The 60,948-nt window shown below is 41.5% G+C and overlaps 2 protein-coding genes and 1 long non-coding RNA gene across 3 annotated transcripts; 1 reads left to right on the forward strand and 2 right to left on the reverse strand.

Moving 5' to 3' along the window:
* Positions 1–2,100: 2,100 nt before the first annotated feature.
* LOC126458076 (uncharacterized) lies at positions 2,101–4,104 on the forward strand. The gene is made up of 3 exons (XR_007585571.1): positions 2,101–2,320; positions 3,413–3,566; positions 3,664–4,104. It is a non-coding gene; the product is annotated as an uncharacterized LOC126458076 (long non-coding RNA).
* An 8,952-nt stretch (positions 4,105–13,056) lies between these two features.
* LOC126426752 (glutathione S-transferase C-terminal domain-containing protein homolog) lies at positions 13,057–16,020 on the reverse strand. The gene is made up of 3 exons (XM_050088773.1): positions 15,384–16,020; positions 15,261–15,279; positions 13,057–14,962 (listed from the first exon to the last, which is right to left on the reverse strand). The coding sequence occupies exons 1-3, from the start codon at positions 15,528–15,530 to the stop codon at positions 13,248–13,250; spliced, it is 1,881 nt and encodes a 626-aa protein (XP_049944730.1). The 5' UTR covers positions 15,531–16,020; the 3' UTR covers positions 13,057–13,247.
* On the reverse strand, positions 14,826–59,812 carry LOC126480908 (protein JTB). Its single transcript, XM_050104315.1, has 5 exons — positions 59,659–59,812; positions 38,601–38,746; positions 26,662–26,758; positions 24,346–24,525; positions 14,826–14,962 (listed from the first exon to the last, which is right to left on the reverse strand). The coding sequence occupies exons 1-4, from the start codon at positions 59,712–59,714 to the stop codon at positions 24,363–24,365; spliced, it is 462 nt and encodes a 153-aa protein (XP_049960272.1). The 5' UTR covers positions 59,715–59,812; the 3' UTR covers positions 14,826–14,962; positions 24,346–24,362.
* Positions 59,813–60,948: the final 1,136 nt, after the last annotated feature.

Genomic DNA, 60,948 nt, shown 5'->3' on the forward strand with positions numbered 1-60,948 from the left:
AGTACGACAGAGTTACCGAAATCAGATTTCAAACTGCAAAACATTTCCAGTGGCGGATGTGGACTACCATAATAATTTATTTGTTATGAACTGCAAATTAAAACTGACGTAATTGCAAAAAATATGAAATTAAGGAGATCGGAAAAGGATAAATTGAAAAACCACCGGTAGTGGAGAGTTGTAAAGAGGGCTGAAACAGAGGACGGAGACGATCGGGTGTCTTTGAGCGATGAAATAGTGAAAGCTCCAGAAGATCACACAGCCAAATACTAGGCTGAGTAGCAATCCTTGATAAGTAAGCAAAGAAGGAAAAGTTGAAAGGCGTAAGGAATATGGAGAGGGTCTACTGAAGGAAACAAGCTTGAAGACAATATTACACTAATAGAAGAGGATACAGATGAAGATGACATGAAAAATATGATGAGGTAAGAATTTACAGAACACTGGAAGACGTAAGTTGAAACGAGGCATTCGTACACGACACTCCCTCAGAATTATTATTGAGACCTTTGCGAGAGCCAATTATGATAAAACTATTCCACCTAGTGTGCAAGATGTCTGAGACTAGCGAAATGCTCTCGGACTTCAAGAAGAATGTTGTAATCTCAATTCCAGGGAAAGTAGGTGCTGGCACTTTAATAAGTCATAGTTCCAAAATAGTGAGACAAATCATTTACAGAAAAAAGAAAAAGATGAATAAAGCTGACCTCGGTGAGAATCAATTTGGATTCCCGAGAAATGTAACAAGATGTGAGGTAGATATTGACTCTATGACTTATCTTAAAAGATAGGTTAAAAAAAGGCAAACCTACTTTTATAGCATTTGTAGACTTAGAAAAAGCTTTTAACGATGTTAACTGGAATAGTCTCTTCGAAATTCTGAAGATAGTGGGGGTAAAGTACAGGGAGCGAAAGGCGTGCATAGAAACCAGGCGGCATGAAAGAGAAGCATTCGTTGAGAAAGGAGCTAGATAAGGTTTTAGCCTATCCCCATGTTAAGCGAACTGTACATTGAGCAAGCAGTAAAAGAAACCAAGGACATATTTGCGGAGAGAGTTGAAGTCCAGTAAGGAGAAATATAACTTTGAGTTTTGCTGATGACACAGTAATTCTGTCAGAGACAGCAAAAGGCTTGGAAGTTCAGTTGAACGGAAAAGAGTAATGGAATGGAGTCAAATTAAATTAGGTGATGCTGAAAAAATTTTATTAGGAAATGAGACGCTGAAGGTTGTAGACACGTTTTGCGATTTGGTGGGCAAAAATCTGACAATAGACGAAGTAGAGGATATGAAATGCAAACTGGCAATTTAAAAAAGAGGGAGAGAAAATTAGCCATGTGCTACAACGTCTCGGATGACAAGCAAAGAGGTCTTGCTATGAAAAAAAAAAAAAAAAAATAGCATCCCAGACCACCACTCTGGGCTGTCGGGCCGATAGGAGGCGACAGTCAGGTTGCTATCCCACCACAGGGGGCAACAGTCATCTTCGTATCCCACCACTATCTGGGGCGTCTCCAGACACTTCTTCGCTGGTCATTGGGGTTCAGTTCGAAGTGGGACTCATCACTGAATACAGTTCTACCCCAGTCTGAGAGACTCCAGGCCGGAGGCGTGTCTGGATAGACCCCGGACAGAGGTGGAAAACCAATCCGACTGTCGCCCGCCATACGGCTCGACAACCAGTATTGATGGCCTGGAGTGCTGTTTCATTTCATAGCCAGACCCCTTTGGTTGTCATCCGCCGCACCGTTACAGCACGGTGGTATGTCGACGGTATTCTACTCCCCCTTTTGTTACTTTTTGTGGCAAGCCATCCTAGACTTACATTTCAGCAAGACAATGTCCGCTGGCGCACGCTGAAAGATCTACTGATTGTCTAAGGCTACGGCCACACTTGCGTTTTTTGAAGCTGGACGCTCAGCGTCAAAAGACGCCACAGTTACAGACAGGCTGGAGAAGGCCGGTAGTGGCCACACACAGTGTCTTTTGCTGCCAACGTCCGATGGGAAGGCGCATCCTCAAGGTCAGACGCCAGTCGGATGGGCCTGCGGGGTGGAGGGGGGGCATTCCCTGCGTCCAAAGACGCTTCTCACATTGCGTTCCCATGTGAACTTAGTAGTAACTTTGCAGTGTGTCAACACAAAGTAGTGTGTGTAGTCAAGTGTTTCATTACAGTTTTTTCGATGTGTGAGATGGAAACGACTTTCAAAATGCGGATTATAAAAACAGACAAAAAAGAATAGACAGTTGGCTAGCTGTGACATCTAATGCTGTTGATGAAGGTTGGGACAACATGGACAAAGAAACAAAAGAAGTCTTAGGTAAGTGTAGTAAAAACATTTAATTTGGGTAGTATAAAAGATCAAAAATACAATAAAATATTTAAATTTTATAAAAGACATCTGGTGAATTACATTTGTTATATTAAGTAAGTACAACAAGTCACCATATATGCGCTTTATTGTAGAATATTAGAGGTGTCTTGTTATGCCAGAACTTTTTCACTCAGCGATGTTTGCATATCGATTTTGCCAGGGTACCGAACCTGCGGTAGAACAGAAATATTCAGCAAACTGATCTCTTGTGTGTGTGTTCCTTTCACGGTCCCTCTTGTCCCCTCGGCCGGAATGCTGTCCAAAGGATATGATGATGTGTCTTCAAAGTTGTACCCATCGTTTTCCAACACAGAGTTGTGCAGTACACAAGTAGCTTTAACAATGATGCCAACCAAATAGATATTGACGTCAATCGGACGGTGGAATATACGCCATTTATTGGCTAAAATACCCAATGTACATTCCACTTACCGCCTGGCAGTCGATAAACGGTAGTTAAAAATTCTTTTAATGTTAGTCATGTCCTTACCGGGGTCTGGTCTCAGGTTTCCACACAGACCAGATGTATCGTTTGGTAATTAAATTGTTAGAATAGAGTTTCTTGCCAAAATTAGTACTTTTCAGGATGTTTGAATCACCCTCGTGTCCAAAGGCCCCAACGTCTGTATATCTGAAGCAGTAATTTGCATCAGCTACTGCCATTAAAACTACTGAGAAATATTTCTTATAGTTAAAGTATTCACTACTCCATCCCCATGGATTGATCACGCTAATATGATTACCATCAATACATCCCATGCAATGTGGAAAATTGGCTTTTTTTTTTTTTTAAACTGTAAACTAATATTCAACCGATCTTCAGCAGTTAATTGTTTCATGTATTGGCCTTACATTGTTACCCAGATTGCTGAGCATGTCTCACGAATAATCTTTGAAATTTTTGAACGTCCAAGTAGAAACTGGACGTGTAGAGATCTGATGGAATTGCCAGTTGCTAGATACCTACAATGAAACATTGATAATGGGTTAAAAGTAAAACCAATATTTATATTAAGTGTTTTTTTTTTATTTTTTTAGGGAAGGATGTCAAAAAAGTGGAAGAGCATTAAGGATTGCTACTACAAAAATGTGAAAATGCACGAAGGAAAAGTGGCGATTCATTAAAATCCAGGAAACATTACATTTATCACAAACAGTGGTCATTTCTCCGATCTTTATGTGTAGAATGAGAGTGAGTATTCCATATTTATAATGTTCGTGCATTTTTAAGTTCCAGACCGAGCAATGCATGGCCACAAATTCTAAAATTTTACTATGGACAATTACAGTTTTCTCTTTTAACCACGGGACATCTGGGAATATGACTGTCGATCTAACAGAAAGTACGCAAAACGCTGGAAACAACACTGCACAACAAGAAGCAAGCACAACACCGGAAATACAACATACTACATCCAAGCCCCTTGCATAGCGCAAAGGGAGAAATAAAGTCCTTTTCCGAAGAAACGAAAACAGGATGAGTTTGAAAAAAAGTTGTTGGGCGTTTTGGAAACGAGTTTGCAACAATCACATCCAAAGGAACCTAGAACTAATGATCCATATTAAATGTTCTTACTTTCGCAAATGCCCCTTATTAAGAACTTTAGCCCAGCTTACAAGATGGATTTTCAATTGAAATATTGGTTCAGTCCTACACACATGCACAGCCGTCCAGAATTACATCTGAAAGTGACCAACAATCATCTCAGACCATAAGCAGCTCACCTACAATGATCTTCGAGGAAAAATCATAAGATTCAATCCTGTCCTTTTATGCATTGTAAACAAATAATACAATAAGTAATAAAACTTCACTTACCTCAAAGAGTAATGATAGTTTTTCTTCAGCCCTTATACAATCACGTAGTCGAGTTTTTCTTCCAGCAATAGGATTCGACACATGAGACAGTAGAGTTTCGTATGACTTAATATACATCCTGTAGTACTCAAAAAAACTTTTCAGGGTTTTCTTTAAGTTTGTTGTGTAGCACATTGAATGTTCCACTCTCTGATCTGTCCTCAATTATTGGATGAGTCCAAAAACGTCTTTTTTGTCTACGTCGTCTCCGTCGAATCAGTAACAATGCAGCACATATTATTAGTGCAGATTGTTTACTTAATACATTCATTTCTCAATGCTGCGATGTCACCCAGGCATGGCTTGAAACGCTACTGAGCCATATATGGCTACATTCACGTCTTTTGTCGCTAGGACGCGTTGCGCTGAAAGAAGCTATATACACGGTCGATTGTGGCCACAACTAGGCGACTTTTGAAGCTGCTTCTTTAAACGCTGAGCGTCCAGCTTCAAAAAACGCAAGTGTAGCCGAAGCCTTCGTATTTGCCACACCCTACCTTGGCCAGTAATGTCGCCGGATCTCTCCCCAACTGAGAACGTTTGGAGCATTATGGGCGGAGCCCGACAACCAGCTAGGGATTTTGTCGATCTAACGCGCCAATTGGACAGATTTTGGCACGATATCCCTCAGGAGAGCATCCAACAACTCTTTCAATCAATGTCAAGCCAAATAAATGCTTACACAAGGGCCAGAGGTGGGCCAACGCATTATTGATTTGTTCAATTTTTGAAGCTCTTTCTCTTGAATAAGTAATCGAGTTCGATTCCTTCTGAAGCATTTTCAACCGTTCCGCGCTCAAGCAAGTTGTACCGAGTTCCGTTGCATTAGATGTGTCTCGTTCACAATTCATAGAGTGATTATTATGTACTCTTTCAAATGGTTAAAATGGCTCTGAGCACTATGCGACTTAACTTCTGAGTTCATCAGTCGCCTAGAACTTAGAACTAATTAAACCTAACTAACCTAAGGACATTACACACATCCATGCCCGAGGCAGGATTCGAACCTGCGACCGTAGCGGTCGCTCGGTTCCAGACCGTAGCGCCTAGAACTGCACGGCCACTCCAGCCGGCTGTACTCTTTCGAATAGTCCTGTTCTCGCTTACTATAAAAATGCGGTAGAGTGTAGCAAGGTTAACTATAGTAACTTTACATTCAGGTGTGTGTGTGGGGGGGAGGGGGGGGGCGGAAGCGGGGGGGGGGGGGGGGGGGTCACCCGGTGGGTTTGTCGTCATCAATGAGTAAATTACTACTTTCCCCTCTTATGGGAACATTTTTTCTTTAAGAGACGAAACTAACAATGTGATAATTTACAAATGATACAGCACAGCAATCAGTTGTCCTTTTTTTGCAGAGAGTTGAAAGAACTGTGACAGAGGCCTGAACAACAGGGAACGGACATGCATTGCTACTACGTTGTCACTAACCGAAATCTAGATTTGCCAAATAAAACCTGCAAAAATGGCCGACTGATTAATGTTTTCCATCATTTATATATCGTATCACAGTCGCTGAGTGCACCCACATTCCTAATGGAAGGTAACCTAATGTCCTAGTTGTTATTAACCAGTATGCTTCAGAACAGCTGTAAAAAACGTGAAAAATATGTGGAGAAAGGACATCCAGTAAATAAAGCATCAATTCACAGATTACATCAAGTGCAGTTAATTCTCTTAAAGTGATGTGTAATAGATTTCCAGCCTTTTCCAATCATCAAATAGCTCAAACTCATTATTATCTGCAAAACAAACACAGTTTCTGTAGGCACGGATAAAGTATATACCACATGCTGGAAAACTAACTGTAGCTCAGAATGGCCTGGTATTAATAACAACATCGCTCACTGAAGATGCTACAACGAGATGAAACTCCACTTATTACATCCTTCACCGTTTAGAATAACTGCTGGATGCTGTGAACACAACTGTAGCAGTTATAAATGAAGACTTTATAATTTTTTGGGTGCTTCACTTTTTTGTCCGTGTGTATCATCACATACACAACACTAAAACATATAAATAGTCTTTGAATTTTAAAAATAACTAAACCATATATAGAGAATGTACTTTCCGAGCTTCAGTATTCGCATAATCCTTGACAATTTCACCCTAATTTCAATTTAGTTTACAGGAGGGCCCAGTTAAACAAGTGAGTCTGAAGCGCACAGAAGTCTGTCACTCAAGTAAAATGAATCTGTTGCTCATGTTTATATGTGTTGCCCATGTTTCTATGTAGCATAAAATTAGTATTACAGTAGCTTCGAATGCAACCATCCAATCCCTAGGTAGGGACACCTCTGTGTTTCATAGGTGTCTTCAAGAAAACAGAAAATGAAATTTCCCTTGTGTGGTCTAGTGTAAACCACTTTGTCTTACTGCATTTGTATATAGCACGTGGAAAAAGGAAATACGTTCTCGTGGTCTGTAAGTGAGACGCGTGATGGAAGTAACAGAATTGTTACTGTCAGACGAGAGCACATGTTCTGCGTTTCCAACTGACATTCTGCTGACGTAGTATCAACAGATGCCTCACAGTGTACGTATTAAATGGTGCGGCAAATGGGAACTTACTCCAAAGTTGAATTATGTGGGACAGTGCAATTCCTGTGGGCAGAAAGTCACAATTGCACACAGATTCACCATGAAATTCTGGTGATACATGCACCAAATGTAATGTTGTGTCCACCCGTGGTGAAATGGTGCCAATCATTTGACCAAGGCCACACAAAGTCCAGGCAATCATAGATGTGATTTGCAGCAATCGCACATTTTCCAGGAATGAGAACATTCCCACAGCTATTCTCAAATAGTTACACGATAAAGGAGAGGATTTCTATCTTCGAGGTACTGAAAGACTGGTAGAACATTTCGACTGTTTTTTTAAAGAGACTTGGTGATCGTGTTGAAAACCAGTGTCATGTATTGATGTCAGTTCGAGTACAGCATTCAATAAGAGCTACCTGGCCTGCCAAAATAATATGTAACTTACTTTTTGAATTCCTCCTACATTATTCGAAGTGTCAGGATATACTTTTCCAGAGACAACTGTGGCTTCAGCCTAGTGGGAATTGTCTCCCCCTGTCCACCTCGTTGATAAAATAAATTCATATTATCTATGTTCATTTTGGTACAAAATACTCTATAGATGAACTATAAGAACACATGATTTTGGGTAATGTGTCAAAAGGGATCAAGAAAAAAGTCTTGTGACAAACGTCAAAACCAATGTATCAACAACATAGTTTGAAAGATTGACACACTGTGAGACTCCAACACAGCTTGTCAAAATTGTTGCCATTGATTTGTGAAGAGAACTGACTAGACATTTATCATCCACATTTTTACAATACATTTCAAGCAAATGATTTACACAAATATTACTTTATTTACATTTATATTACAGTAGGTGACAACATGCTGCTCTTTTTCAGGAACGTTTTTTCCTCCTAAGGCCAGTCACACCATAGAAACACCTGAAGGGTACATGTGCAACTTTTCACCTATTTACACACCAATGATGCTGTTAAGATGATCAAGAAACTAATTCATCACTTGCCTGCCACATGGTCTGCCTATCCACTGTGTCGATCATCATACGGCTGTAGTGTGGGAACAAGGCAGACAGGTGTGGGATGAACTTCTGGACCACACACACACCATCCATTAAAGCATTGTAACCACTATGGAAGTAGAGGATAATGGATGATTGGTAGAGGGCAAACATATCTGTACCAGCTAGTAATGAGCTGTCACATCCAGCACAGAGGTGGACAGTGTTAACCATCCTGGTACATAAGGTGCACATCCCCTGTGACAAAAGAAAGCCTGCCAGCTCACAACAACACACAAAGGAGGCATTATGAAAAAATGGGTAGTGAGGTACAGATTAGAAGGGTGTTCAAGAAAAGAAAAACTGGGAAGAGGAGGAAGGAGGCAAGAGACTCACTTTCCTTCCTTACTTGGAGCCACTCTTAGCCAAAATTTCGAGGCTGCTCAGAAAATGCAACATCAAAACTGACTTTCATCCACTGCCTAAGATGAGTAACTTTCCTTGATGTGCCCATCAATACAAGGGGCAAATGCAACACTGTTAATTCAAAACACTGCAAGGAACACATTATGTATGTATGACTAGGACACAGCAAAATCAGCAGTGGCAGAGCCTAGTGTAGATGAAGATTGCTCTTTTGATTTTGAGAACACCAAGTTGAAATGCCAAGCAACCAGCTATTAGGACAGCATTATCAAAGAATCCACTGAACTAAGGTTCTGTGAGAATTTTGTCAATAGGTACTTAGTTTGGCATCTAACTGAGAGCCCTGATCTAAGGCTTTTAGGATGTCATTTGAAAAAGTGAAAGTTGGGATATGTTCTAAGATTCTACAATGCACAGAGGTTAACAAAGTCACCCATAGTTCTGTGGATCTCTTTATGTTACCCTTCTTGTAAAACAATGCTGACTTGTGCTCCAAATATTGGCCACAACATTTTGTTTGGGGACCTACGGAAGATTATGGTTAAAAGAGGAGAGAATTAAATCACAGGTTGTGTGACAAACTGGAGCAATACTGCAGAGTCCTCCTTTTTATAGGAACATTTGAAAATGTTCAGCCTTTCTCTATTTGCTTCACTACCATCAATTTCAGTTCCTGTGTCATCCATGAATGTCTGGATACTAACATTAATGTCATGGATGGCCTTTACATATGACCAGAAGGTCTTCACATTTTGTGACAGGTTTCTTGATAAAATTCTACTACGGTAGTCGTGCAAGGCCTGACGCATTTCCCTGTTAGCCCACTATCATTCTTTTGTCACTGCTCTTAACTCTGGCCCTGTCAGTGGTTTATACTTATTGAGCAGTAGTTGCTGCTTCTTTAGAGGTTTCTTTAAGGAGATTTTATACCTTGGAGCATCCACACCATCAGTAACTGTTCTACTGGGTACATATCTATCCAATGCTCGGTCACGCATTCTTCACAACCTGAGCAACAGTCCCTCTACATGTTAATACCTACAGTTAAAAGTTTTGTTTTTCCTTCAGATGTGACATTACAGCCTCTATCAATGCTACTGAACATGTAAATCTTTGTAGTTGTTTTAGCTGCCATTTGCACATCAGAAACCGTTGTTGCCACTGCTTAGTTATGAACACATACTAGTTCAATATGGGCAGCCCAAATAAGAACAGTATGTACAGCCATCTGATATTTCCATAATCAATGGGCTTCCAAGGAGTTTCCATGAAAGACATTTAATATTGTTTTCTAGATCTCTTGTCACACCTATTTCCTTTTTTGAGGCATCAGACTTCTGAACAGTTTGATATGGCACACAATGAATTCCTCCCGTATGCCAGCCTCTTCAACTTATTAAGCACTCACACCCTACATCCTCAATTATTTGTTATATTCTAGTCTTTGCCTTCTCCTAGACTGTAGCCCTCTACATCTGCCTCTAGTATGTTGCCAAGAGAGTTATCCCCCTTATGTCTTAACATGTCCTATCAGCTTGTCAGTGTTTTCTTTATCGTCTTTTCTTCACCGGTTCTGTGGAGAACCTACTCATTCCTTATTAGTTCACCTAAATACCAATGTCCTTCTACAATACCACATCTTGAATGCTTCAGATCTTTTCCAATTTTCCCACAGTCCATGATTCACTATCATACAATGCTGTGCTACAAACATACATTTTCAGATTTCTTCCTCAGATTAAGGCTGAAGTTCAGTCCTGCATAGAAAACTTCTTTTGGTAAGGATGCCCTCTTTTGCCTATGCTAATCTGCTTTTTATAGCCTCCTTGCACCACCTGTCATGCATTATTTTGCTTCCAAGTTAGCTTCATCTGATATTAAATTTATTGCTCATCTCATTTCTACTAATCTTCATTACTTTTGTCTTCTTTTGGTTTACTCTTTATCCACATCTTGTACTCAGACTTTTCATTCCAATCAACAGATCCTGTAATGACAATATATCAGTGAATATTACTGTTGATATTCTTTCACCATGAATTTTACTTCTGCTCTTGAGTATTTTATTTCTGTCAATGCTCTTTCAATGTATATATTCAACAGTAGGGGCAAAAGGCTACAACCCTGTCTTACACTTTTTAATCTGAGCGTGTCGTTCTAGGCCCTCCCTTCTTTTTACGTATTCTTGGTTCTTGTGCATATTGTACATTATATGTCTTTCTCTGTAGCTAACTTCTATTTGTCCCAAAATTTTTAACACCTTGCATCATTTTATATTGTTGAAAATCTTTTCCAGTCTGAAAATTCTGTGTGTCTATTTTTCTTAATTCTTGCTTCTATTATCAATTGTAACTTTAGAACTGACACTCTGTGTGCCTACTTTTCTGAAACCCAAACTGATCATCTAACAGTCCTTTACTTTCTTTTCAATTCTTCTGAATATTACTTTTACCTACAACTTGAAGGCATGAACTGTTCATTTGATTACGCAATAGTTCTTGAACTTATCCACTCTTACTACAATCGGAATTGTGTGGATGATATTCTTCAGAGTCTGACAGTACGTCTCCAGACTCATAGATTCTACCCGTCAACTTGAATAGTCACTTGGTTACCATGCCTTCCACCCTCCCAATTACTTTAGAAATTCTGAAGGAACATTACCTATTCCTATTGCCTTATTTGATCACAAGACTTCCAAAGTGCTACTAAACTGTTAACTCTATTACTTGAACTCCTACGTATCCTACGCATGCAACCATTTCATCTTAGCATACATGCACTTACTGTTTATTTCTTTCCTAACTGACTTATGGTTCTGTATTCATGAACATTTCTGCACTCCCTTTTTCCAACAATCAGTTGATGTGTTTCTTCTATTACCTATGGTGTTTTCACAGTTACCTTCCTTGTACATATATTTGACTATCCAACTTCCGTTACTGCTGTTTTTAGAGCTGTGAATTCCTCTTCAACTCAACTGCCTACTGTGGTAGTCATTATCACAGTATCCATAGCCCCCGATGACTTAAAATGCAGCTCACAATTCCTCAGTGTTTCTGTATCCCACTGCTTTGCAAATTCTAAAGGTCTGTACCAAAATGATGCTGAAAAACATCACAACTAAGCAGAAAGACAATCAAAGAAACTTGTGCATTGATCATCTTGACAGGAAAGCCAATGACCATGAATTGTTCAGCCTTGTGACCACACATCGAGAACCATGGATTTTTTCGAACGAACCTCAGACAAAGCACCAAAGTGAGGAGTGGCACACTGAGACATCTTCTCAACCAAGAAAAGCTCAAATGAGTAAATCAAAACATTGCCGATTTGCTTTTATGACAGGAGGGGTATCACACATATAGAATTTGTTCCTCTAGGACAAACTTCAAGATGTCCTTGAAAAGCTCATGAAAAGAATCAATTGAGTGAGACCGGATATTGCAGATAAGTGGATGCTGTATCATGAAAAAATGTCACATGGTCACTTCTACCACAGAATTTTTTTACCTCAAAAGGCATTTTGATTGTTGCACAGTCCCTCTATTCACCCAATCCGAGTAGTCGTGACTTTTTTTCTTTTCCTGAAACTGAAAAATGTCATGTTGGGGCTCCAGAAAATATTCAAAGCAATGTGAGTGACATTTTAAAGGTCCTACCAGTTGAAGGCTTTCAGCACTCCTACTGAGACTGGGAACAACAATTATGCTAGTGTACAGCTGCCAAAGGGAACTACTTTGAAGGGGACCAAACTGTTTGAATAATAATAATAATAATAATAATAATAAAACTTTTGATAGATAAAAAAAATCAGTCTCAATACTTTTCTCACACATCTCGTACTTACGAGCTAACAGAAAGCTACGAATGTGTTTGATGGATTGTACAGGATGTCACGAGAAACAAATTGAGAACAGCACTCCTGGTCTGGAAACAAATTCAGTGACTGGATGAGTGTCACAGTTACATGGACCCATGGTATAAACCTGGCCACCTCTTCAGCAGCAAATGCGAATTTGTAGCCCGGTGGACAAGTGGAATTTCTTGCTAGGGGTCAAACAGTGTTCAGAGCATTAAATGGTGTTGAACATGCTCGCACCTCTGACAATGCTGTAGAGCCCACTAAGCCCAATGTCAAAACTTAAGTCTGCTACTGAAAAGGTAACCATATAATTTTGACCCTCAACAGTTTCATTTTAAGACTTTTTGGAAATGGGTTGTTCAATATACACTCTACAATTCCTCAAAGTCTGTCAGTATAATTTTGTTACAACCTCTATATGTAAATTATGATGTCTTTCTAGTTTGTTTTGCCACTCTTGCACCAGGATCCTATATGAAGCTCCTTTTAGACTTTATTCTAGCCTTGTTCTTAGACAGAAAGGAATTCATATCTCTCTCTCTCTCTCTCTCTCTCTCTCTCTCTCTCTCTCTCTCTCTCTCTGTGTGTGTGTGTGTGTGTGTGTGTGTGTGTGTGTGTGTGTGTGTATTTCGTTGAAGTTTGATACTTGATCCTTTTTTTATGGCTGGTGCCTGTAAAGACAAAATACATATAACAACTGGTAAAAAATGCTGCATACTTCCAAAAAATGTTGAATAATTATGAAGAGAGAATAGAGAATTACTTGTGCATTAGCATTTAAGGAGTCAGGTCTCCTTGCAATATTTTCTTAAACAACTCTGCAATGATGTCTTCTATGTTTCTGTTGATATAACAAGCATAAATAAGTTCTTCACTATTTTTTTGCTTTACTACTTTAAGGTAGGCAGTTTCTTTACAGTGAGGGGTAAATTGTAAGAACTAGACAAAGCTCTTGAGAAAATGAATGCAGGAAACCAAAAAGCTTAAAAATATAAATAATTTCATTATTAACAAACACACAATACTTACATAAAAACAATAATTGTTAATACAATAATTATCAAAATTACAGTTTTTATTGTTGGTCTAAACACGAACACAAAAATCATAAAATTTATTTGTATTTCCTGAAACAATACTTGTTCCATTTCTTAAAGGGAAACATGGTAGTATGTTAACTAAATGCATTACAAAGATATTTCCTTCCTGGAGGAATGCCAACTATAAGATTGTTTTTAGGAGTACATGTTTCTGGTATCAACTTTCCTATGTGTGCAGTATAGCCATGTTCTTTGGCATAAAGACAACGGTCAGTATCTATAACATACATGCACATATGTCCCTGAACTGTCTTAGCATTTTCAGATCCATGTGTCTGGTCTGCACAATGGCCTAATACTAAATAATCATGAACATTCAAGCTTGAATTGCGAAATTCTTTACTGCGAGGATAACACAAGACATGATTATCTTGGACACCTCCATAACAACACGGACAACATACAAATGCAGCCTTCTGAGTAATACAGCACTGAATTACTAAATCTGTTGCTACACCACATGCATGCAGAGATACACCAATATCAAATGATGCATCAAAGTAATCTAGATTTGTTTGACAAAGGTCAATATTTGACAATCCTAAGAGAGAGACTTTTTCCCAGGCACGATTCAAAGACTCCTCCTTATTTTCTAACAGGACTATGCGGCAACGTGGAAGCATATAAGCAAGTATTATACCCAAATGTCCAGTGCCTGAACAGAAATCAACTATAGTGAATCCAGGTTTTGCAATTTTTAAAACGGCTTTAGCTAAATTTTCCAACTGCTGTTTCTTCCTCAGCATTCTTGATGGTGGGATATTGCCACCTTCAGGCAGTGATCTGTATGGGAGGCATGACCAGTCAAATGGTACTTCATTTCCAAATGGCATCTGTGCTTTACGAGGGAATATTCCCAACTGTGAAACTATTCTCAATGACTCTTCAACTTCCGTTTGATGTGTAAATATCCTGCTCTTTGGTTTGTAACGTTTAGGATCACTTTTGTAAAGGCTGTATTCTTCCACCTGAGGAAGAACGTAACTGATATACGAGTAATCAGACACTCTACTTGTAATGTCTTTAATAACAGAGAGCGCTTCTCTCACACCATTCTGCAGCAGCATATTCTCATACCATTTTATCATTAAGGGAATGTGCTGCTTAAGATAAACCACATTAAGTGCTTGAAATAAAATGTGGATGCATGGCAGCAACATGATGTCTGCAAGTGTCATGTTTGGTCCTTCTGAAAATGTGTGTTCAATCACATTCGCCAGGTTACACTTAAGTGCATCATTTTTTTGCTTCCCAATATTGTGAATACGAACAGGTTGGCTCATGTGAATCTCAAAACGTGCCAAATCAAGAGGAAGCATTACTTCTCCTGACTGCAGTTTGGACCTAAGAATATGCTTAACAGTACCAACCATATCCACTTCACAGAAGCGTGTCCAAAGTGAAGACTCAGCTGAAGCTACAAGGCAGCCCTGACGAAAACCTAATAGCTGTTGTGCTCCAGAACTGGCAGGGCACATCTTAACAAGTTGGCGCAAAACACTGCATAGACCTGCTACACAAATTCTGCCAGAAACAGTTAGTATGAGTGGTAAGCGACACAGCTTAGAGGTAGGTGGAGGCTCACTGACTACACAATACTGTAATTTCGATATGTCAATGAGGAGCAGTTCATGATCATTAGTCTTCTTCACTATAAATGCCACTGACACTTCATTGTGCAACTGCAGGTAATCCACAGCAAACAGGCATACAGCTGTTTCCAGTGGTGCTAGCACATTAGCTGAACTTCCGGGCTCCTCTGCTACTTCTACATACAGTCCATCCATTTCTGTGAAAATAAAATAAAATAAAAATTTACATAGTTCTGAAATTTATGAACATACCTGCTATTGGTATTAGTTTCCAGAAATAAAGAACAGGAAATTTCATAGATTAAAAAAATGATTTAATGTTATTTACATCTGGATAAATTTTACTCTAAGCAAAAATGTTTTATTTTAAAAATGATAGTGAAGTAGAGCAGCACATATTTTACAATTAAACAGCCTAATCTGCAGCCTTTCTACAGTCTTGCTATAATTTTTTATGATATTAGAAATGTTGTTTACAAAACTTCTTAATTATACTTCCATGAGTAAAGATGTTCTCAACTGGAAATTATTCAAATTAACAAATCATTGCCAGAGGTGGAAGAAGTGAAAACCAACAGAAAATGTACTAGTACCAACTGAGGATTAATCTCATAACATACTACCAAGTTCTCTCTCCCTCTCCCTCGATGTAAACTTAAACTTATGAGTATACATGGCAACATAAGAAGAAACCTCTGAAAAAATAAAACCTTGCTTGTCATTACTTATGTCCGTCTCAGTGCTAGAGTGCATCCAGTCCTGCATTTGTATCCTTGCTGTTATGTTTTGAGTTGATGTGGTTGTCAGTAAATATTACCTATTCTATGTGCAGCTTTGGATATATGACAGCAAAATGCGCACTTTCAGCATCTGTCCTGTATTGTTGTTTAAGCAGCGCTTCTAAAAGTGCGTGGCTATAGTGATCCTGCGTTTGAAACTCAGTTTAGCAGATCAGAAAGTGGAGCAGAATGTGATGTTAATTCCATGCAAACTGGTGGTGATGACTGTTCATCAGCTGACACAGTTTGAGATGTGCCCACTAGTGGTATAAAATAAATCACAGCTATAAACATTTGAAGCTATTCTGAAATTCATGGTATGACTTCACATCTATAAAGAAAGTAAAAAAATCAGTCAAAGCCCAGTGCACAAGTATATTTACAATTTTATTTATGGTCACCTTAAAACATTTGTATCTCGTTATTGTAAGCTTTAAGGACTTTTGTTGTCTAGAACGTATTTTGCTAGCTACAGATCCACACATACTGGTATAATAATTCATTTCTTTAAATAAAATGTTACTTTTCTACAGCACTACTCACATCAAAATGACTGTGGAAAGTCTATCAGGGTATATACATGGACAAGAGAGAGAGGGGGAAAAAAAAATAATTAAATGACAACATAGTTTCCTTGGAAGCTGTATACATATCAATTCTTCACGTGCTTGCGGTTTTATACACTGGCGTAGAACTTCCTGACATTTTAGCAAATGAAATCCAGCAACAAACGACTCATTTTGGAAATGTCTTTGATGCGCAGCATAATGTACACTTCATATTTTTGCATTATGAAAGTATAAATACAAATTCCACTAAATACAGCACGGTAGCTTCTGAAGTGCAGAAATTGAGATTATGATGTGCTTCAGTCAGCCAGCCGTAGCTCATGTCACGTGATTTCACCTGCCAATGACAGCATATATGATATTCAGAGCAAGAACATGTGATGTAGTTGGCCAATAGCAACATTACTGTTAAGTAGTTTGAACACATAAAAAGAAAAAGTTAATGTTTTAAATGAAATATACGAGGGTTGGAACTTTAATAGTGGCAACTATTGATTTACAGCTCGTAAATAGACACGTGTTTCAATGTTTTACTGATCTTCAAAGTAGTCACCAGCATTGTGTATAACCCACTGCCAGTGATGTGGAAGTCATTGGATACTCTTAGCAGTGCCAGTTATGTTTTCAGTTTAAGCAGCGCGGTCTATTGCCCGACGATTTTGTAGCAGTTCTGAAGCGAATGCCGTGAAGCGTTTCCTTCAGTTTAGAAATTGAGTTGAACTTACGAGGGTTTAAGCACTTTGCAGTCCCATCAGTTAAACAAATCAGTAACAGCTTGCACTGCACATGCTTGAGCACTGTCCTGTAAAATGATGGTCAGGTCCTGCAGAAAGTGTCATCACCTCTGTCTCTAAGCTGGTCATAGGTTTTGTTCCAAATATGAACAGCATAGAGACAGAAGTGACAACGCTTTCTGCAGGACCTGACCATCATTTTATAGGACAGTGCTCAAGCATGTACAGTGCAAGCTGTTACTGATTTGTTTAACTGATGGGACTGCAAAGTGCTTAAACCCTCGTAAGTTCAACTCAATTTCTAAACTGAAGGAAACACTTCACGGCATTCGCTTCAGAACTGCTACAAATTCACTGGGCAATAGACCGTGTCGCTTGAACTGTCAATACAACTGGCACTGCTAAGAGTATCCTACAACTTCCACATCGTCGGCAGTGGGTTATACACAATGCTGGTGACTACTCTGAAGGTCAGTAAAATTTTGAAACACGTATCTATTTTGTACGAGCTGTAAATAATAGCTGCCACTATTAAAGTTCCAACCCTCGTATATAACAGTGTAGCTACAAGAAAGGCTAATATATATTTTCCCTTTAAATATGTGAAACACAAATGTGCAAGTAAAATTTTGAATAATGAAAAAAATGGCTGGTCTTCTGGATAGGAAATTCTTCTATGTGGCTGGTCCTCAAAGTGTTAAGTTTTGAATAAGAGTCAAACGCTCCGTGATTTGAGATCATTGCACATTCTCACATGTAACGTAATTAATTTTACTTAAAACAAAACTTACTTTGAAAGTACCGCTTCTAGAACCATCATTTGCAATATTTTCCTGCAACTTGTTAAGAGCCCAACATACAAGCGACAGCAGTCATCCCTTAAATGCGATATCGCCTATAATCACTCACTTGCCTTGATATTCCACACGAGCAATTTGCCAAGCATTTTCAATCAGTATTATGAACGCCACTGTATCATGAAGTACTGCTATGGAAAATGAAGTGCTATGTTTAATAGCAGTTGCAGCTGATTTCCATATCCCCATTAATACTTCTCAAAGATAAATATTAAATAAATAAACATTATAATTTATTAAACTTGTTTTGAAACACTTTGTCCTCTTAACATTACAGTAGGTACATATGTCACTCTGTTTACAAGTTAGAAACTTTAATAATGCGTGTAATTATTTCATAAAATAAATTAGAATCATGAAAGGGAGCCCACTATATCATATCTGTGAACTTCTCACCAATTCTATTTCTATAGTATAAGCTTTACAATGCTAATTTTTGCAAAATTAGAGGGTGTATTTTGTGTTACTTCTTAATGTAAATGGTAACATCGGCTTCCACTTCACTTCCTAGAGCAGTTCGTGGCCCACAGGTAACTTTAAATTCCAACATAAATTCCTTACTCAATGTGTGCAAAGTGAAACGAAACAAATCCGCACAACCATGCTTCATAAACAGATAAATGAGTCACTGCAATATTGCCACGTACCACTGCTAACCAGCCAGGTAGAAATAGCGCATACATGAATTGATCCATCAGCTTGCCTGGGATTTTCACCTGACCAGCTATCAGCAACTTATTGGTGTGATTTGCCCACTTACACGCAATCTACGAATCGATTCGTCACCCATGCAATGGACTGTTGCAAAAGGGTTGCTTGTGTGTGGGGCCCTTCACAAATGTAAATAGTTGTGACATCAAAAAAAAGTTTATTGTTGCAAAGTTTGCATAGTCTTTGTCCTAAAGTCTTCGATGCATTTTGCTGTCAGCAAACACTTGTGTGTGCACTGTGTTTTGTTGTTGTAAACTGCACATTTTCTTTGCAACCAAAGTTTTATTTTCATGTTAATTCTATTGTTTGTATTTTATAGCTGCAGTAGTGGGCAAAAGCAAAATTCTTTGTTAAAGTATTAGTTCTTACCAGTCAAAATTACAAAAATTTATCCCAAAACTAAAACAATGAAAAATTCCTGTGGTTTTCCCAGATGAAAAAATTTGCGTATTTACCCTGGTTCCCTCAGGGCATATACACCCTGCTCTAAGTTTACATTTGGTATGGTATAAACGTTTCATCTGTATTCCAATGCACATTTCCAACCAGCAGCTGAGTCTGGTTCATATTCTATGAAAAATCTCTGTCCTTAATTGTCATCAAAGCAGCACCGATGCATTCAATGCTCTACTAGTATTCGTACATGTGGAAGTTCACAAACAATCTCTCTGGCATATCCCCAAATGAAAAAATCTCTGAAATCAGATCACCTTGGATGATATGTAAACAAAGCTAATTCATGCATCTAACTTAACCAAATCTGTTTTTACATGTAAGTCCCCCAAAGTTAAAATTGTTTTATTTTTTTCTATAAATGCCTGGTGTGTAACAAAGTGATTTTCAAAACCATTTTAGAAAGTAAACCACTCTCGACTAGACAAAAATTGATATTTTACTGCCTGCTGCAGGTTCTTTTCATTTCAAAATTGAGAACAAAACAATATTTCCTGTGAATCTTAATGGTAGCCCAATTCATTCATTTCACACTTGATAGAACCACCAGAATAAAAAGCCTCCATACATCTGGAAAAAGAAGATTGAGTGTTTATGGAAAAAGTTCAAGGCAATCGTAAAATGCGTTTTAGACAGGTACGTGCTGAGTAAAACTGTGAGGGACGGGAAAAACCCACCGTGGTACAACAACAAAGTTAGGAAACTACTGCGAAAGCAAAGAGAGCTCCACTCCAAGTTTAAACGCAGCCAAAACCTCTCAGACAAACTGAAGCTAAACAATGTCAAAGTTAGCGTAAGGAGGGCTATGCGTGAAGCGTTCATTGAATTCGAAAGTAAAATTCTATGTACCGACTTGACAGAAAATCCTAGGAAGTTCTGGTCTTACGTTAAATCAGTAAGTGGCTCGAAACAGCATATCCAGACACTACGCGATGATGATGGCATTGAAACAGAGGATGACACGCGTAAAGCTGAAATACTAAACACCTTTTTCCAAAGCTGTTTCACAGAGGAAGACCGCACTGCAGTTCCTTCTCTAAATCCTCGCACACACGAAAAAATGGCTGACATCGAAATAAGTGTCCAAGGAATTGAAAAGCAACTGGAATCACTCAATAGAGGAAAGTCCACTGGACCTGACGGGATACCAGTTCGATTCTACACAGAGTGCGCGAAGGAACTTGCCCCCCTTCTAACAGCCGTGTACCGCAAGTCTCTAGAGGAACGGAGGGTTCCAAATGATTGGAAAAGAGCACAGATAGTCCCAGTCTTCAAGAAGGGTCGTCGAGCAGATGCGCAAAACTATAGACCTATATCTCTTACGTCGATCTCTTGTAGAATTTTAGAACATGTTTTTTGCTCGCGTATCATGTCATTTCTGGAAACCCAGAATCTACTATGTAGGAATCAACATGGATTCCGGAAACAGCGATCGAGTGAGACCCAACTCGCCTTATTTGTTCATGAGTCCCAGAAAATATTAGATACAGGCTCCCAAGTAGATGCTATTTTTCTTGACTTCCGGAAGGCATTCGATACAGTTCCGCACTGTCGCCTGATAAACAAAGTAAGAGCCTACGGAATATCAGACCAGCTGTGTGGCTGGATTGAAGAGTTTTTAGCAAACAGAACACAGCATGTTGTTATCAATGGAGAGACGTCTACAGACGTTAAAGTAACCTCTGGCGTCCCACAGGGGAGTGTTATGGGACCATTGCTTTTCACAATATATATAAATGACTTAGTAGATAGTGTTGGAAGTTCCATGCGGCTTTTCGCGGATGATGCTGTAGTATACAGAGAAGTTGCTGCATTAGAAAATTGTAGCGAAATACAGGAAGATCTGCAGCGGATAGGCACTTGGTGCAGGGAGTGGCAACTGACCCTTAACATAGACAAATGTAATGTATTGCGAATACATAGAAAGAAGGATCCTTTATTGTATGATTATATGATAGCGGAACAAACACTGGTAGCAGTTACTTCTGTAAAATATCTGGGAGTATGCGTACGGAACGATTTGAAGTGGAATGATCATATAAAACTAATTGTTGGTAAGGCGGGTACCAGGTTGAGATTCATTGGGAGAGTGCTTAGAAAATGTAGTCCATCAACAAAGGAGGTGGCTTACAAAACACTCGTTCGACCTATACTTGAGTATTGCTCATCAGTGTGGGATCCGTACCAGGTCGGGTTGACGGAGGAGATAGAGAAGATCCAAAGAAGAGCGGCGCGTTTCGTCACTGGGTTATTTGGTAACCGTGATAGCGTTACGGAGATGTTTAATAAACTCAAGTGGCAGACTCTGCAAGAGAGGCGCTCTGCATCGCGGTGTAGCTTGCTCGCCAGGTTTCGAGAGGGTGCGTTTCTGGATGAGGTATCGAATATATTGCTTCCCCCTACTTATACTTCCCGAGGAGATCACGAATGTAAAATTAGAGAGATTAGAGCGCGCACGGAGGCTTTCAGACAGTCGTTCTTCCCGCGAACCATACGCGGCTGGAACAGGAAAGGGAGGTAATGACAGTGGCACGTAAAGTGCCCTCCGCCACACACCGTTGGGTGGCTTGCGGAGTATCAATGTAGATGTAGATGTAGGTAGATGCAAATCAGCAAACTATAATTCGACACTGCAAATATTTGATGGAGTACAATTCTTTGAAACACCTTTCATGCAAAGAATTCTTCCAAAAACAATATACTACACAGCTGGATGGGGGTTATTCACCAGCCCCATGTAGAGAACTACTTCAATGTACTGGAAGCACTCAGCAAAATGGCTATTAGGAATGTTGTTAAAATATTCAGACATAAAAGAGGTTCAAACAGTCTCACTTTTGTCCACCCAAGCATACAGAATGTAAATCTGTTAACTGACGTTTAAAACCAAATTTCAGGAATGTGAGGGTGAATGGTCACAAACAAAAATTTATGACCCAGCCATCCAGATAATTCATTAAGAACTCTGTCCTATAATTTCTGTAGGGAGCTGGACATCTCATAACATTTAAAAATCTGAACCTCAGTCACCTCCACACCATCCAAGTGGGCAGTTAAACAAGTTATTTCGTCTTTCATGAATATGAAATGTAATCAGTTAAAATTTGGATCGGTAAAATTTGTATTCTGTAATTATTATACACTGGAGCATCGTACTGCAGGTGCGGGAAGCCATTGATCATTACTATGCCGTATCTGCACTTAACGGCCAGAACATTTTGACCATCTACATAATAGCTGATATGTCCAGCTTTGGCACAGATAACAGTGGTGACACGTCATGGCATGGAAGAAATGAAGCCTTGGTAAGTCACAGGAGGAAGCCGGCACAAGATCTGCACACACAAGACACCTAATACCCATAAATTCCGGGGGAGCGGGTGATGAGCTCTGGCACCACATTCAATCAAATCCCAGATGTGTCTGATCGGGTAGCTGAGTCGTCAGCGTGGCAGAATGTCAATCCTAAGGGCCCGGGTTCGATTCCGGGCTGGGTCGGAGATTTTCTCCGCTCAGGGACTGGGTGTTGTTTTGTCCTAATCATCATCATTTCATCCCCATCAACGTGCAAGTCGCCGAAGTGGCGTCAAATCTAAAGACTTGCACCAGGCGAACGGTCTACCCGACGGGAGGCCCTAGCCACATGACATTATTATTATTACCTTTAGGAAACAAGGTCATCATGAAGGGATGTACAAGGTCTGCAATCTGTGTACAGTACTCGTTAACCAATTCTTTCCATGCTTACTAGTGTTATAGGAATGGATAATGTGCTTTTGGGTCTTCTTGATCTTTAGTTTATTCTTTACTTTGTTTTCAAAACATTCTGAAAACGTTGAAGAGGACTTTATTTTTTTTTTCATGTGAGTGTTCTCCCACAAGAAAGACAAAATATCTGGCAGCAAAATGGTACTACAGTTTTACATAATGTGGACAAAGAAAAAGCGTACATTGTACATTATTATGTTGCAAATGTTTGTTTAATTAAACTGTTTCAACAGTGTGAAGTCAACTCTATTGGAGGAGAAAGAGTTCTGATGTTATTTGACACTAAGAGAGCACAAGAATACACAAAGAATAAAGTAAACAGGCATATGTACTGCCTTCTAAATATTGTTCAATGTGTTTGTAAGTAAATATTTTCTCAATCAAATAAAAGTTGATGTTTTGAAGTGTTTGGACAACTCTTTTGCCATTCTTTCTGTTCTCAGCTGTATGAAGAATTTATCACAAGACCTTTGTGAAAAATATCCACTATGAAAATTGTTAATGAACTAGTATTATTGCTAGATCCTTAATTCTATTATTCTGGTCTTACATTTTGTAAGGATGTCTACCTTTTAACCAAACTTTCACTACTTATGTGCCAAACTGTACAACACTCAGAACTCCTATTCAATTTTCACAACAAAGCATAAACAAAAGAGCACACTTGTCAAATGAATGAATGTTGGAGATTGATTGAACTTAACTATTAGTCAAAATTTTTGAGGTGTTGACAATTTATGATAGATATGTTTTCTGAATTTATGTACTACACATTTCAATTCAAAGACTGTTATCATTTACATTATGCCAATAACAGAAAGTTACAAAAACAAAATCAATTTAACTTTGTTAATTTGCAGTTACTGAATTTAAAAATGACATTGAAATTCAAATATTAGTCCTTTTTTTGCAGCAATTATGTATAACTACAATTTTCTGATAAATATTGAACTCCACATCTAAGCAGCTTGCCAGTAATGTCTGAGTGTGTCTAATATCATCGCACAACAAGGTACATGCTCTGCATGCGTTTAGAACATGATCAGTAGTGTTGTTGTGTTAAATTACATCTTTTGTTTTAAAAAAGGGCTTTAGTCTAGTGTTCTGGCCTTAAGATAGGCGACCAGGGCAAAAAATGTACACTACATGTATGCTGTACTACAAATTAATCCAACCTCAATGTGTAGATGTCATTGTGATGGATGCCATTTGGCCGGCTGATGACACTTACTGACCACACTAATGAATTACTTATATCCACAAAGGAATACCTTTAAAGAAGAACAAGACTTGTATATCCTAATATACACACTGTCACCCACCTTGCACCTCATTACAAAGAATGTCCAATCTGAATCTTCAGAAAAGGTTCTTCTCAGCCCTAATAAATGCTAAACAGAAAATTTAGTCCTCCTACAGTCATAAATGACAAAAGGGGAGCTCAATTACCTCATCAGGCAGCTGATAATTTTTCATGTATTTTCATGTTTTCTCGTATGATACATACAACACGAACCACACTCTCAAAAATGAGAGCCAATCAAGAAATTTAAGCTTCAATTTCAGATTATGTGACTCAAAAAATTACAGAAATCATATTCTATTCAGCATTCCAAAATTCTAAAACAGTAATTTGTTGTTAGCTTACACCTCTCACACAATACATAGCTTGCTGCCTTTGAAGTGTTTACAACTAGCAGAGTACGTACCAAATTAATCTGTCTATTCAAACTCCACTTGCCAATTGCCTTTGAATTCGGCGTAGCATTCGATGATCTAGTATTTTCTGCCTTACATACACAACAGTTGTAGAGACAAATCCAGTAGCAAATGCCAATCCTTCAAATATCCAGAAGTTTCTTTCCTCAAGCCAAGTTACCTTGTCACAACTGAAACAAGATTCCAGGAAAAATACAAAACAATCAGCACAAATCATAAAAGTAAACACTGTTTAACTTCTCATGGCTGGGGTTCAAATCATGTAGAATTTTTTAAAGAACATCATAGTTCACCAATGACTGTATAAATTAATTTCAATATCAGCCTTAAGGTCAAAACTGCAACTATGAAATAAATACCTCCTGCAGTCAACAGTGAATATAACAAGTGCACCTGTAGTATAGGAGCAGTGTAGTCAAATGTCAAAGTTAATAGTCAACTGAAGTGGGCAAATAGTTTGGTGACACTATTAAAGTTACTAATGCTACTAGAATACTAACGCATGAAGTTCAACAAATAAACACAAAAGGTTTCTGGGTATAGTGACATGCCCCATCACACAATAACAATATTTCTCGATTTTCAAAAAGCATTTGACTCAGTGCCACACCTACACTTATTATCAAAAGTTCGATCACATGGGGTACCAAGTGAAATTTGTAACTGCAATGAGGACTTTTTGATAGGGAGGATGCAACAGTTTATTTTGCATGGAGAGTCATCGTCAGATGTAGAAATAACTTCAGATGTGCCCCAGGGAAATGTGTTTGAACCCTTGAAGTTCATGTTGTTTATTAAAGACCTTGCAGACAAATATAATAGTAACCTCACACTTTTTGCAGATGCTGCAGTTATTTATAACAAACTACTATCTGAAAGAAGCTGCATAAATATTCAGTCAGATCCTGATAAGATTTCAAAGAGGTACAAAGATTGGCAACTTGTTTTAAATATCCAGAAATGTAAAATAGTGCTCTTCATGAAAATCCTACGACTATAATATCAATGAGTCATTGCTGAAACCTGCAAACTCATACAAATACCTGGGTGTGACACTTTTTAGGGATATGAAATGGAACGATCACATAGGCTCAGTCATGGGTAAAGCAGGTAGTGGATTTTCGTTTCTTGGTAGAATACTGGGGAAGAGCAATGAGCCTACAAAGTAGACTGCTTATAAATGACTTGTGCAACCAGTTCTAGAATACTGCTCAAGTGTGTAGGGCCCCAACCAAATACGACCAACAGGGAATATTGAACATATACCGAAAAGGGCAGCATCAATGGTCACAGGTCAGTGTGATCAGGGGGACAGAGTTAATGAGATAGTGAAGAAACTGAACTGGCAAACTGTTGAAGACAAACATAAACTATCACGAGAAAGTCTATTAGCGAATTTTTAAGAACCAGCTTCAAATGATCATTCTACAAAAATACTACAATCTCCTAAGTATTGCTCACATGTGGATTGTAAGGATAACATTACAATAATTACTGCTTGCATAGAGGCATTCAAAAAATGCTCCACACGGTAATGGAACAGGCAGAAACCCTAATAACTGGTACAGTGGGATGTACCCTTTGCCACGTACATCACAGTAGTTTGCAGAGTATAGACGCAGATGTAGAACAGTCACTGAATAAAACAAACATTTTGACCACAGCTGCGTGGTGTTCCTCTCAGTCTGGTCGTAATTTCGTTGCCCGGAGGCCATTATATTTCTTCATGACTCTTCCATTGAGCACATTACATTGCAGGGGATGTAGAAGCACAAGATTTTGAGCGGTCATTTAAAAATTAAAACATCCTAAAAACATGAACAGAGAGGGGATTGCTTTAGCTTGCACCATCCTGGCTGACACCCATCAGAACCCAACCAGGTGCATAAGCAACTTGAGACATGAGTTTTACCAAGAAAAAACAGCAATTGCACAACCTATTTCTCGCATGAGGAAAATGTTTATCTACAAACCATTTGGTGATGACTGCCAGTTGTGGCATCTACTGTATGGGCAAAAACACTATAACCCACTCTCTCCGTCAAAACAGTAACAATTTCATGCTCCGTGCACAGTGGACAATGTGGATGGGACAAGATGTTTGAAACCTTGCGTTCAGGCTTGTAAGCATAGGTCAAGGTCTAAAACTTAACATGACAGAATTATTTCCATATAGATTAACTATCTTATTACAAAACTTCTTGCTGAACTGAAATGCTAATGCATTTCAGAAATAAACACAAATATCAAAAGCAAATATTCAAAAACTACTCCCAAGCTCAGACGATGTTCTGAATACAACTTACCTTCTAATGACATTTGAGCCAGAGTTTGTGCACCTTAAAACTTCCTTATAATGTGTAGGCAGGCATGCAGCTATCATCCTGCTGCGTATTTCAAATGCTGAAATGCACAATACACATCCATTTCACAGTTAATTGACTTCCTTAATTAAATTACACTGTTGCATAAGTTATAATAGTTAAAACACTATGACGAATTCTAACACTTCACTTCAGCCTGACAACATTAAGAAAATATCACAAGAAATTATGTACAAGCAAGGAAGAGTCATGTATTATCAACGAATACATAAATTGTGAATGTCTAAAATGTTCATTTCAGTTGTGGGCTAGTTTTTGGTTTACAAGAGGACTGTTAGGTTATTGTCTGACAATAGCGTCTTCAAGATAAAAACCAGTATTCATTGATAAATATGAAATTGTTACGGCAAGAAGAGAGAAGAAACCACCAAATCTGTTATCATGTGATTGGAGATGACTGGTTATAGATGTCCAAATGTCTAATCCACTCTATACTGTTACTTTTAAAATAATTTAAATTTTAATGCAGTAATATCAGTTCTTAATGCTATCATGTTAATTCAGTATCTGCCTAAAAAAGTTTACATTACTACAAACAAGCATTACACACATTAAATTTACATAAAATGTGAAGTTGATGAAATAAAATCTGTGAATTGTCCTTAACTGTTATTTAATTTCCATGGTAGAAGTATGCTTATAATTCACTGAAGAGTTCAGTTATCCTCATGGTTGCAGGTTTAGAAGAAAAAGGGAAAGAGACCATCCTTTGCTGAGGTCCTACTTAAATTTATGTAAAAAACGTAAGCTGTAGTAAGCTGTAAACTTTTTTCTTTCATTATTTTGTTGGGAGTCTCGGCAACAAAACTTTCAAAAAGGTTTGACTTTAAGTGTAAAATTTGTTTTGGAAGTCGAAAAGTGCTCTCTTTTGCAAATACTGGATGAATGAAGTTCATGTATTTGTGTGCCATCGGATACACTGCCTCAAGACAACACACGACTGCTAACTGTAATATTTGACTTACTATGTTACGCTTTTAACATAAGATTATTCCTCTCGATGAGTAGATTATGACAGATTTTAAATTTGGTCAATAATCATGTGAAATACAGAAAATTGAAATTTTGTTGCCCTTGCACTGCAACTGGTATCTTACTCTGAGACAGCATTTTAGTAACATAGATATGAATTCCACATTTTCTCTAATGACTAAACAATATAAAAATCCACATGAAAATTTTATATCTCCAAGTTCTCTCCAGCCAAATATGTTGAACCAAAATCAATTTTTACACCCTTACATAATTATAAAAAATTTAACTGTTGCAACAATGCCTGTTACACAGCATGGTAACTGCAGAGATTGGTTGGTTGGTCTAAAAGAGGGGGAAAGGGACCAAACTGCTAGGTCATCAGTCCCTTGTTCTGAATAAAACAATGCCACAAGGGTGAGAATAAAACAAGCAAGACTGACAGCACAAAACAGAGGGAAAGAAAAAACCACAAGAACAACGGAAGGATAACAAACACTTACATGGACAAAAGGGGAGAAGAAAAACACATAAACGCAACAGGTAGAAAGAGATTAAAATGATAAAACAGATTACCATAGCTGGCTCACCATGAAAATAAAAAGGAGAAGCCAGCTACTCTGCAACACATTAAAACCTCCACCCTAAAAACACTAGGGTGGAGGACACAGAGGGACAAAGGACATGCGCTAAAACTTAGGTCAAATGACAAAACCCACCCTCACAAATAAAACATAAAACTAAATCAGCTGATGAGGTGTTGTCAGATACAATTAGCGGCAATGAGTCCGGTAACCAAAGATTTTGTCGCAGGGCAGTCAAAACGGGACAGTGCACCAGAATATTGGCCACAGTCAACCGAGCGCCACATCGACACTGAGGCACGTCTTCACGGCACAGGACGTAGCCATGGGTCGACCAAGCATGGCCGACGCAGAGCTGGCAGAGACCCTGTAAGACGCCCGCATAGAGGACTGCCACACATTCGTAGCCTCCTTAACGGCATGCAGTTTGTTGTGTGTACTGAAACTATGCTATTCCATCTCCCAAATCCGAAAACCTGGCAGTGTAAAAACGAATGCAGATCAGTTATTGGAATGCAAATCTCCATAAGTGGTTTCCGTGTAGCCTGTTGGGACAGCCTGTCACCAAGTTCGCTGCCTGGGATTCCGGCATTTCCCGGGATCCACACAAACACCACTGAACTACCGGACCGTTCCAGGGCATAGATGGACTCCTGGATGCTCACTACCAAAGGATGACGAGGGTAGCATTGGTCAATAGCTTGTAGGCTGCTCAAGGAGTCAGTACGCAGAAGAAACGACTGCCCAGAGCATGAATGGATGTGCTCAAGATCGCGAGATTAGCCACCAGCTCTGCAGTGAAAACACTGCAGCCATCGGGCAAGGAATGCTGTTCAATATGTCCTCCATGGACATATGCAAAGCCGATGTGACCATCAGCCATCGAGGCATCAGTGTAAACCACTTAATGGCCTCAGTACATTTCAATAATTGAGAGGAAGTGACGACGGAGAGCCGCGGGGTGTATTGAGCCCTTTGGACCATGTGAGGGATCCAGGCGAAGCTGCAGCCTAGGTGTACACCATGGAGGTGTATGAGAATGAACCTCGAGTTTAGGTAGTAAACGCAAGCACTCCAGTTCAGACAGAAGAGATTGGACGTGACCTGCAATTGGAAGCCCTGACCTGGGCCGCCGATGTGGGAGACGAACCACCGTGGGTGGGAAAAGGAGACGGTAATTCAGATGCGCAGGAGAACTACGAACATGTGCAACATAACTGGGGAGCAGTTGTGCACGCCTGACCTGCAGTGGAGGGACTCCAGCCTCTGCCAGGACGCTGGTCACCGGACTCATCCTAAAAGCTCAAGTAACTAGTCGAATGTCACAGTGGTGAACCGGGTCGAGTAAACGCAGCACTGAGGGTAACGCAGAACCATAAACCAGACTCCCATATTCAAGGCGTGAATGAACAAGGGCTCTGTATAGCTGCAGCAGTGTAGAGTGATCTGCACCCCAGTTGGTTGAAAACAAGTCCTAAGAATCGATATGTCTCCACTACAGTGCGGGGAACATCAACGAGATAAAGTTCTGGTTCCGGATTAATGGTACGATGCCAATAGAAGCGCATAACACACGACTCTGCGGCCGAAAACTGGAAGCTGTAGGCTAGAGCCCATGACTGCACCTTGTGGATGGCTCCCTGTAGGTGCCGCTCAGCAACACCAGTACTGGTGGAGCAGTACAAAATGCAGAAGTCATTTTCATACAGAGAGGGTGAGACAGACAGCTCTACAGCTGCTGCTAGACCATTAATGGCCACTAAAAATAGAGATACACTCAATACAGAGCCCTGCAGGAACCCATTCTCCTGGATATGGAGGGAACTATGGGAGGCACCAACTTGGACACGGAAAGTACAAAGTGACAGGAAATTCTGGATACAAATCAGGAGCTGGCCTCAGAAACTCCACTCGTATAATGTGGCAAGGATATGATGCCGCCAGGTGGTATCATATACTTTACGTAAATCAAAAAAGGCAGCAACAAGGTGTTGGCATCTGGAAAAGGCTGTTCGGATGGCAGACTCGAGGGACACAAGATTATCAGTGGTAGAGCGACCCAGGTGTAAACCGCCTTGGCATGGAGCCAGTAGGTCACATGACTCCAGGATCCAGCCCAACCACCATCACACCATATGTTCCAGCAGCTTACAAAGAAAGTTGGTGAGGCTGATGGGCCGATAGCTATCCACACAATCAGTTTTTGCCAGGTTTGAGCACTGGTATGATGGTGTGCTCCCGCCAGTGGGATGGAAAGGAGCCACCACACCAGATCCGGTTGAAGATTACTAGGAGATGTCACTTGTAGTCAGACGAGAGATGTTTAATCATCTGACTGTGGATCCGATCTCGCCCAGGAGCTGTGTCAGGGCAATGAGGAGCTCCCACTTTGTAAATGGGGCATTATAGGGTCCACTGTGGCATGTACTGAATGAGAGGACTTTCCCTTCCATCCGTCGTTTGAGACTACAGAGGTGCGAGCATAGTGCTCAGCAAAGTGCTCGGTAATCGCGTTTGTGTCGGTGGATAACATGACATATATGTTAACACCAGGAACACCTGTTGGGGTCTGGTACCCAAAAACTCATTTGATCTTTGCCCAGACTTGGGAAGTTGATGTATGGCACCCAATGGTCGACACATACCTCTCCCAACATTCTTGTTTTCATCGTTTGATAAGCTGGCGAACGCGGAGCTGTTTAAAGGGTATGAGGTGCTCCAGGGAAGGGTGCCGCTTATGCCGCTGCATAGCTCGCCGACACTCTTGAATTGGCTCAGTGACTTTTGGTGACCACCAAGGGACTGTCTTTTGCCGGGGGCACCCTAAAGAACGAGTGATCGCATTGTAAGCCGCATAAACGATAATTGTAGCTGCTCAGCCACCAAATCAATGTTACCATGTGGGAGAGATTCAACAGCAAGTCCATGGGCCTGATGCCGGGGAAGTGACAGGAAGATGGGAAAGTGGCCACTACCACACAGGTCGTCATATGCTCTCCAGTGGATAGATGGGAGAAGGCCAGGACTGCAAACCAAGAGATCAGTGGACGAATATGTGCCATGTGCCACACTGAAATGTGTGGGGCCACCTGTATTTAAGAGGCAGAGGTCGAGTTGTGACTCGAAATTTTCAACATTTCTGCCTCGGCCAGTAAAAACTCTGCCACCCCACAAGGGTTATGACCGTTAAAATCTCCCAAAAGCAGAAGAGGTTTAGGGAGTTGCTCAATCAGTGCAGGCAATGAGTTCAGGGGTACTGCACCGTCTGGAGGAAGATATACGTTGCACACAGCTATTTCCTGTGTCGTCCTTATCCTGACAGCCACAGTTTCAAGAGAGGTTTGAAGGGGCACAGGTTCAGTGCATACTGAGTTCAGGACACACATGTGAACTCCACCTGACACTCTGTTATAGTCACTACGATTTTTGTAATATCCCCTATAGCTGTGGAGGGCAGAGGTTCTCATTTCCGGGAACCAGGTTTCCTGAAGGGCGATGCAGAAAGCAGGTGTAAAACTTAACAGTTGCCGTAGCACAGCCAGGTGGTGGAAAAAACCGCTGCAATTCCGCTGGAGGATAACGTTACCATGAGGCTGGGAAGGCATGACGTGTGCAAGGAGGCAGGTTATGCCTCAGGATCACCTGCTGCCACAGATTGAGTAACTGTAGCCATTTCTATGGTGGACGAGGCATCAGTGAGAAGCAGGTCCACAGGGGACGCTAAGATCTCCACCACATCCTCAGATGCAGAATTGATAGGAAGTGGTGGTGTTGGGGCCACCAGAGGGTCCTGTTTCTTAGCAGACTTCTTATTAGTTTGCTTGCTCTCTCTCTCTTCTCTTTACAGGCTTTCTGTGAAGACTTCTCCAAAGCAGCTCCAAGGCATGGAGGAAGACCATGGAGCTCTTTTTCCAGCAGCCTTTGGCTCCTTGAGTCTCTGATGAGTGTCTGCCATGGCATGTGGCACAGAGTGATGAACCACTGGCACTTGGGACGGCAATGGTGACGTAGCTGCAGCATATGTCAACGTCAACCAAATGGGGTGTAATCTTTCGAATTTACGTTTAGCCTCTGTGTAAGTCAACCGGTCCAGGGTCTTGTACTCCATGATTTTCCACTCCTTTTGGAGTACTGGGCAGTCTGGCGAGCAGAAGTAGTGGTGCTCTCCACAGCTGATACAAGTGGGAAGAGGCACACATGGAGTATCTGGATGCAGTGGATGTCCGCAGTTTCGACATGTGGCACTGGAAGTGCAGTGGGAAGACATGTTCCCGAACTTCCAGCACTTAAAGCACCACACAGGGGGAGGGACATATGGTTTAACATCACAGCAGTAAACCATCACCTTGACTTTTTCAGGCAATGAATCACCCTCAAAGGCCAAGATGAAGACACCGGTAGCAACCCTGTTGTCTTTGGGTCCCCTGTAAATGTGCCGGATGAAATGAACACTGTGGGGAGGTTACAGCTCAGGCATCAGCAGTGCGATCCCTGTGTTGTCAGGGGGTTACCACCAAATAGGTACATGATGGCCCCACCACAATGGAACGGCTACCCTGCCGGATATGGGTGCAGAGAAATCCAATATTGGCATCGGGGCGAAAGAAGGCAGAAGATAACGGAAGAAGATGACATACCCCAGAAAGTGTCTTCACCCAAATTGTTGAATCGCAGGTGGAGATGCAAAGCCATGGCAAGAGATTCAGGAGATCGAATCTAAGTACATTATGGATAACTCGTGCACCACGTAAGGCGTCCTTCCCCACATGACCCACACTTGTGTAGAATTTTGAAAGTGGCGGGTCAAACCATAGAATGGGACCTGAACCCATAGGGCCAAAAAGCCTGAGACTCCTTTTAGTCACCTCTTACGACAGGCATGAATACCTTGGGCCTATTCTAACCCCCAGACCTGCAGGGGGCTAACTGCTGAGACATTGCTGCTGGGATGTAACGTATTATCACCTAATCAGATGATCTAAGCCGAGGGCTTTAGGTTGGTGGTGCTGAAAGGTGCTGAGGGTCACACAAGTTGCTTCCACTGAGCTGAATATTTCACAGTGACTGTAACTCATTCAGACAGTTCATTTCTGACCAAGTTTTTATATAATGAGCAACTGTATTGGCAAACACATACAAGTTAAATTGCTTTCTTAACTAAGAACTGCACCTTCATTTCAATATTTCTTGTTTTGGAGACGATGGTCAGGAATTTTTTTTTTCTGTGGCACATCTCAGAACACAGTACAATACAGAATGGTATACTGTACATTTTGTTTTCACATGGGTTTTCATGGCGCACTTCATATTTCAAGCGAATACAGACATCTTTGTTGGAATTGTCCCTTACAAAACATTTTCAAAATGTCTCCCAGTAGGAAGTAGAATATTCTCATTATCAAAGCCTCCTCCACTGCCACACTTTTCCCAGTCTTTATCAGTTCTCATACCAGAGACAGACTAAACACTAAACATTGTCCTGTTATTATCCAACATAGGTTATGAGAAATAAAAATTCACAGTTTGAGGATGTTAAAAATGAACTATCAGTGCTGTTATTCCAATATGATTAAGGTCAGAGGGAGCACCTGCCCCATACTCAAGTTGTAATCAATAGAAAATTGCAGTCTATTGATACTTACTTCCAGCTCATCCTTTCTAGTTCAAGCGTATTCGAGATACAATAGGTGTCACCATCCAGGTTTTTCTTCTGTCACTCAGCTTGATTTCTAAGTGCAGTATCAGTTGACAAACTGAATTTCTTCTGAGTTCAGCTTTTTCCCAGTTATTCTGACATGTAGTGCCCATTTCTTCCAATAGTTTCACATGCAGTTGTTCTATGGCTATGAATCTAAAGAAGTTTGTCTAGGCTTGATACTTCTTGGCAGATTAAGACTGTGTGCCAAATAGGGACTCTAAGCTGGAACTTTGTCTTTTACAAGCAATGCCTTTACTGACTGAGCTGTTGGTATCTGCCCTTAAAGTTTCAATTCCGCCAGTACCCTTCATTTACTACTTTTTTTGCTCTGCTGGACTAGCACTCCCTGAAGGGCAGATACAGCAGAGAAAGGCTTACCCTTAGCTTAGAAGTGGTTACGGGCAGAATTCAAGCTGCTTCAATATCGCAGTTAATAAGAACATCGTCCTCAAAAGGAACAGTTCTGGGTTTGAGTTCCTGTCTAGCACACAGTTTTAATCTGCTTGAAAGTTCAAACCAGCCTGTACTCCACTGCAGAGAGAAAGATTCATTCAAGTCTAGGTTTGAATACTACTGGCTTCCCCCATCAAATGTGTCACTAAAACATGAGCAACAAATGTGGGCAATTTTTGTGCCACTCCTGTGTTTGATTTTATGCCTGTGGTGTAATTTGTCATTCATCACATTGGATTCTGTGAAGGAGTGCCCCCGTGAATGAGCAACATGTCAAGTTACACAAACAATACTGACCCTCTGCTTTTTGTCATGAAAGTATGAACTTATCTCTACATCTACACATCTACATATAAGTAATTACTCTGCTATTCAAAATAAAGTGCCTGGCAGAGGGTTCAATGAACCACCTTCAAGCTGTCTCTCTACTGTTCCACTCTCGAACGGCGTGCAGGAAAAACGAGCACTTAAATTTTTCTGTGCAAGCCCTAATTTCCCTTATTTTATTGTGATGATTATTTCTCCCCATGTAGGTGCATGCCAACACAATATTTTTGCAATCGGAGGAGAAAACTGGTGATTGAAATTTCATGAGAAGATCCCGTCACAACAAAAAATGCCTTTGTTTTAATGATTGCCACTCCAATTCATATATCATGTATGTAGCACTATCTCCCCTACTTCACGATAATAAAAAACGAGCTGCACTTCTTTCTATTTTTTCGATGTCATCCGTCAGTCCCATCTGATGTGGATCCTACACCACACAGCAATACTCCAGAATATGGTGGACAAGCGTGGTATAAGCAGTCTCTTTAGTAGACCTGTTACACCTTCTAAGTGTTCTGCCAATGAATCGCAGACTTTGGTTGGCTCTACCCACAACACTATCTATGTGATCGTTCCAATTTAGGGTATTTGTAATTGTAATTCCTAAGTATTAGTTGAATTTACAGCCTTCAGATTTGTGTGACTTATTGTGTAATTGAAATTTAGCAGATTTATTTAGTATTTGTATGATTAACTTCACACTTTTCTTTATTCAGGGCCAACTGCCACTTTTTGCACCATACAGATATCTTATCTACATCACTTTGCAATTCATTTTGGTCATCTGATGACTTTACAAGATGGTAAATGACAGCATCATCTGCAAACAATTTAGGAGGGCTACTCAGATTGTCTCCTATGTCGTTAATGTAGATCAGGAACAATAGAGTGCCTATAACACTTCCTTGGGGAATGCCAGATATTATTTCTGTTTTATTCGATGACTTTCCATCTATTACTACGAACTGTGACCTTTCTGACAGGAAATCACGAATCCAGTCACACTAATGAGGCGATATTCCACAGGCACATAGTTTGGTTAGAAGATGCTTGTGAGGAACGGTGTCGAAAGCCTTCTGGAAATCTAAAAATATGGAATCAATTTGACATCCCCTGTTGATAGCACTCATTATTTCATGAGTATAAAGAGCTAGTTGTGTTTCGCAACAGCGATATTTTCTGAATCCCTGCTGACTACATGTCAATAAATTGTTTTCTTCGAGGTACTTCATAAAGTTCGAATACAGTATATGTTCCAAAACCCTACTGCAAATCGACGTTAGTGATATAGGCCTGCAATTCAGCGGATTACTCCTACTTCCTTTTTTGGGTATTGGTGTGACCTAAGCAATTTTCCAGTCTTTAGGAACGGATCTTTCTGTGAGCGAATGGTTGTATATAATTGCTAAATATGGAGCTATTTTATGAGCATACTCTTGAGAGGAACCTGGCTGGTATACAATCTGGTCCGGAGGCCTTGCCTTTATTAAGTGATTTAAGCTGCTTTGCGACACTGAGGATATCTATTTCTATGTTTCTCATATTGGAGTTGTTCTTGATTGGAATTCCAGAATATTTACTTTGTCTTCTTTGGTGAAGGAGTTTTGAAAAATCATGTTTAATAACTCTGCTTTAGTGGCACTGTAATCAGTGACTTCACCATTGTTATTGCACAGTGCAGGTACTGACTGCATCTCACCACTGATGTGCTTCATGTATGGCCAGAATCTCTTTGGGTTTTCTGACAGATTTCGAGACACAGTTTCATTGTGGAAATTATTGAAAGCATCTTGCATTGAAGTACGCACTATATTTCGAACTTCTGCAAAACTTTGCCAGTCTTGGGGATTTTGCATTCTTTTAAATTTGGCATGCTTTTTTCACTGCTTCTGCAACAGTGATCTGACCCGTTTTGTGTATTGTGGGGGATCAGTAGCATCACTTATTAATTTATATGGTATATATCTTTTAATTGCTGTCGATACTATCTCTTTGAAATCATTCCACAACTTTTCTACGTTTACATGATGAGATTGGAAGGAGTGCAGACCGTCTCTTAAATAGACGTTAAGAGCATTTTTATCAGCTTTTATAAATAGATATACTTTGTGATTCTTTTTTATGGTTGTAGGAGCTACGGTATTCAGCCTTTTGGTCGCTGATCCCTGTATTTGTCCGACACTCACTATTTGTCCAGAATTATTTGTCGCTAAGAGGTCAAGTATGCTTTCGCAACCATTTATGCTTCGAGTGGGCTAATGAACTAATTGTTCAAAATATTTTTCTGAGAAAGCATTCAGTACAATTTCGGATGAGGTATTATGCCTGCTGCCGGCTTTAAACATATAAGTTTTCTAGCATATCGAGGGTAGATTAAAGTCACCACTGACTATAATTGTACGAGTGAGGTACCTATTTGAAATGAGACTCAAGTTTTCTTTGAACCGTTCAGCAACTATATCTTCTGAGTCGGGAGGGGGGGGGGAGGTCTCGGTAAAATGACCCAATTAATTGTTAGGTCCGATTGTCAAGTATAACCTCTACTCACACTATTTCGCAGGAACAATCTACTTCAATTTCACTACAAGGCAAACTACTTCTGACAGCAATAAATACTCCATCACCAAATGTATTTAATCTATCCTTTCTGAACACTATTAGATCATTAGAAAAAGTTTCTGCTGAGCTTATTTCTGACTTTAGCCAGCTTTCTGTATCTATACCTATTTCAGCTTCAGTGCTTTCAATTAGGGCTTGGAGCTCTGGTTCTTTCCCAACACAGCTACGACAATTTACAACTATAATACCAATGGTTTCTACAACTAACTTACTGTGTTTTACCTGCCCCCCTTTAGACAGACACCCTTTTTGTGGTTCCCTGAGGCCCTCTAACCTAAAAAACCACCCAGTCCCTTCCACACAGCCCCGCTACCAGTGTAGCCACTAGCCACTTCCTGTGTGCAGTGGACTCCTGACCTATTAAGTGGAACCCGGAAACCCACCACCCGATGGCGCAAGTCAAGGAATCTGCAGCCTACATGGTCACAGAACTGCCTGAGCCTCTGATTCAGACCCTCCACTCGGCTCTGCACCAAAGGACCACAGCCGGTTCTATCGATGATGCTGCAGATGGTGAGCTCCGCCTTAATCTCACAAGCAAGACTGGCAGTCTTTACCATTTCCACTAGCCGCCCAAAACCAGAGAGAATCTCCTCCGATCCAAAGCGGCATACGTTATTGGTACCGACATGAGCCACCACCTGCAATTGGATGCACCCTGTAATTTTCATGTCATCCGGAAGCAGCCTTTCCACATCCGAAATGACTCCCTCTAGTATGCACACGGAGTGCCATTGGCTTCCTCCCTCCCCCCCCCCTCCCCCCCCGTGATTCCCCTTGGCAGCAGCCTCAAGCTGTGTGACAGAAGCCAACTATTCAGCATAAAAAAACTTCTAAATACAGAATGAAACATATTTTTAATAAAAGAGAAGCTAATCTTAAAATTAGTGTGAGAACCGAAGCATAATAAAGTCTCACAACATAAACAAACTGCCAGGAGTAAAACGCAGTTAGCTAATGTAACATCACACTCACACACAGAGAAGAAATTCAGGTCACTTGCTATGTTTCAGATTCTTAAAACATTCTAATGATCAACCATCAGTAAAATTACTGTATTATGACTTATCAAATAAACGATTACACACAAACTTATAATGAAGTTCTAATTTCTTTGAACAGCAGGCAACAGTACAGACTAACTCATTTCCACAAGAAATAAGTAGGAATTGGTTGTTCTTATGAGCGTGAAAATCGTAACATACCTGTACAGGGATGGCATGATTCAACAATTTCATAGTCTTCTTTTAACCAGCAATCATTTGTAGAATTTCTTGTAACAGGATTTGAATGGTTTGCACCTGAGCTCGATGTAAGATGGCTTTCTATTATTAGTACAAACAAAGTCAGCCTGAAACAAATCCTTCAGTGATCAAAATGTTCTCTGAAACTGATGGTGAAACAGTATTTCTAATTAAAAACTTTCGTTCTGGTTGATGACAAGAATCACAACAAAGTCCACCATATAAACACCAATCCATGGAGCAGTAAATGAAATGTCTACAGTGATCACCATGTTTTTCTGCAAATTAGCAACTTTCATGAAGCAATGTTCACGCTGTTCTGTATCTGACAGAAGGAAATAATTGAAAAATAAATTTTGAAAATTTTGTAAACAATGGTTTATAAGTACTTTAATTGGAAGTATTGCCTCCCAAAGCCAATGAAACTATCGAATGTTAGTTTACTTTCATATTTGTATTCATTAATGCCATATACCATTTTTTATCTAAAGCTATGACTGCTATGTTTCACCTACAGGTTCAAATAGTCTCGGACATCATCTATGGGATTAAGACTGGATGAGATAGCAGACCAGTCAAGGTGCAAATGGTGCCTGAGTGTTCTCAAACCAGAAAGGTGTGCATGCAACCTCGTGATGATGTCCGTTACATTGTAAAATAGAAGTGTCAACTGCATATTCATCATGAAGATGTAGAAAAAGGGCAACACTTGTTGAAATAAATACCCTGTCTCACGTTCATGGTAACATGAATGAGAGGGCCCCAAATCATGGTACAAAAAACACTCCAAAAACAGCACAAAATCACACTCCCAAAACAGCACAAAATCACTTTCAGCCTGAACTACACCCACCATGCACTGTGGTGCTTCACTGGGCTACTGATGCATTCTATGCCTAGCATCATTTGAAAAGAGGCAAAATTATGTCTCATCTGAGTACATTACAAGCCTCCAGTCAGTTACAGTCCCAATGTCTGCGTCATTTGGTCCACTGCCCCCCCCCCCCCCCCCCCCACACACACACACACACACACACACACACACACACACACACACAGAGAGAGAGAGAGAGAGAGAGAGAGAGAGAGAGAGAGAGAGTCAACAAGCATTTGACGAAAGCAGCAATCCAGAATGGGGGAGGGATAACAGGATACAGGTGGGGAGAGAGAAGAGCACACTCTGGAGCAGAGTGTGCAGGACAAAGCTGCCAGATGCAGCATCAAGAAGCTTTGAGAGGTGAGGACGGGGAGGGGGAGGCAGAAATGGAGAGGAGCAGAGAGGGGAAAAAACTGGTGGGTGTGTGGCCAGAAACACACAGACAATGAAGGTGAAGGGATGTGAATTGGGAGGAGGTGATAGGAGAGGGGGTGCAGAAACTGTTGAGTGTAGGGTGTGGAGACCTGGTGTAAGGTGGTAGGATTGAGGCTGTGTGGGGATATGGCATGGGAAATCTGTCTGTGGACTAGATCTGGAGAATACTGCCTGCCTATGAAGGCTTTTGTGAGACCTTTAGCATACTTGGCAAGGGGGTTCTTGTCCTTGTAGACACATCGGCTCCTGGTGGAAAGTCTGTATGGGTGGGATTTTCCGGTGTGGAAGGGATGGTAGCTGTCAAAATGCAGGTGCCACTGCTGATTGTCAGTTTAATGTTGACAGAGGTATGCATGGAGCCATCAGAGAGGAAGAGGCCAACATCTAGGAAGGTAGCACGCTGTGTCGAGCAAGACGAGGTGAAGAGGCTGAGGGAAAAGGTGTTAAGGCTCAGACAGAATTAGGGTTGGGTGTCTTTGCCCCGAGTCCAGATCATGAAAACAGCATCAATGAATTTGAGCCACACCAGAGGTACCAGCATGGCACCTTCCTAGCCTCCAAAAACCCCAAAACCCTGGTCTTGTTCAGGTTCATTGATGATACCAACATGATTTAAATTCAGGATCAAGGCGCCCTATCTTATTCTTTCACAATCTCGACACCTTCCCTCCCATCCATTTCACCTGGTTCTCCTTAACCCAGTGTACTATCTTCCTTGACGTTGACCGCCTCCTCTGTTATGGTTCCATCCACATCTCCGTCCACTTTAAACCGCCCAACAAGCAACAGTACCTGCATTTCGACAGCTGCCTTCCCTTCCAAACCAAAATAAACCCTCCCATACATCCTGGTCACCCAGGGACAGAATATATACAGTGACAAGAACTCTCTTTCCCAGATACTGAAGATCTCACAAAGGTCTTCACAGGCAGGCAGTATCCCTCTGACCTAGTCCACAAACAGATTTACTGTGCCCTAATCCCAAACACCTCCAATTCTCCCACCACCCACGAGAACAGGAACAGAGGAGCACCCCCTTAGTTACCCAATATCACCCCAGACTGGAACAACTGAACGACATCCTTCGTCAGACCTTTTATTATTTACCTTCACACCCTGAAATGAGGGATATCCTGATCAACATCTTTCCCATACTTTCTAAAGTGGTGTTCCATTGCCCACCCAACCTCCACAACACCCTAGTCCATCCCTATGCCATTCCCAGTCTTAGCCCTTGCCAGAGGGATCATATCCATATGGAAGACCAAGGTGCATGACCTGACCAGTCCAACCACCCACCAGTTTCTATTCCTGTCCAGTCATAGGCTTATCCTACTCCATTATAGGCCAGGCCAACTACAAAAGCAGCCATCATAATGTGTAGGCCATGCCGGCTGTTAATGAAACATCATTAGTTAAAACTTCAGGGCTGAGAGACCATAGCCAATCTGTAAAACTACTGCTTCTTGACGTTTCGTTGCCAACTGCGGGGAACATCTTCTGAGGTGAGTCAATGACTGGCTGTCAGGCTATGGAGGACCCGTTTATATTGAGCACAATGAGGGCACCACCATATGTCACATGGGGCCAACTGCTAGTCTGTCTCTGACTAACGTCATTATTCTCAATTGTTACATCAGTGCAAAGTCGACCACCATATCTTGTCTAAGCCTTCCTCTTTCGTATTAATTTTATTGTAGAGTTTCTGAATCTCTATAGCTTCCCTATACATACATGCACAATAATGCAATGTCCTGGCTACCACGCTCGTCTCACTAAATTTTATTTCATGATCACCATCTTTAAAAACATGTTCCACTACAGCTGATTTGTCAGTATGTCCTACTCGACAGCTCCTTTTGTGTTCGGTCAAGTGTGGTTGGTTGGTTTGGGGTATAAAGGGTCCCAACTACAGGGTCATCAGTCCCTTTTCCCTAAAGCAAGCAAGACTCAAGGTACAAAAACACCCAAAGTACGTTTGAGAAAGTGAAAAGAGGGGAAAGAAATGAGGAACCACACCTAAAAAGAAAATGAATGGAACAAACAAAAAATGGGGAAAACATACACCACAAGGAAAAGTAAACGAAGGTATTAAAACCAGAGAGCAGATGGTCTGGGCTGGCTGATCACAATAATAAAAGAGGATGAGCCAGCCACTTTGCAACACATTAAAATGTCCACCCCAAAAAGACAAGGTGAGATGAACACATGTGGGGAAAAGACGACCATCAAGACAAATGCAAAGAAAGTGTGACAGAGTTAAAATGGAGGGAGGGTGGCAGCCTCTGAGAGAATGCTAAATGCCCACTGTTAGATGGTACGATTAAAACCACCCGCACAAATAAAACATAAAACTAAATCTGCTGTTGAGGCATTGTCGTCCAACATCGAAGGCAGGGTGCTGGGAAGGTTAAAAGCCCACCGCAGAGAGGCTAAAAGTGGGCAGTCCAGCAAGATGTGGACGACAGTCATATGTGAGCCAAAGTGACATCGAGGCGGGCGATGGAGGGGGTAGCCATGTGTTAGCCACACATGGTCAATGAAGAGCCGGCAGAGAACCATAGAGTTCCTGCAAGAGGCCCACATGGAGGTCTTCCACACATTCGTAGTCTACTTAATGGCACACAGTGTGTTGTGCATACTGAGATTATGTCATTCCATCTTCCAAAGCTGAAAAACCTTGCGGTGTAATAATAATCTCTAGAATCAGTTTGCGTGTACCCTGTTTGTCAAGCCTGTCGGCAAGTTCATTTCCTGGGATTCCAATGTAGCCTGGGGTCCACACAAACACCACGGAACGAGTGGACCATTCCAGAGCATAGATGCACTCCTGGATGGTTGCTACCAAAAGATGGCAGGGGTAGCAGTGGTTGAGAGCTTGTATGCTGCTCAAGGAGTCAGTACAGAGAAGAAACAACTCGACAGGGCATGAGCAGATGCGCTAAAGAGCATGAGAAATGGCCGCCAGCTCTGCAGTGAAAACACTGCAGCCATCTGGCAATGAGCACTGTTCAATATGTCCTCCATGAACATATGCGAAGCCAATGTGACCACCAGTCATCGAGCTGTCAGTGTAAACCACTTCATGGTCCTGGTACATATCAAGAATCGAGAGGACGTGACAGCGGAGAGCCGCGGGTTTAACTGAGTCCTTAGGACCATGTGAAAGGTCCGGACAAAGCTTCGGCCTAGGCGTGCACCATGGAGGTGCATGTGAATGGACCTCGAATGCAAGTGGTAAAGGCAAGGACACCACTTCAGACAGAAGAGATTGGACACAAATCTCAATCGTAAGCCCTGACCTGGGCCTCCGATGCGGGAGATGAATCGCTGTGGATGGGAAAAGGAGATGGTAATTCAAGTGCTCAGAAGAACTACGAATGTGTGCAGCGTAACTGGCGAGCAGTTATGCACGCCAAACCTTCAATGGAGGAACTCCGGTCTCCACCAGGATGCTGGTCACTGTGCTCATCCTAAAAGCTCCCGCTGCCAGTCAAAAGCTACAGTGGTGCACTGGGTTGAGTAAATGCAACCCTGAGGGCACTGCCGAACCATAAACCAGACTCCTGTAGTCAAGGTGGGGTTTAACAAGGGCTCTGTAGAGTTGCTGCAGTGTAGAACAATCTGCACCCCAGTTGGTGTTCTTCAGGCAGAGGAGGGCAACGAGGTGCTGCCAGCACTTCCACTTCAGCTGACAAGCATGAGGAAACCAGTCCTAAGAATTGATGTGCTCACTACAGTGAGTGGATCGTCATTAAGGTAAAGTTCTGGTTCTGGATGAACGGTACGACGCCGACAGAAGAGCATGACACACAACTTCACGGCTGAAAACTGGAAGCCATGCGCTAGAGCCCATGACTGCGCCTTGTGGATGCCCTGTAGGTGCTGCTCAAACAGCTGCTGCTAGATTGTTAATAACCACTAAAAATAGAGATACACTCAATACAGAGTCTTGTGGCGACCCATTCTCCTGGATATGGGGGGGGGGGAACTATGGGAGGCACCAACTTGGACTCGGAAAGTACGGAGAGATAGGAAATTTTGGGTAAAAATCGGGAGCAGGCCCCAAAGACCCCACTCATAGAATGTGGCAAGATATCTACATCTACATACATACTCCGCAATCCACCATACGGTGCGTGGCGGAGGGTACCTCATACCACAAGTAGCATCTTCTGTCCCTGTCCACTCCCAAACAGAATGAGGGAAAAATGACTGCCTATATGCCTCTGTACGAGCCCTAATCTCTCTTATCTTATCTTTGTGGTCTTTCGCGAAATGTAAGTTGGCGGCAGTAAAATTGTACTGCAGTCAGCCTCAAATGCTGGTTCTCTAAATTTCCTCAGTAGCGATTCCACGAAAAGAACACCTCCATTCCTCTAGAGACTCCCACCCGAGTTCCTGAAGCATTTCCGTAACACTCGTGTGATAATCAAACCTACCAGTACCAAATCTAGCAGCCCGTCTCTGAATTGCTTCTATGTCCTCCCACAATCCGACCTGATTGGGATCCCAAACGCTCGAGCAGTACTAAAGAATAGGTCGTATTAGTGTTTTATAAGCAGTCTCCTTTACAGATGAACCACATCTTCCCAAAATTCTACCAATGAACTGAAGACGACTATCCGCCTATGATGTCACCAGGTCGTGTCATAAGCTTTTCGTGAAACAAAAAAGCCAGCAACCAGGTGTTGACATCTGGAAAAGGCTGTTGGATGGCAGACTCGAGGGAAACCAGATTATCAGTGATAGAACGACCCTGGCAGAAACCGCCCTGGCATGGAGCCAGTAGGCCATGTGACTCCAGGACCCAACACAACCATCAACTTTTGATACGTTCTAACACCTTACAAAGAATGTTGGTGAGGCTGCTGGGCCAATAGCTATCCATATCAAGCAGTTTTTTTCCACATCAAGCGGGTTTTTACCGGGTTGAGCACTGGAATGATGGTGCTCTCCTGCCATTGCGATGGAGAAAAGCCATCGCACCAGATCCAGTTGAAGATGACGAGGAGACGTCGCTTGTAGTCGGACAAAAGACGTTTGATCATCTGACTGTGGATCCGATCTGGCCCAGGAGCTGTGTCAGGACAATGTGGAAGAACACTGAGGAGCTCCCGCTCTGTAAACGGAGCATTATAGGGTTCACTGTGATGTTCAGTGAACGAGAGCGCTTTCCTTTCCATCCGTCATTTGAGGGTGTGAAATGCTGGGGGATAATTCTCCGATGCGGAGACTCGAGCACAGTGCTCAGCATTTGCGTTTGCATTGGTAGATAACACACCATTGATGTTTATGCCAGTAACACCTGTCAGGATCTGGTACCCACAAACACGTCTGATCTTCGTCCAGATTTGGCAAGGTGACGTATGGTACCCAATGGTCGAGACATACCTCTCACAACACTCCTGTTTCACTCTTTTTATAAGCTGGCGAACGCAGGCACAGAGCCATTTAAAAGCTATTAGGTGCTCTAGGGAAGGGTGCCCCTTATGTCACCGTAGAGCTTGCTGACACTATTTAATGGCCTCCGTGATTTCCGGTGACACCAAGGTACTGACTTTCGCTGGGGGCACCCTAAAGAGCAAGAGATCGTGTTTTCCGCCACAGAAATGATCGCTAAAGTGACCTGCTCAACTATCACGTTGGTGGTACCATGCGGGGGAGATTCAACAGCGACAGCAGAGGTGAAAGCTTCCCAGTCTGCATTGTTCAAAGCCCTCTTAGTACACGTTTGGGGAAATGACGCTGGGGGAGTGACAGGAAGATGGGAAATGGTCACTACCACACAAGCCATTGTGGGCTCTCCAGTGGACAGATGGGAGAAGTCCTACACTGCAAAGTGATAAGTCAATGGCTGAGTAAGTGCCATGAGCCACACTGAAATGTGTGGGAGCCTCAGTATTTAAGAGGAGAGGTAGAGTTGAGATAGGAAAGTTTCGACATCTCTACCTCGGCTAGCAAGCACAGTGCCACTCCACAAGGGTTTATGAGCATCAAAAAAAATCTCCCAAAAGTAGGAAAGGTTTAGAGAGTTGATGAATCAGTGCAGCCAATGCGTTCAGGGGTACTGCACCAGCTGGAGGAAGATGTATGTTGCACACAGTTGTTTCCTGTGTCGTCCTTATCCTGACAGCCGCAGCTTCAAGAGCTGTTTGAAGGGGCATAGGTTCACTCCATACTGAGTTCAGGACATAGATACAAACTCCCCCTGACACTCTGTTATAGTCGCTAAGGTTCTTGTAATATCCCCTATAGCCGCAGAGGGCAGAGGTCTGCATTGCTGGGAACCAGGTTTCCTGGAGGTCAATGCAGAAAGCAGGTGTAAAACTTAACAGTTGCCGTAGCTCAGCCAGGTGGTGGAAAAAACCGCAGCAATTCCACTGGAGAATGACATTATTGTGAGGCTGGGAAGGCATGAAGTGCGCAAGGAGGCAGGTAACGCCTCAGGGTCACCTGCTGCCACCGATTGAGTATTTGTATCCATTCCTATTGTGGATGAGGCATCACTGAGAACCAGGTCCTCAGGGGACGCTAAGATCTCCACCTCATCTGCAGGTACAGAACTGGTATGGAGTGATGGTGTTGGGGCCACCAGAGGGTCTCTTTTCTTAGCAAACTTCTTTGTTTGGTTGCCCTCTCGCTTCTCTTTAGGGGCTTGCTGGGAGGACGCCTCTGAAGTAGCTTCAGGCACAGAGGAAGCCCGTGAAGCTCTTCGTCTAGCAGCTTTTGGCTCCTTCAGCCACTGGCGAGTGTCCGCTGTGGCGCCTCGGAGAGAGGGACCCCTTCTGCATGAGAGGCTGTTGCTTCTCCAGCTCCCTGCATTTGGAGGGGGGGGGGGGAGGTGCTTGCTCCAGAAGCACGTACTTTGGTATCACGGAAGATTTTCCCCCTACCACCAAGGGAGCAGATGTATTCGGGAGGCCCGAAGGGCACAATGTTCGTGGCATAGTGTGTGGTGTGACTGGTGCTTGAGACAGCAATGGTAATGTAGTTGCAGCCTATGTGGATGTAAACAGAATGGGGTGTAATTGTTCAAATTTAGGTTTAACCTCTTGGTAAGTCAACTGGTTGAGGGTCTTGTACTCCATGATTTTCCACCCCTTTTTGAGTACTGTGCAGTCTGGCCAGCAGCAGGAATGCTGCTCTCCGCGGTTGATACAAATGGGAGGAGGCACACATGGAGTATCTGGATGCAGTGGATGTCCGCAGTCTCGACATGTGGCTCTGGAAGTGCAGCGGGAAGACGTGCCAGAACTTCCAGCACTCAAAGCACCGCACATGGGGAGGGACATATGGTTTCACATCACAGCGGTAAACCATCACCTTGACCTTTTCAGGCAATGAATCACCCTCAAAGGCCAAGATGAAGGCACCGGTAGCAACCCTGTTGTCTTTGGGTCCCCTGTTAACGCACCAGTTGAAATGAACACCCCGTTGTTCTAGGTTGACGCGGAGCTCGTCGCCAGACTGCAAGAGGAGGTCGCGATGGAAAATAATCCCCTGGACCATGATGAGGCTTTTATGGGAAGTGATGGAAACAGGAATATCACCCAGCTTGTCACAAGCGAGTAATGCTTGGGATTGGGCTGGGGATTCTGTCTGAATCAAGACTGCACCACTTCTCATCTTTGACAGTGCTGTCACTTCTCCAAACTTATCTTCAAGATGTTCAACAAAAAAACTGAGGCTTCATAGGTAGAAAGAAGTCCCCGTCCATTCTACTACAGCATTACTCATTAACAGCTCAGGAATCAGCAGTGCGATCCCTGTGTTGTCAGGGGGGGGGGGGGGGGGGCTACCACCAAATGGGTACATGGTGGCCCCACCACAACAGACTGGCTACCGTGCTGGATATTGGATGCAGAGAAATCCAATATTGTCTTGGGTGTGAAAGAGGACAGGAGACGACGGAAGAAGATAACATACTCCGGAAAGTGTCCTCACCCAGATAGTTGAATTGCAGGTGGAGATGAAAAGCCATGACAAGAGGTTCAAGAGACTGAATCTAGGGGCTCTATGGATAACTAATGCACCACGTAAGGCGTCCTTCCCCATATGGCCTGCACTTCTGTAGAATTTGGAAAGTGGTGGGTCAAACCATAAAATGGGCCAAAGATTGTGAGACTCCTTTTAGTCGCCTCTTACAATGGGCAGTGATATCTCGGGCCGATTCTAACCTCCAGACCTGCAGGGGGCAGGGGTTAAGTGTGTATTGACACTTCTTTTCATTGTTCCTTTATAAACCTTCCCACAGCTACAAAGAATTTTATACACCCCAGGAGTTGCTAAGGGGTGACGTGTGTCTTTCGCTGATCTAAAAGTCACTGATCTTCTTGGTGGGTCTAAATATTGTTTCAACTTGAAACTTGGCTGTAACTTTCCCAATATGGTCCACAATATTGCAAATAAATGGAAGAAAAACTTTTCCAGCTGACAATTGTTGTTACTGAATGTTGTCAGACACTTTCCTTCTGGGATGAAGTGCTCGATCTATCTCGTTTTCAGTGAATCCATTTTTCTTAAAAGCCATCCGCAAATGATTTACTTCATCTTGTAAATAAACTGGCTCACAGATCTTATTAGCTCTGTCCACCAATGTTTTAATGACACCTCTCTTCTGCTTGGGATGATGGTTCGAATCGTTATGGTCGTAACGGTTGGCGTGTGTGTCTTTTCTATAGACTTTTCTTAGGGCATAAAGACTCCCGTCTGCCCGTCTAATTCACAATATTACGGACCGTATTGGGAAAGTTCTGGCCAAATTTCAAGTTGAAACAATCAAGAAGATTAGTGAGTGTTTAAGATTGGCGGAAGATGCACAACACCCCTTAGCAACTCATGGGAGTGTATAAAATTCCATGTAGCTGTTGGAAGGTTTATATTCGAACAATAAAAAGAAGTGTCAACATCCACTTAACGGAACACAAAAGGAACTGTCAAAGGGGACATACCGACAAATCAGTTGTAGCGGAACATGTTTTTAAAGACTGTGATCATGAAATAAAATTTAGTGAGATAAGTGTGGTAGCCACGACGTCGCATTATTATGCACGCATGTATAGTGAAGCTATAGAGATTCAGAAACACCACAATAATTTTAATAGAAAAGAGGAAGGCTTAAAGTTAGACAAAATATGGTGGTCGACTTTGCACCAACGATGTGACAATCGATTACCTTCAATTGAGAATAAAGACATTAGACAGAGAGAGACTTACAGTCAGCCCCACGTGACGTATGACGGTTACCTCAATGTGCTCTATATAAACGGGACCTCCGCGGCCTGGCAGCCAGTCGTTGACTCACCTCGGAAGATGTTGCCCGCAGTTGACAACTAAACGTCAGGAAGATGAAGTTTTACAGACCGACCATGGCCTCCCAGCCCAGAAGTTTTAACTAATGTAAAGCAGCCATGTTATGTACTGTCTCTGCTGCAACCATTGTACAGCTTTTTATATTGCTAGGACTACGAACCAGCTGCCCCTGAGTAGGAATGGCCTCTGCCAAATGGGGGCCAAAAGCAGCAAAGTGGACACCCTTCGGCATATCATGCAGCTGAACTTCAATGCCCGACTTCAATGAGTGCTCCACAACCTGAACATTTTCTGCTACCGAAACTATCCCAGCCTCAACCTACAATAACCCAAGTTCTCCACACCTTCCACCTAATAGTATCTGGCCCCTCTTTCCTATCACCTCCCCCCATTGTGTACCGCTCTCTAACAATGTACCCACCAGCCCTTTCTCCTCTCTGCTATTCTCCTTTCCTGCTCCTCACCCCCTCCCCTACAGCATCCTGACACTGTAATTGGCAACCTTGTCCTGCCGCCGTCTAGTCCCTGCATGCTCTGCCAGAGAGCACACTTATCCCCCCCACTTGTACTCTGTTACCGCCCCCCCCTTCCCCGCCCCATTACACACAACAGTTGCAGTCTGGTCAGAGTGGATGGAGGTATCGGTCATGTGCCCGTAAGGTGCGCCTGCTTGTGTGAATGTGTGTGTGCGTATGTTTTCTTTCCTTTCTGAAGAAGATTTTGATCGAAAGATCAGTGTGTAACAGTGTATTCATTAAGCCTGTCTGCATCTAAGTGTGTAATCTTTAATGTGAGTAGCAGTCTATCCTTTCCATAATTGCTGAAATTACACATCATATCAGCTCCAAAACTTGGAATAAACAAACAGAGGAAGGAATTAATGCTGGAAGCAGCCATAGCCACTCTAAAACACACTAAAATTTCCAGTTTCAAAGTTTAGGCTGGAGCCAAGACACTACACAAAATTTTAAAGGTTTTCCACGCTCCTTTTGACGTCAGCTACAACAGAGGTCAGATTCCTACCCAATTCGCTTCAGACCTCTCATCGCAATGTAAAATTCACTCACTGAAAATGTCAGATATAGTGAATTGTACGTCATACACGTCACAGATGGAGGTTCTCTTGCATGAGTATGAAGCCAGATGTTATGAGACAGTGCCCTACTCAGAGGCACATCAGTGTTACTTCATCTTGCCACAATAACTGGTGTGACGTACACCACAACTGGCTGTTGAATTCACTGTCTGCAGCTTATAGTCTCTCACAGCAAGCCTCTCCTTCCCCCACAGTTGTATGACTGTCTCAACAACAAAATGAAAGCATGCCAGGGAAGCAGCATATTCTGTCACCTCACGGATTCAGCAGGTCTCCTTGACTGTTTGCACGTTTCCCTTGTTTGCCACATTCTGTGATACTCAGCAGAATGATACGTATTTTTCTTGTAGTTCAGGGACGAAAAAGGATATCAACAATATTTTGCATCAATTTCTCTACTATGTACATTTGCTTCAATGCCAACAGAGCATAAAGGAATATCAACAAATGGACTTTTTGCTGTGAAGACCCTGTATCTGCTCCAGTGTCTTCAGGACTGCATAGAGGTCTGCAGTAATGACGACATATTCATTAGAAAGGTGAATCCAGAAGATTTAATTAGGAAACATGACTGAACAGTCAAGGAATCCCCTTGCTTACAGCCATCTGTGTAACTATTTTAAAACCACACTGACTATCTAAAATATTATAAAAAAAGATTTAAAAGTTAATCTGAAGTGTCACCTTTATTAATTTTTTTATAACATAAATCGAAAATAATTTTAGAATCTGCCACACCTATCTCCAAAAGGCAATTCCTCGTGCAATCTCACAGGGCCTCGTTCCCACATGGTCTTGTTGCTTGATGTCAGTTATTAAAGAGTCTTTCCATTTGTAAGTGAGCAACGGCACAGTATGCAAGCACCTGCAGTGTGGTAAGTTCTCTTACAAGCCTGTTCACTATGAGGAGCTGCCACGTAATGTTAAGTGGTGGCTCCTCAGCCTCAGCCCAGAGGCTTGTTATGATGATTGGTAGGTTGGATTGGGGCAGGCGACCAAACTACGCAGTCATCAGTCCCCCCAACCTTGGAATAACTAAAACCGATAAAACCTCACACTATAAGAGGTAACTACAATGGCCATAAAATTACAAACTATTGACAGAGGAGGGAAAGAAAGTGACTAATGACAGGTGCACGAAGGAAGAAGCACAGGTGAACAAGATAGACACTCAAGATAAAACAGACCCCATAAGGAAAGGAGTGGGAAGGCAGAGGGCGGGGGTAAACCACCAAGCCAGTCCAATCGGAGGGGAAGGGGGGAGCGAGACAGAGGCTTGGTATGAGGCTAGTTGTAATGGCCTTAATGGTCATCCTATTCCCTCAGGGTGTGCCACATCCAACATTTATAAATACCAGGTAATCAAAAAGTCAGTATAAATTTGAAAACTGAATAAATCACAGAATAATGTAGATAGAGAGGTACAAATTGACACACATGCTTGGAAGGACATGGGGTTTTATTAGAACCAAAAAAATACAAAAGTTCAAAAAATGTCCGACAGATGGCGCTTCATCTGACCAGAATAGCAATAATTAGCATAGCAAAGTAAGACAAAGCTGTAGTCGAGGAATAATGTTGTGAACAGCACTGTAAAGTATGTCCGGAGTTATGGTGAGGCATTGGCGTCAGAAGCTCCCTTTCAGCATCCCTAGAGATGTTGGTCGATCACGATACACTTGTGACTTCAGGTAACCCCAAAGCCAATAATCGCGCGGACTGAGGTCTGGGGATCTGGGAGGCCAAACATGATGAAAGTGGCAGCTGAGCACACGACCATCACCAAACGACGCACGCAAGAGATCTTTCACGCGTCTAGCAATAATTCCTTTTTTTGTTCTAATAAAACCCCGTGGCATTCCAAGCATGTGTGTCAATTTTTACCTTTCTATCTACAGTATTCCATGATTTACTAAGTTTTCAAATTTATACTGACTTTTTGATCACCCGGTACATTGTTAGCCCCTTAATCAAACTGAGATCACATTAAGTCTCTATAAAACTGGAACAGACAAGTTTGGTCTACTTCCCATTAAGTATGGCTAGTAGATTTTAAAATATTTAGTGTTTTAGAACTTGTGCTTTATGTCCTTAAGGTGTAGCACCCGCCACACTTAAAATAGAGTATGAAGCCCAGAAACCTTGTTGTTTTCTTAAAATTAAGACCGGTGTCATATGTACTCAATTTAGAAAAGTTAAAAACAGAACATTAGCATTTAAAAAAGACAAAAACAGGCTTCTCAACTGAGAAATTAAAACCTATCTCCTTCATCGATATCTCCAACATTAAAATAGTCAGCTGAAATTGAATGGTTATCTTTGCAAGGCTGGAATAGGAACACAAGATGGAGAAGTCATGCATAAACACTGGACAGGACTTTCTGCTGCGATGTTATACTGCTGATTACTGTGGCAAAAATAGTCACACTTACAACAATACCTTGAGGACACAAAATGGCGTAAGAGGACATCACTGACTAGATAAAAAGTGGTGAGATGAAGTACCATATAAAGACTGGAAGACATCCCTGGAAGCCCCGTTCATGGAGCTGTCCCAGGATAGTGGCACATATACTACAAGAAGGGACATACTAACAAAGACAGAGTGATACCAGACTGTCTGAATTCTAAGAAGATCCAGATACGGCAGCAGCTGTCCAGACACTCTGTGACCAAAATGGTACTGAAACAGAGGATGACAGACTAAAGGCCGAAATACTAAATGACTTTTTCCAAAGCTGCTTCACAGAGGAAGACTGCATTGTAGTTCCTTCTCTAGATTGTCGCACAGATTGCAAAATGGTAGATATCGAAATAGACGACAGAGGGATAGAGAAACAATTAAAATCACTCAAAAGAGGAAAGGCCGATGGACCTGGTGGGATACCAGTTCGATTTTACACAGAGTACGCGAAGAAACTTGCCCCCCTTCTTGCAGCGGTGTACCGTAGGTCTCTAGAAGAGCCTGGCGTTCCAAACGCTTGGAAAAGGGCACAGGTCATCCCCGTTTTCAAGAAGGGACGTCGAACAGATGTGCAGAACTATAGACCTATATCTCTAACGTCGGTCAGTTGTAGAATTTTGGAACACGTATTATGTTCGAGTATAATGACTTTTCTGGACACTAGAAATCTACTCTGTAGGAATCAGCATGGGTTTCGAAAAAGACAGTCGTGTGAAACCCACCTCGCGCTATTCGTCCACGAGACTCAGAGGGCCATAGATACGGGTTCACAGGTAGATGCCGTGTTTCTTGACTTCCTCAAGGCGTTCGATACAGTTCCTCACAGTCGTTTAATGTACGAAGTAAGAGCATATGGACCATCAAACCAATTGTGTGATTGGATTGAAGAGTTCCTAGATAACAGAACGCAGCATGTCATTCTCAATGGAGAGAAGTCTTCCAAAGTAAGAGTGATTCCAGGTGTGCCGCAGGGGAGTGTCGTAGGACCGTTGCTATTCATGATACACATAAATGACTTTGTGGATAACATCGGAAGTTCACTGAGGCCTTTGCAGATGCTGTAGTATATCGAGAGGTTGTAACAATGGAAAATTGTACTGAAATGCAGGAGGATCTGCAGCGACTTGATGCATCGTGCAGGGAATGGCAACTGAATCTCAATGTAGACAAGTGTAATGTGCTGCGAATACAGAGAAAGATAGATCCCTTATCATTTAGCTACAAAATAGCAGGCCAGCAACTGGGAGCAGTTAATTCCATAAATTATCTGGGAGTACGCATTAGTAGTGATTTAAAATGGAATGATAATATAAAGTTGATTGTTGGTAAAGCAGATGCCAGACTGAGATTCATTGGAAGAATCCTAAGGAAACACAATCCAAAAACAAAGGAAGTAGGTTACAGTACACTTGTTCGCCCACTGCTTGAATACTGCTCAGCAGTGTGGGATCCGTACCAGATAGGGTTGATTGAAGAGATAGAGAAGATCCAACGGAGAGCAGCGCACTTCGTTACAGGATCATTTAGTAACTGCGAATGCGTTACGGAGATGATAGATAAGCTCCAGTGGAAGACTCTGCAGGAGAGACGCTCAGTAGCTCAGTACGAGCTTTTGTTGAAGTTTCGAGAACATACCTTCACCGAAGAGTCAAGCAGTATATTGCTCCCTCCTACGTATATCTCGTGAAGAGACCATGAGGATAAAATCAGAGAGATTAGAGCCCACACAGAAGCATACCGACAATCCTTCTTTCCACGAACAATACGAGATTGAAATAGAAGGGAGAACCGATAGAGGTACTCAAGGTACCCTCCGTCACACACCGTCAGGTGGCATGCGGAGTATGGATGTAGATGTAGACCATCTGCTCTGCTCTGAACACCCCCCCCCCTCCCCCCTTGCAGCTGGTGAGGACAACTCTACAAAAATCTACTCAGGCATGTACGGTCCTTAGTAGATTTTAAAAATGTTATTAAAATGGCTTCTCTCAACAACTTGGAAAGATGTCCTGAAGCCCAAATGAAGTTAAAAAGGACAAGATGGATTTCTTTGCATGCTCTGTGAGGTGGTTGTGGTATACTGTAATCCTACCATGAGCAGACGAAGCATCATGAGGCGTAAATAATGCAGAATCCATCTCCAACATAGAAAAGTGGAAGTTGTATCGTTCATCATTGGCCACCAGCAACCACTCTGTAATGCTGGAAAGCTGGATACTGCCTGCAGTGGGAGTAACTCTGTCAAAATATTCTACCATTATCTGAGTGATGTCTTTTGAGTTTGGAGATTCCCATTCCACATTACAATAGCCAATGGGCACCTCCAGAAATCCTCTTCATGAACTCTCATCTGATTGAACTTCTAGTGGAATGGTTTACATTGGCCAGAAAATGTTGCCATGGTATCTTCCTGTTCTCTATAATAATTTACGAGAATTTCATTCTTGCTACCACCAAAGCTGAGAGGTTTTCTGCAGTTGGCTGGCACTTGAACTCGTTCACAACAACCCACCTCCCCCTGATTGTGGAATGGCTTCCACTGTTCCAACAAGGGACAATTTGCCTCTTAAGCAGGTCCATGGATTGGTATGAATGTTTCAGCAGAATGGTGGATAAATTTGCTAATACAGTACACCCACTGCTGGGCTTTATCACAATGTTCAAACTCAGAATGTTGTCTGTATGGTGCCACTTGTCTTATTCAGCATCTATTGTGGTGGTTTTCTCTCTGGCACTCCACCTGGAAGGTGAATCCAGAGTAGGAAGAGATCCGTTGAGTGCATGTCTTCGCCCACTTCCCATTGAGCAAAGTGTGTGGGAGCTGAAGACCATACTGACAGATCGGTAACTGTGAACAACCCTGTGGCTATGCTCATAAGTATGTGCTCTGCTTCCTGTCCAAGAGATGTGTATGGCAACATTAAGGTATTCTCAATAACTCTACATCTGGGGCACATGACTGGACAGCCGCAAACACACTGTGTGCATTAAAAGTTCCTTATAGGAGGAAGGGTTGAGTAAGCTGTGTAACAAGTTCTCTGCCTATAGCCTCATGCGGAGAAATTCCTGTTTGAAACACTGTCATTCACAAGATGTGATAGTGGTCTCCAGTCCTGTCCATTAGGATCTTTTAACAATCACTGTTCTCACTCTGTGTTACATTGCCGCAGGTGGTACACCAAAGAATCACATACTTTTATTCATAGTGTAGTCATGGGCAGTCCAAATACGATAGCTCCTTTCAGCCATCCTGTCACCTCTCCATGTTGAGCCATCTTAAGACACTGATTTCATATAGCAGACTTGGACATACCACATCCTTTCACTCTGATGACTTACATCAGCAGCTGAGGGTCATATGACTGCTTGATACTAGTTCTATGTCATCTACAGCATTTAAAAGTAACCAGTGTGGCTTTTTAAGAGGGAGACCAATATTACGCCCACTGAGGTTTAGTTTACCCTCGTACCAATTTCATCACCTCTGATCTACTAGATTTCAAAAAAGCAGGTTTTATATAAATCAAACAACAATAAAAACGGCCTCCAAAACATATGGTGGAATTTAACTGAGACTTACAAAAAGGGGGAAAAATACTGCAACCATAACAATTTTACTGTGTTAATGCCAGGCATCAGTAAACTCTATGTAACTACCTGCTACTTGAAAGTGGTTTACTGACAAACCTCCCATGGTGTCATTTGAAAACATCATGGTTTGTATACTACCCTCCGCATAGTTAAAGTTGGCTCTCAGTTGTCCTCCATATACTGTAGAAAACTCACGAGCTCAGGACAATTTGCACCAAATGTTAATCCCCGGTGAAGTAGTCAGACATGGCTCAGAGGAGGACACTAACAGACCACAAAAGTAACATTTTAAAAAACTGATTATTTATGATCTTCAGTCACTACTTTACAGACTTATAGGTCTATTTATATAGAAACAATCTGCATGTTTCACATTTTTAGCAAGTAGAGTGTAAACCTGGCCAGATTGTGAAGCTGTTTGTGAGAGTGAAGAACAGATTTTTTCCAGAGTTGTGGAAAACTTGGACTTTTCAAGTAAACAGTTTTATATGCATAAATCAAGGACTCCAAAAAGACTCAGCAAATTCTTCGAGACATTGTAGGAACTTCTACTGTCCATTAAATTACACTGATGTACTGAGACTCTTTTCTTATTCACTGCTTGAAATTCTGCCTTTGAGGCCAGTCAGTAGCAGAGTCTTCACGAAAGAGAAGGCATGTAGTACACAACATTAGCTGCTCGGTTGGGTCTGTGTCTGGCATACTTATTGAAATAAACACAGCAACCAAGTAGTCTGATAGTGCTTCTGAAACTGCTAATATAGTAACCTCAACTTCTGCAAATTGTTGTATGCATCAAGCTATCGGTGGGAAACAAAATGATTAAAGCACAAACATCCCTCCTCCAAAAGCTACTCGTCAGAATAGTGAGACACAGCTTCCAGGTGTAAAATGGGAAGCAAAATATTCCAAAATGGTGCAAGATTTCAGGAAATTATTTTGTCCAGACAGTGCAACTGATCATATTGTAAAATACACAAACTACAAACTACGCAGAATGGCAGCAGCATATTCATGTATGTCCGAGACTGCTCACAGACAGACTATGAACAATTATTTGCTTTCTTTGCTGTTTTATACCTCACAACTGAGTGAAAAAGTAAAAAAACATCAATACCAATTAACTATGAGCCTCCGGCGGGGCTACAGTCAATGACCACTACAGTCAATGACCAAATGGAGGTTCTATGCTCTTCTCCAATTTGATGACAAGTGTATCAGGGTACAGAAGAAGGCAACACACAACCTGGCACCAGTTAAAGAAATATATGAGATGTTACAGTCTAGAAGCAGTGACAAAATTAGACAAGATACTGGAAGCATTCTGTGGATGTTGCAAATTCAGACAATATATCCAAATAAGCCATCAACATATGGTAGAAAAGTACATGCACCATGTGATTTTAGAATTTTTATGCCACAAATATGGAAGCAGATGCAGGCAAAAACCCTACTGATCCTTATAAAGTACCCAAGATGCAAGGAATATGGTGTTACAACTAATTCAACCATTGACAATACAGGCTGAAACTCAACAATGGGCAACTATTTTGCAGCTATAACATTCACTAACAAACTGTACACTAATCATCAACTCACAGTACTTAGTAGCTATCCTACAGATGATTTAGAGGATAGTCCCACCACCAGAACTGAGATCAATAAAGGTTTTGCCAGTAAATAACAGCACTTTCACATTTAGAGAGAAACTTTGTAATAATGGCCTCCTTTGCTCATATGTTCCAAAAAAGAACAAGAATGTAATAATGGTATTACCATACATAGTGATGACAGAACAGATACTGACATTGCTGAAGCAAATAAACATAACATGATTACATTTTACAATCTCAAAAATGGAGGCACAGATGCTATCAACCCTTTAAAATTGGGAGCAATACATTTCAACTAATATACAAGATGAACGCTAATTACTTAATGCCAAGGAGAAGATTCCTTACAGAACCAAGTATGGTACTTAAAAAAGCACATGTGTCAATGCCTAGAGTATGTAAATAAAACTTACTGTCGGTATCAAAAAACTAACTACAGCATGAATCAAGAGAAAAGCCAAGATATCACTATTGCCCTAAAAGATAAACAGATTCACACAACATCGCTAACATCTTTGTTCCAGAACTATTTATAAAGAACATACAGCAACAAATGTTCTTAGTTGCTATGTGTGTATGCCATAAGAAGTTGGACTTCACTCTGATTAGTAACACAGGAATAAAGTTAACCTTGGCCCCTCTCTTACCATAATTACTTCGAAGCACTCTTGGAAGAGTGGTGTGAATTTAATGATGAACTGTGTATCCCTATTGCATAGTGAAATATCTTTCAAAGTTTAAGAAAGATAAGATAGATATTTGTTCATTTTATGATTCTAAGTATTTATAATGTGTTGGTAATAATAAACAAGTAATTTACTCAGTAAATGTATATTTCAATGGATCCTGTTGCCAAAAAACTGCAAAGTTACTTTAATTTGTATAAAACTAATATGGGAGCCATCACATCACAACAGATGCGAGTGTTGGGTGGGGCTATGCTTTACGGTAACACTTTCCAAGGAAAGAGAAAACATACAATGAAGACATTATTGACTAATACCTGCAAACATCTGTATATATCACTAGCGTTGAAGACCAATAGCCTAACTGCTGTTATGGGTTACAAGAGAAAATGTGAATGACGCAGAAGGTGTCAAACGTAACCTCTTTTATAAGACTTCTAGAGTAGTTCCTAATACGGAAACTAAGCACATCTACAAAATTAAAAGGTGTAATAAACCATCATTACTGATGGTCAAATAACAAAGCAGTTCATTAAGATAGATAAATTTCTCAGAAATACGAACAAAGCACGCGTACATCAAAGCCTAAACAGCAATATTAATTCCACCCGAATAGCTATCATGACGAACTGAAAACGAATGAACGTTTACTTTTCATCCGTTATCTACAATAAAATATGGCTAAAAAGATCCACACGTCTACAGTTATCACAGTTGATTGTTCCATATATTGATGATACAGAATCAGCTACATACGCTCCACATAAACGCAAGGGGCAAAACTGCAATAGACACAATGATGAATACCCTCTTTTAAATGATGAAAGGAGCGAAGTAAGTCCGTACACAGACAGGAAATTCAGTAAACATTTAGTATCGAAACTCAGATTTCACTACAGATAATGTGGCAGACTCACTGTCATGTATCAGAAGAAAACCCACCCGCCGAGACATGTAACAGCAAAAACCATACGTTTTTTAGTGCAAGATTCGATCATTCTCCTTTCCACACGTACTTCCACCGTAAACACAACACATAAACACACATTGCCAATGAGCAGAAATCACGTCTTTTCTTTTTTCAGTATTGCCAATGCATCCGCAATTGATGATTTGTAGGTCGCTGCTTACTTACAAAACAATACACAGAAAATCGCTATAACAACGCCAGATTATACACAGGTGACTTTGATTATATAGTAAAGGACCGAATTAAAGCCAAAATAATATCAATCTACAAAATGCATAAACACAAGCATTTACAACTGGCGCCAAATATAACGTGCGATAAGCGATTGCACTTTACATACCAAGCCGTGTTCCCACACTTTTAAAAGAGCTTCAGACTTTCATACTTTGTAGCAATGCTTTCGCAGCTGTTCACTAGGATATTAACAGCTACATCAATTGGGGCATTTCTTAGTATCATACAATAATATGCTATAGCTGGCATTATCGAGACTGGATGCAGCATCGTCCAAAGGCGCGTTTACACCGAATTCGAAACACGTTCTGCAACATTGTCCGCGGCTATATAGTACTGATCTGCGGACTACCGATGCTCGCAATATGTTGGTAACACAATAGAGGTGTTACACGGCTGGATCTGCACCATGGTCGGCACAAATCAGAGGAACCTGTTCCTGGCCTGCTACCACTAAATGTTGTTTCGCAACGTTAGTGTTAACCCGTGTCCTCTATGTAGTATTGCATGTTGTCTGTTGCCTCTCTGTCTGCATCTACATCTATAGTGTGCAGACCATCGTGACGTGCATGGCAGAGGGTACATCCCTTGTTGCCAGTTATTACGTTATTTTCCCATGCCATTTACATACGCAATGCGGGAAAAGTGCATCCACGCGCGCTCTAATTAATCTAGTCTTGTTCTTATGATGCCTATGGGAGCGATATGTAGGTGGGTTGCATTATATTCCCGAAATCATGATTTAAAGACAGTTCTTGAACCTTTGTAAGTAGGCTCACAAACCTGTGAGCATTTGTGCTGCCCTTCTCAGTATATGACCAATATCCCCTGTTAGTCTTGTTTGACGTGGGTCCCACATCTTTGAGCAATACTGTAGGATGAGTTCACTGGTGATTTGTAAGCAATCTTCTTTATAGAATGACTGTGTTTCCCCAGTACTCTACCAATAAACCGAAGTCTACCACCTGCTTCACTCATGACTGAGCTTATGTGCTCTTTTCATTTCGTATCCCTACAAAGCGTTACAC

Source organism: Schistocerca serialis, chromosome 1, assembly GCF_023864345.2.
Source record: "Schistocerca serialis cubense isolate TAMUIC-IGC-003099 chromosome 1, iqSchSeri2.2, whole genome shotgun sequence".
Lineage (NCBI taxonomy): Eukaryota > Metazoa > Arthropoda > Insecta > Orthoptera > Acrididae > Schistocerca > Schistocerca serialis.

Coding starts and splice junctions, on each gene's coding strand:
- LOC126426752 (XM_050088773.1), bottom strand. CDS start 15,530: ATGCAGGACTGGATGCACTCTAGCACTGAGACGGACATAAGTAATGAC.
- LOC126480908 (XM_050104315.1), bottom strand. CDS start 59,714: ATGATCGAATCTTGCACTAAAAAACGTATGGTTTTTGCTGTTACATGT. Junction 38,747..59,658: donor GCTGTTACATGTCTCGGCGG/GTGGGTTTTCTT, acceptor GATTTGTTTCAG/GCTGACTTTGTTTGTACTAA. Junction 26,759..38,600: donor ATCATGCCATCCCTGTACAG/GTATGTTACGAT, acceptor TGTGCATTTCAG/CATTTGAAATACGCAGCAGG.